The sequence below is a fragment of the Rosa rugosa genome, chromosome 5, assembly GCF_958449725.1.
Source record: "Rosa rugosa chromosome 5, drRosRugo1.1, whole genome shotgun sequence".
Taxonomy (NCBI): Eukaryota; Viridiplantae; Streptophyta; class Magnoliopsida; order Rosales; family Rosaceae; genus Rosa; species Rosa rugosa.
This window is the reverse complement of record NC_084824.1, coordinates 54,923,933-54,980,989: the sequence shown is the minus strand read 5'-3', so window position 1 is coordinate 54,980,989 and position 57,057 is coordinate 54,923,933. Positions and strand designations below refer to the sequence as shown.

The window sequence follows — 57,057 nt, the reverse complement described above, 5'->3', positions numbered from 1 at the left end:
TTATCTTCTCCTCTTCTTCTTTTTTTTTTTTTCCTTTTTTTTTTTTTTTTGAGTTAAAAAAACACTTGACAATGAATTAAAACATATTGACGGTTTCATTTAGTTGTTGTTCACTACTTCTTATTTTCGCTTACAGAAGGGTCAAAACAGTTGAGATGATTGGCTTGCAAGGTGTTCGGATTCTCGATAAGTTTCAAGTTCACACAATTTAGTTCCTCGCATAGATTAGGATAAATACTCTGCTACTCTGCTACTCTACTGGTTTTGATTTTTTTTATTTTTTATTTATCCAATCTTGTTATAAGAGGGTAATTGATTGTAGGAAGCTTGTGAAATGTGACAAATATAAGTTCTGCTATGTTTACTTCCGTCATAGTTTGTTTTTGTTACTGATCGATCGATCAGTCTGCATATAGTAACATTCCTCTGGATCTCGTGCATTTAATTTTATGGTGAATATGGCTTTCCTTTCCATATGGTTGAATGGTTGATTGTTTGGCCATCTTTCATGGTGGCTGCTTGGTTTTCTGAAGTAGGAATTGTCCAAATCAAGAAATCTTTGTGGAATATATTGCCGAGAAGGAAACAAGGGCACGTCAAAATTTCATTTTCTTTTGGCAGTATGACTTTGCCTCCTTGAAAACTGAAAAAGGAGTTTATGATCATTTGTGATGCTGGGTGGGTTGGTTTTGGGATCTTTGTTGTTTCGGACTGAGTTTGTGTATATGTAATTAGCAACATAAAGAAGTGATAATAGCTTAGGCTGATAGCAATCTGTACATTAGGAAAAGAATCTCTAAATCATGACTTCCCGACATAAAACTGTCGAACCTGTAAATTTTGGTTGTGCTTGTCAAGTTCATTGAGTATGAAATACATTGCCTTTTTTCAGTAAAATAATTACCGACACCCCATGCTTACAACTATACATCTATCAGCAACTTTCTTTATTCTGCGTTTCTGCTCTCTTGCTTTAATAATGACTATCAATCAATTCTTTCTCCTTAAATTTCTAGAACAAAGCTAGAAAATGTCTTTTTGTTTTCACATTTTATTTTTTATGCCGGCCACACGATTGTAACAGAGAGCTTGAAATGAGTGGTAAACTCTAATGTTCTTAGTTTGAACGCTAACAATAGAAAACACTTGAAATTATCTAAGAACGTGTGATTTAATTTCATATATTAATTGTTTACCCAATTAAAGATCTTATACAGTTAAATAGTCTTAACCTACATCTATTGAGAAGTGTACAGTCAATTAAGCTGCCCCAAAGCTAGCCCAATGGGCTGATAATACAAATACCTAACCAATCTGTTGGACAAGCCCAATCAGACAAGAACTAGAAAGGAAAATTAATTTCCTCCTGAGCTCCAAGAGAGCCAGACCCAGGAAATCAATCCTTAAAGTAATAAAACCTAAAGCATAGGCCCGATAAGAGGCCCAGCCCACTACTGAAACCCTAGCAACTGCCATCCAACTCGCGCCGCCAGCCGCACGCCGCCGCCGCCGACGTATCGCGGGGAACAGAACAGCCAGAAGTTCCGTGCTGATAAACCGCTGCCATTCAAATCCCAAATTACAAATCAAAAGAAAATCAACAACCAAAGGGATGAGATCCCTCACAACAAACTCAATTTCTCCACCATCAAGACCAAGAGCAGAACATGACTGCCGAACAAGATTCAAGATCCAAAGCATAGAACCAGAACAAGAACAGTAACAATGGAGAATGGGGGGGTGGAAAACCCATGCGTAAGCACCCATACTCACCTAGGTAAGTGACTTGCACTTTGTAATTGCAGCCATAAGAGCCCCCTTGGAGGTTGAGGGTAGAGAGAGGAGATTTGTTGAGGGATTGGTTGATTTTTGACCTGGAAACGTATGGGATTGATTGACAGATAGAAGAAAAGAAGAGAGAAATCAAGGAACAAAGTCCTCCCGTGCTGGACATCGCCAGGATTAACACCACAGAGGGTACAAAATCACCAAGGGTGAGAAAAGGCTGGTAAAGCTAGAGGAAGAAGATGAACAGTAGAGATGGAGGTGAATAGAGACAAAGCCCGTGCAGGAGACCTCCCCCAACTCTTCTTCCCTTAATCTAGATCCGGATGGATCAAGATCTGGGTGAGAGAATGGGGGAGGAGGGGACTTGAATTTCAGATCGGGTTTCTCTCTCTAGGTTTTAGAGAGAGAGGCTCTGGTTTAGGGTTTAGGGTTTAGGTACAGTGAATAGAGATGAGATCAAGTTTTCTTCAATGTTCGTTCCATGTGATCTTTGAATTATCTCATATATCTAGAGTTTACTTCGAGCATCTTTAACAGCTTCCCTAACAAAAATATACTACATGTGATCTTTTTTTTTTAGAAGCATTACATGTGATCTTTGAGTGGTCTTATATACCATTTTTCTCTCATAAACATCTCATGCTTGATTGAGCTTTTTTGTTTGTTTATTTACTATTAAAGAGTGAAATAACTTAGAAACAAGGAATTTCAACGATAATAATGCTTTGAAGACAAATTGATGGCATTTAAAACCAAAAGGCTCTAACATTTTTAATAATTTTTTTGTATCTCGGGTAGGGATTCAAATACATGTGAGCAAGATTAAACGCATGCTAATGACCCCAGAGTTCCAAGACTTTATGGAAAGACTTGAGGATAAAGATAAGACCAGCCAGGATTACTTGTGTTTTATTGTCATACATTGATGAAGGATGAGGTTGGTTGAATCGACTATCTTGCATCCTCTTATGCTTGGTTGTAGGAACTGAAGCAGTTTAAAGACCGGGAAGATAAATACAACAAACTCATTATAGAGTTTAGTCATTTTTTCTCCTTAAATTTCTAGTACAAAACTAGAAAATGTCTTTTTGTTTTTACACTTTATTTTTTATCTTGGCCACACGATCGTAACACAAAGCATGAAATGAGTGGTAAACTCAAATTTTCTGAGTTCGAATGCTGACAACAGAAAATGCCTGAAATATATTAGAACGTGTGATTTTTTTTTTCAACAAATATACGTAAAAGAGCACATGTTAAGTGAAGATTCTAAATATAACTCAAAACAACAAATCATAGCTACAAAGACTTAAGTTTAGGTTCAACCAAAGCTAACTGTAGAGAAAGATGGGAGTCTAATATATCTGAACTTTAAATTTGACCAAAGCTAATTGCAAAATGTGATTTTGCTTGCTGGTTTACAAGAGAGCAACACGATGGCAAATGTTATCCTCCCTGAATGTTCCCTTGAGAATTTGCCTCATCATCGTTTATTTTTTTATTTTTGGAGGAGTCACATACACAAAACCAGGAATCATAGTCGCATCAGGACTTTGTTGAGCCTCTTGAGAACCAAGAAAAGTCGTGAATCTTTTTGCCTTATGACGAGCAAGAAGAGTCATGGATCTTTTTGCATTTAGAGGAGTCACTTGCAATAGGCTCTCTTGAGACTACTGAGAACTATGAGGAGTCATAAATGTGTTTGGGCTTAGAGTCATACTCACAGCACAACTCTCTTGAGACTGCTGAGATTCTAAGAACTAAGAGAAATCTGTTGAGAACTATGAGGAGTCATAAATGTGTTTGGGCTTAGAGTCATACTCACAACATGACTCGTGAGTATGACTCTCTTGAGACTGCTGAGATTCTGAGAACTAAGAGAAATCATGGATGTTTTTGGCTGGATGTCTTTCTGAGAACTTAATTAGAGGAGTGATGGATGTATTTGCCTTGTTAATTTGGTTTTTTATTCTTTTATCATTTTTTAAACACCACCTCATTCAAATTGCTAACATCTGTTGCCATTCTAATCTTCATCGGATGCAAGCACAAATACTCACCATTCATTTCACAAGCCGCATATTTTGTTGACCGTTCCTTAGCAAATTCTACCATGACACTGCCAAGAAATTTCATTTTTGGCATTCATCACGAAATATATGTGCACGATCTCGTTAGAGCCCAAAGAAAATTCAATAGCATTTGATTCTATGATGTGTAACATATCATCGATCACAATAGTATTGATAAGATTCATCTCATTAATCCCCTAATGGTTGCGGGACCGACTGATCTAGGTATTTGGATTATCTCCCAGGCAGAGTCATGTGCCAATATAGAGGGACCGGGTATGGGTTGCACCCACATTTTCACGCTTGAGATTAGCGCACCAGTTGCCTTAGGGAAGAATGAGGAAGAACAAAGAAGAAAAACTTTCTAACATAGCAAATGCAAAGCTCTACCAATATGAGCTTCAACTGCTCAGAACGTGTGATTTCTTTGTAATTTCATATATCAAGTGTTTACCTTAATATCTTATACGGTTGAATAGTCTTAATACAACATATGGCTGGAATGTACAGTTAGATTTTCTTAGATGTTCATTCTTCCACAGTTTGTATCTAGTTTGTTAGGATTATCATCAAGAAGAGAGCATGAAATAAGTTGTAAACTCAAATATACTACATGTGATCTTTGAGTGGTCTTACACTTTCACGTACCATTTTTCTCTCATAAACATCTTATGCTTGATTGAGTTTTTATTTTTGTCTATTTATCATTTAAAGAGTTAAAATAACTTACAAACAGGGAATCCCAACAATAATAATGCTTTAATTTGAAGACAAATTGATGGCATTTAAAACCAAAAGGCTTTAGCATTTTTAGTAATTTTTTTTGTATCTGGAGCAAGATTAAACACATGCTAATGAGCCCAAAGTTCCAAGACTTTATGAAAAGAGTTGAGAAGAAATATAAGACCAGCCAGGATTACTTGTGTTTATATTGTCATCCATTGTTAAAGGATGAGGTTAGTCGAATAAACTATCTTGCATCCTCTTATGACAGGTTGAAGGAACTGAAGCAGTTTAAAGACTGAGAAGATGAATTCAACAAACTCAGTATAAAGTTTAGTTATTTTTCTCCTTAAATTTCTAGTACAAAACTAGAAAATGTGTTTTTGTTTTTTACATTTTAATTTCTATCTCGGCCACACGATTTTAATACAAAGCATGAAATGAGTCGTAAACTTGAATGTTCAGAGTTCGAATGCTGACAATAGAAAATACCTGAATGTGTGATTTATTTGTAATTTTGTATATCAAGTGTTTGCCTCAAGATTTTATACCATTGAATAGTCTTAATACAACAAACAACCAGAGTGTACGTTTAGGTTTTCTTAGATGTTCGTTCTTCCACACTTCGCATCTATTTTTTTCTATCCGAAAAATAAAGTTTGTATTAGATGACCCAAAAGATCCATCACAATACAATAGGCCCGGAAAATAAGATACTTAGGCCAAACATAAGATAACAAAAGTCTCTAAGAGACTTAACCCAAAAACAAGTTGGGAGCCCATAATTGAAATAAACAAACCCTAGAGAATTACAGCCACCAAGAGGAAAACGTCTCATCCTCTAATTGCCGCCGCATCCATGTCCTTGCTTGAAGAGAAATAACCGCCATAGCACCATCTTGCTTCCTTCTACACCGGTTGGGACACACAGAGGGCTCAAGAACGCCCATGAAACACCAAGTAACTTAGCAGAGTGTGGTTACAAGAGCAATCGAGCCACTCGCTTTTGAGGAACGAAAAATCCACCAACGGGCGTAAGTTTGTTTAAAAGTGGTGGAGAACGAAGCAAATCCGGAAGCAATAGTTTGTTAGGATTATCATCAAGCAAAAAGCATGAAATCAATTGTAAACTCAAATATGCTACATGTGATCTTTGAGTGGTCTCACATACCATTTTTCTCTCATCAACATCTCATGCTTGATTGAACTTTTACTTTTTTTATTTACCATTTATGGAGTTACAATAACTTACAAACAGGGAATCGAAACAATAATAATGCTTTGAAGACAAATTTATGGCATTTAAAACCAAAAGGCTTTAGCATTTTTAGTAATTTTTTTTGTTTATGGGGTTTCAAATACATGCAAGGAAGATTAAACGCATGCTGATTATAGAGTTTAGTCATTTTCCCACCTAGTTGTGCTGCCATTAAAAATTATGGCACTTCTCTTTTAATTATGCTTGCATCTGTTCTCAGTGGTCCTTAATGGAAAGTAAATCAGGGTAATTTGGTGCAACTGCTAAAGACAAATGTGGATATGCAACCCCCATTACAAAGAAAGCAGAGACTGTAAATCATGGCTGCAGTGTATACCTGCCAAACCTGTAAAAACTGACTCATGCTTTCCTAGATTGTTATTCACCACACAGTTAAAAAGCAAAAGCTCATAGCACATAGCACATAGCACAGAGCACCAACTTTTCAGTAAAATCAGTAGCAATGAGAATGGCTTCAGATTTCAATTATAAACACCATTGTTTGTTTCATTATCCTTTTTTTTCTTCCACATTGGCAATAGCCTCTACAGAGCATCCATCAATTCTCTACTTCTTTTGCATTTAAAACAAAAAGGTTGTAAGGAAATGATTATTTTGACCTTTTCACTTTCATTCAGTCATCATATATATTCCTAATTCCTAAACAAATAAAGAATCTTGAATAAAAAAAAAATCCTCATCTTCTCACTTGGCAACTTCTAATTGGACAGTTTATCCTGCAATAGAAAAGTTTGTAATGGTAAGCTCATGAACAAGTAATTATTACTATAAGTTTATAAGTAATCACTTTTCAAAACAAAGAGTTAGTACCTAATAATTGTGCTGAACAGAAAATGCTTGCAAGGAACACTTTGAGATGCCAAAAAGGTAAGTGTCTGTTAATTGGGTGACCAAATAATGCACTGTGCTGACTACTGAAACTGATTTTAACAGCTACCATGCTTTGATAATCAACTGTAGTTACTGTACAATTTGCTGTTGATGTATGTAGTTACTGACCAAAAATTTCAATATTAAAACCTGATGAGAGAGAAAAGGTAACAATTAGACAAAGAAACAAATGCATACAACAAAACCAAGAAAAGTGAAAAGGAAAAGAAAGACCAACCTTTTTCGATTTGTGGGATAAGGAATGTCTCCATCAGCCTTCATGAGTCCTTCAAAGTGATTCCCGCCTGCAAACGGGGACCAAATTCTTAACAACAAAACCAAGCAAGTATATACAGCCCAAGAAAAAAGACATGAAATTTTAAGGCACTTTCAAGTGTACTAAAAGAGGCATCATTTCTCTCAAGTCTCAATTCATTAGCATTTTAGGTACAGTTCTTCAGGATCAGTCTATGGTTTGAAGGATCTGATTGAGCCTGACAACTACTGAGGTAAACGACACTGGTTTACTGAGCCATCCATACACCTCAAGACAACCAGAATGGTCAAGATTGTGACAAATGAAAGAAGGGTCCATTTCCAGAAAAAGAACAATACTTGGTTTGCAGGAAGATAAATAAAATTAATAAACAGGATTTTAATCCTAACAAAAATGATCAAGTAACACACACTGAGATAACCATATCATTTTTTATTTTTTGTCAAACAAATCATTTACTTTTGGGTATTAGCTTTCATAATGACCATGCCTATCATCAAAGATGTAAACTTTAGTGTGCAGATATGAGAGGAAGCATACTTGAATATAGGACCATTGTGGGTCATCATTGTTCCCTCATCCTTCAGAAAAAGTTTAGCTCAGTATATCCATGTGAATATGGCAGAAGCTCCTCTACTTCAATCCTAGAACTAGAATAACTAGTGCTTTTCTTCAGTTTGTTGTGACTTGACTCGACCTCCGCCCAAAATATGCCATAAACTGGTCTATGATCTGAGAACCTAGATTCCCCACGGACATAAGATAACTGTTGGAGACCTTCACCATACCACAATATTCGATCACACCTTCATAAAGACAAGTAAATAAATTAGAATTGCAAGTCTTCGGAAATTAACAGCATCACTTCTCTCTACAATCAAATCATTTTTCTCCTCATTAGATTCTATCTTCCATTTCAGATTAGTATACATAATTCTACATAAATTAGGAAAAATAGTCTTACCAAGCAGGTGTTCGACGTTTCTCCTTTGGGTGCATATCATCCCCTGCATATCTGTCTGAATTAGTGGAATACTTGTAAGTTGGTGGGAAGTAAATCTTCCCCTCATTCCAGCCCACAAATACACGACCACGTTTTTGCTCTATCCTTAACTGCAAAACAACCAACTTCAGTTTAGGATGTAACATGCCTTATGTAACTGGTAAGAACAAGGCCAAGGATTTAAAACAGGGTATAGAAACAGAAAGAAGTATGGAGGACTTGAAATCATACCTGGTCGTTCTCTAACAAGGCCCTCCAGTTTTGCATCTCAACTAATGCCTTGGCAGAGCGGTAAGAGAGGGAAATCCGATAATTTAAATCCCCAAGCCAAATAACTCGACTAGATAAGAAATCAAGAAAGCACATTATTAGCTAATTGAAAAGAATGCCATTTGGACAATGGTCACAATAAAGAGACATATACCAGCAGCTGCTGAATAATTTGTTTGCATTACACACAAGTATATGATGATGTAATCAGTTGAATTATATCTCAAGTCAGGAAACAAAATGACATTTACAGATGCTTAAACACTTTGAGTCATTGTCCAATCCCAGGTAAATTTTAAACCATTTAAATCACTTTCTTTAGAAAGAGGATAACATTTCCATGCAGTTTTTTTAACATATGCTCAAGCTGTGACCATAGTCTTTAATCAATAGTTGATGAGCAAGACTCTTACTCATGCTCCAGGATTGTTTCTGGGTTTTTCAACGCGCTAGAGCCATTAACCTTTGGAAACCTTGTCTTCCTAAGGATCTCCATGACATCAGAATTCCTTCTTAGCTCATCACCCTCCTTCTGTCCTGAGGTTAAATGAGTACAAATAAAGCAAAAGGTTGTATCGTGCAAAGACATGCTGACTGAAATGGATCCCTGTAAATCCAAGCAGAATATTGTCATTTCCTCATTTATTGAAATTGAAAAGAATCAAAACAATTACAATAGAGACGATTAATACCTTATTTCCAAGGTATCCCATTAGTCCTCTTCCAACACATGATACTTTCATGTTTTTAACATGATCCCTCAGTTCACTTCTGACCCATACTGTAAGAAATATGCCCACCATTTGCTTGCTTGCAACTAAGTTGTACCTTGAATGCCCTGGCATTCTATATCCATTTTCATTGGATGCAGATCCAGCATAGGACATTGGTGAGAATAAAACAGTACTTGGTGAATCGCCTGGTCCATTATCATCATCAGACGAACCCCACCTGGAAAAGTCACTCGGCCTTGAGTAGTCACTCGGCCTAGAATAATAGTCACTCGGCCCTGAGTAGTCACTAGGCCTTGAATAGTCACTTGGCCTGTGACCCCATCTGAAGTTGGGATCATAGTCACTTGGCCTGTGACCAAAGATCACCCGATCACAAACACTGAATCTTCGATCAAGTCGGGGTTGTGAAGCTGAAGGGTCATTCTCCGTTCTCCAGCTGGGGGTTGCCTGGAATGATCTCCTTTGAAAAAAAGATGAGCTCTTCTGCCTAGCAGATCCCTCAAAATCTGCATGTAACTCGACAATTGGCTGTGGGATGGGAGATGGTGTATAGCAGCCACCGCCACCACTAGTACCAGGAAGATTGTTTAAAGTCTTCCGGATGAGAGCCAACCATTTTTTGGCAGGTCCATTGTCTTCTGCCCCCAGAACATTACCAGCATTTAGTGGAACTATCTCTTGAAACCTGAAAGACAGAAATAGACATACATTCATTAGTAAATCAAACAGTAGTTTGTTCAGAAGACGATTAGATATAAACAATCAAAACATACCCGAGAACATAAATGTCTGCAGGAGGTGAGGCATGAAGCCACTCATCCATATTTAAATTGCTTGGTGGAGATCTTCCGGCCACATTCCATGTAGCAACAAAAATGCTGGACCAAAATAAAAACAAACACAAATTGTAAATAATACATTCGAGAGAAAACACTTCTTAAGAGAACTTGGGTAAAAGGAAGATGTAGACAATTTACCTATGGTTCTGCACATCTATGATTCGAGGATGGTCAAGATTCATCTTCCGCCGACGGACCTGCTCTGTGTTCTTGCTGAATTTCTCTGCATTAAAGTGAGAAGAAAATGACGAAAAGAAAACCAAATACAAGTCCTTGAAACACGCTGAATATGTGAATTGTCAAATTCTGGTCGGTCATAGAACAGAATAGTCAAGAAACCTGTTTTGCTTTTCTTAATCGTGCACGGTTCCCTCTCTGAGAAGCTAGTCCTGTATTCAACCTCAGCTCCTGAAGAAGACAATTATTGGCAATGCATCAGTTTTCAGCTCGAAAACCGAAACAGAAATAAGGTCACTAAGTATCTAAATTGTTTTCAATACTTCGAATAGTTTCATATTAGCAAAAACTAATTTGGGAATTATTGCATAACAGATAGCTATAATTCAGAACAGGGGCCTGAAACATTTGAACCAAATTTTGCCAGAATTTTAATTTCTCAGGCTTCTCAGCAACAACCAGTTGGAGAAGAATTACAAGAGAGGGATCATGTTTGAAGTTAAGAATCTTAAGATTATGTCACCCAAAACCCCGATAATGATTAAATAATAATATAACCAACCATACAAGAAACCATTGGGAAAGAAAACAAAAACAAAGATTCTCTCACCTCCATAAACAACATCATCTGCCTGAAAGTCCTCAGTTTTGCTCTTGATATTGAACCACTTCCTGACCATTTTCTTTGACCATGAGAGCTTCACCAAACAACAAAACACACAATCAGCTAATCATTTCCAGAAACCAAAACAAACAAAAACAAATCATCAACAAATCCCATTACTATTTCCAGGAGAGTGAAAATTAAAGAACCTTGCTTTTCTTGGTATTCCCATCTCCCATTGTTTCACTATCACTTCATACAGCTATTTTGGCCTTCTGGGTTCCTCCCCTCCTTCCCCAGTATCTGGGTTCTCACTTTGATAACCCAAAAAGTTGAGTTCTTTGTGTTTTCCCACTAATCCCAAAACCCATGAAATAAGCTTCAAATGTGGAAGGAATGAAAGCAAACACCAAATGGGTTCTCTTGTTTTGCTCTTATTATGAGCTCTGTATACACTCTTTATGGAAGTTTCAAGCTGAAAGAAACAAAAGCCCAGAAGACCATGAAAGACTCGAAAGAGAGAGAAATAGAGACAAGCCCTTTAATGCGTGGAAGTGAGATGAGAGATTCTGAAGTAGAACGAGACAATGCGGCAGACATAGAGAGAGAAGAAAGCAAAGTTTCTCGTTCTTAGTAACAACAGCAAAGTATCGAATTTGAACAGTATAAAGTGGTAGCAAGAGAGAGAGAGGGGGGGGGGGTCTAGTCTTTGGGGACTTTTCTTTATTTTTTTTTTTAAGTTTTTAAATTTAACCCCAAAGCTCTAAGGCAGGGCCAACATGAAGGGGCAACGGGCATGTCGTTTAGCTTTAAGCTGTGAGCAGAACGACTCGGTCAGCAGAGCAAAGGCTGCCCACGGTCAGCAAAGTGAAGGAAGAAGAAGAAGAAGGGTAGGAGATCTAGTGTGCCTCTATATAGATAGCTGTATTCTTGTACCCATTTTGGTCTACCCAGCAAAGTTAAAGCAAGCAGGAAAAGATGGAAAAAGATAAAGGGAATGTGTATCTGCTCTCTGCTCTGCCTCTGTGGTGGTGGTGGTGGTGGTGGTGGTAGAGACTGGTGCTAGTACTATATTTGTTTTTCTGCTGCTCTTTCTGTTTTTATATTTCTTATTTCTTTCTTTTGCTGGCAAAGAATGTTTGGGGTTGAAGATATTAGTGTGTATTGACAAAATGACGATGTGCCTATCTGGGTTTTTTTGGTTCTTGTGAAATTGTTGGGTTTTGGGGGTTTCTGGAGGTATTCAACGAACATCTTTCGTTTTTCTGGTTACATGGGGGGCCATAGGGCTCTGTAAACCAATGTAACAACAGCTTTAGCAAGTATAAATCTTCTCAACAACTTCATATTTTGTCTTTTTAGGTTTTCTCTGGTCTATAATTTTTTGCTTTGAGCAAGGTAGATAATTATTTTGGATAGAGATTAGCAAAGCCAATTAGAATCGACCGACTTCTTCAATCAAACATCAACACACTATTTACTTATATGTGTTCATAACACAAGTCTTTACTATTTAAACTGCGTTATATACTTAACATCAATATATCGTAAGTGTATAAAACGATAAAGATAATATTTAATAAAATAGAGAAGATAAACAACTACACGAAAGAACATATAAAAAAAGTTATTAAATGAGGCTCGGTAAGTTGCTTACATTATCTAGAGTTTCACTATAGAAGATTGCAACATCATTTTCAATAAACTTTCCTACCCGACAGCAATATTGGTTAGATTATTATAGGTGAAATTACATGGATGTTGAGGGAATGTTTTGTTAACAAATTTTGAGGTCTTCTTAGCTCAATTTAGGGGTTTTGTGTCTTTGGAAACATAGGCAGCCATCCCAAATTTATGTGCTAGGCTTCTTTTTAAGTTCTTTTGTAGAAGCTATACCAAGTACCATCTTCCATATGTATTATTTATTCATGGAGAGCTAGCTTGCTCACTTGGATGTACTTCCTAAATCCAAGTGGTCACAGAAAGTGCCCTAGTTCTTCTAGTTTGATGTGCCTCCTCCGGCCGCCGTCCACGCCAGCTGTAGTAAGCTCCTTCTTACTTGAGCGTTCAACACTCCATGTTTGAATTACTTTGAACAAAACAAGGAGGTCTTTGCCTTTTTTGGGGTTTAGAGGCTCTCAAAGTTTGAAGTCTCAATTGACTCGTATTAAACTTCCTGATACACATGACTCCATGAGCATCAAAGAGTCCAAGAGCTAAAGCTAGACTAGCTAGGCTGTCTATCTTTGTATTTTGTATTAGTTTGTTGCAAATCCTCATGATTGTTGGGTCCTAAACCATTTTGATTAGGGGCATTACTTATATGTTAAGAGGACAAGAATTATTGAGCTGACGGCGGAACACTCCTAGTTGGGGGTACCACAAAGGCTTATACAAATCAAATCACACCCACACATACGTTCCAAATGGAAATCCTTAACAACTTCATTAGCCTCCACTAACCATTTCTGGTTCTTATGATGACTAGTTGGTCCCAAATGGATATCCTAGATTGGGACGTATATAAATACGTGTTGCCTTTGTTATTTAGATTTTAGAAAAGTCCAAGTGACATAACATTTTTTCTTATTTAATTTTTGGGTAATGTTGCTTTTTAACCTTTCTATATTTGAGTTCAACCTTTATATAATTGACAAAAAAAATGTTTTTGTGAAGCACTTCTATAACTCATCAAAACACTTTATAAAAAAAAAAATTGTTGTAATTTATTTTATCAATTCTAACGCACTTTTACAATCTCAAATTTCAAATATTTAAATTTATTTACTCTCGGTGCTTTAAGACATCAAAGAATCAAAAATTGTAAGAAGGGCTTTGATTTCCGATCTTTTGAAGAAGAAAAAATTTGAATTTGACTCTGCGAACCAAAATGAATGGAATACTCCCTATTGATGAATGGATTGAAAGGCATAATTATTTGGAGGGGAAAAAATGTATGAGGCGCTAACAAAAACAGAGCGGATGGTGGGTGGTGCTAGCGGAGCGGACTTGTTGGAGGGGGTTGGCGACGACGTTGGGATCGGCAGTGCTCAGATCCGATCGGAAAGCTCCGATCTGGTTTGGGATGCCAGGATCCGATCCAGAGAGTGTGGTGGCTGGGTGGGCTAGGGATCCTTGCTGGCATTTGGAGAATGATGGCATGAGGGAGAGATGGCCCGCGTTCGCTCGGTGCACAGCCAGGGACGAAGGAGAGGCTGCTGGTGGTGGGACGGTGCTGGATTTGCAGGCAGGATGCTGGTATCACGGCCTCTGCCGTATTCCATTTGGACTTGGGCTCGTTGGTAGTTGGGCCTGGGCCTGGGCCTGGGCTAGCTGGTCTTTGGCCCTGGTCCAGTGTTACATTTCTGTTTTCTTGTATTGCTTTTTATTTTCAATAAGTCCCTATCGTGTGCAGGTAGGAGTATGTGGGCTTGGTCCCGGTATGTGCACTCTGTGTGCCTGGTCTGCTCTAAGTTGGTGGCGAGTTCCTTGCATTGGCAAATGTTTGCAACCTCTTAGTGGCAGTAACATGTCTGCTCTAGGTAGGCGGCGAGTTCCTTGCTTGGTCAAATGGTCGCTGCCTCCTAGTGGCAGGGTGAAACTTAGTGTCACTGGACGTATTTTCCAGTGGCAACATGATGGGAAAGCTGTGAGTATGGAAATTATGCTATGCTGTAATCGAGCTGCAGATCGAGTTATCTTTCCGTTGTGTCACCGCTGTAAAGCAAATAGAGTCGCCTGTAGAGCGCTCTTTGCTAGTTGGTGCGTAACTGAATACAATTATTTAGTAGAGAGTCATGATATTATTTCAGGATGTTTTCTAGGTGCCTATTGTAATCAGGGGTTTAGGCTCATTGTCCCCCCCTTGTATTCGACAATTTCATTAATCAAGGCTTGAGGGCAGCCGCACCAGCCCTTTATTAAAAAAAAAACAAAAAAAAACAAAAACGTTTTGTCCAGTTTGAAAACATGTATAATGAGTGGACTTCCATTTTGTCCATGAAGGTTATCTAATCAGCATTAAATCATTAATCTCCCCTTGATGGTGAATAATGTGCTTTTGCTTTTGTGTGGATTTTAGAACGACATTGTTTTCATCTTTGGCTTCGACTAATGTATGTGGGTCTTAGGGAATGATTTGAAGCAATAACGAGGAAAAGTGAGTTCTTGAAATAGTGCAAAGAAACTTGTAAAGACAAAGAGCCATGGGCCATCCATTGTAATTGGATATACATCTAATTCAAGGGAAGAATACTAAAGAAGCGACCCTACAATATTTGAAAATATACTCCGTTCTTCTCCACTTTGAGAACCTTGACGATTTGACGAAGGATCTCACAAAAATCAAATTCTTTACGGATTCAATGAGGTATGATGAAAAGAGATATTTGGACATGCATACTCATCAATATGCACTATATTAAGCAGAGGAAAGGAGCGAGGCTTAATACAAAATGTTTTTTCTACATAAACTTGTTTGGTTGTGTACAAATAAATGGTATTAAAGTGTCGAGCTCTGCTAGGGTTTCATGACCAAGTTTTGTGGAGACGTTGATGACTTTTAGCTTGAAGGGTGCATCCAATAGTTGTACACTAGAGAAAGAAGATGTTGTCATGCCTCCTTGTGGTTTAGGTTTTTGCTTCCATAGTGTATTGTACTCAAAACTCCTATATTATGGCCGCTTCTCGAGAGCTTTAGAAATGCATGTCTCGTACTATAATTGCGTGTCCTGGCGAGTCTCCCAAAGTGAACAGATAGTGATGTATGTAGCAATAATTTTACTTACTCTATTTGTTGGATGACTCTAGTGATGTAATTACACTCCTAATTTGTGTGATATATCATTGTCTTAAGCAAAAGTAAATGATATTTTTCTCCTAAAAATAAAAAGAGTCGCTAATACGTTAATGAATTATTTAGAAGCGCGCTGAAAGGGTTTTAGAATTATATATAGATATGAAAGATATTAAAACTTCAACATGCAGAAGAGGACCTAAAAATCAAAATTCTGATCCATATTTCTATAGAACAGGAGCAGTCCAATTCCGTGAAGTGGTATCTAGGGAACACCACGTTCCTGGATTCAACGAATGCATTATAACGAACGAAAATCCATGATATGTTTCTGAAGAAAAAAGAACGGTATCTCCGCTGAGTTGAGCACATCTTAGTCCCACCAATTGACTATGAGATTGAGCTAGCTAGGCAAATCCTTTCCACAGATCCACTGAAAGGACCTGATAAGAGATTTGAGTGTTGGACTCACCATCTCGATTAGCACCATCCATTATGCTTTAGAATTCAGATAAATGATGTATGTTATGGCTAATTAGGTAGCTATGCCACATTAGATCGAGTTTATTACTTAAGGTTATTCAAACTACTTCAAAGAGAAGCTAAATTTTATTTTATTTATCATATATAAGACTAGCTAGATGAACAAGACGAACTAATTAAATGACACACAAAATGACTAGATATGATATGTTATAATTATGATTTTGATATTCTTGAATTTGAGTCATCCCTCATTTTCTTTATATTGAGGATGTTTCGGATGAGGGATATCTCGAAATTACGAGTTATGCCCTCCTCTTTATGCACTAATTAATTGGTTAATTTTTTCCTCATCGCACTGTCTCATTATATATGCTCTCTCCCAAACAATGCGGATTAATTGTCCACTGTCAACAAATGTTGTAAAATTTATCATACAACCAATATATAGTTTACAAATATCCTTATGTACGTACATAACTTTCTTTGCATTTTTTGTCGTCAAAATGTGTAGCTACAACATACCTTCAGATTAAGACATTATCAACGACGTCTTACAATGGTATATATATCATCGCATACAATACTTACTTTCTAGATTAGTGATGAAAGCGCGCATCTATAGAGTTATACTTTGGTTAAAAAGTATATAAAATTAACCTTGGGTTTTCGCACATAATGATTGCTTAATTAGTCTTCTTATTAAGAGCAAAGATTGAAGGCTTCAGATTGCGTTTATCACAATAAACTAAGGTGCATGGCAAAATGAGGTCAATAAAACATAAAGAACTCGAACAAAGAAGATTTGGTGCTGCTTTAATTTTTCTTTTTGTTTCCCAAACCAACCCTCCCTGTGTCTTTGAATGGTTGAATTCCATTGGTGATTCTGAGTCTACACATAATTGCAAGATTTACGAGGCAGTCAAAGGTATGCAGATGAATTTCATTTTCTTGCAGATTCTTTATCGCTTTTGTTTTTGGCTTTGAGACTTATCCCTATTCTTCTCTTTGCTTCTTTTTCTTTCCTGAGATCTTGTATCCGTTTTAAGACAATGTTTTGTTCTTTGTTTTCAAAATGTGACAAAGCTTTTCTCACATGTCATTTTCTTTGGCATCTCTCTTTCTCTCAGTACTGATCAGTCTCAGGAACAAAGTTCATAATGCTACAACAAAATTTATGCCAAATATCTTTCAACTCTATAGGCTCTAGCTACTACCATCATTTTGAGAAAAATGTTCAAGCGTTGTTAATTTATGTACACTATAAATGATCATTTGAAAGTCTAAAATCGTACTTGAGTGCTCACTTACAGTTTAAGGTTAGGGTTCACAGGTCGCTATGCGGATCAAGATTATTGCCCTCAATATTTTGGGTTCATAATCCTTCTAGCGTGCATGAAAATTTCACAATTATTAAAGTGATGAAGATCAACGTTAATTCCTGTGTAGTTACAACGCTAGAAAATTTACTGCATGATTATGTTATAAGTTATAACATTGAACCCACGTACAAGAGGGATGATATCCAATGCAAAATGATTCTAATAATTGTTACATAGAGAATTGAATTGATGGAATATCAAACTTTTCACCTTGGATTTTTTTTTACTTTTCTCTTCTTTTACTCTAACCAATGCCTTGAAACAGGAAAATCTTTTGGCTTATAATTATATATATGCCTATAGCTACTCTGTCTATGAATAATTAGATAATGACTATCTCTCTTGCGATGAATGTTCTTCTTTTCAGTCCTTTCTGTAGTCGATCTCCTTTTGGAATTTACGAGAAAAAATTTCTTTTGTTTCTTTTGAACATTCCCAGATTCATTATTTCCATATCTGTCTCCCTATTGGTAAGTATACATACCTTTCATGAGAATGATGTCAAAAACTAGGGCATGGTCCAGACTCAAAAGGAGCTAGCTAGATAGTAATTATTAATTTAGGACCGCAGTTTCAAGTTTGAACAGAATGAAATAATTTGACCTAATTTGCTGCCCCAGGAAGGCAGGAACAGTAAAGGAATAAGAAGTCTTGCCCTAGATCGAATAATTAGTGTGAGATTGTGATATTTCTAATTGATCACAGAAGAAATAATAATGATAATACCCCTGGTTAGGCCTCGATCACGAGTCATTATGCATAGAGTGCATGCCATAATTCATGAGTCATAATGCTTCTATTTTTTTAAGTTTAAGCTCTGCGGCGTAAACTTTATTTTGTTCAGGAGCTAGTTTTTAAGGTATTTAGTGATTGTTGAATTTGAGAGGTCATTTTCCTTATTAACTACAGACAATCCCAATCAAGACATTATGAATTATGTATATACTTATTCTGGACCATATGACTATGATATATGCAACATTATCAAGGCCAATTCTGGTGTTACGATTGACGGCATATATAATATTGTGTGAATATATAAATATAATCTATTTTAATCATAATCGGTCCTAATTTCTATTCTTCTTCGCCGCTTTAGCTAGCCCTAGGTTTCATAGAAATACATATAATAATTAATTATGCTGGTTCATGCACTTGCATTATTGCATAGTTCATTACCCTTACAAACGTGTTGCATGTGTTAGACCTAGAAACTCTTCTTACTTGACTTTATACACATGTATATGTGTATGTATATATGTATGCATGCATGAGTATATGTGTGTATATATATGTATGTATAAGGTTTCCAACGTCCAACGCAAAATATGTACGTACTCAGAGATCTAAGAATGCTATATATGTTCATTTCCTAACTAAATGAAGTCAAGTACAAACTACAAATCAAATGCCGCTTGAACAAAAATCGTGTGGATCCAAACTTTCTCACTATCATGCAATATTAGCCATGCTAGCTGTAACGCATTAAATTGTACTTCACCAGTTTGAGCATGTCATAGTGTCGCACGTTTTTAAGATATAAACCGAGAGTTCTGATTAGATCATAGAAATTCGAAGGACATTGTTCTTCAATGAAATTTAATAAATCATACAGCGGAAACGTTTTGAATTGAAGTGAAGACTTTATAAATTCACTAAGTTTAAAATTGTTCGTCTAAACCTTAGCACAACAAATTAATCGAGAAGTAATGAACTTAGAGCAAGTGCAGCGGTTGTGTATTGACCGGGCACCACCTCAGCAATCCTATCTGTTGACTGGGCAAGGAGCAATTTTCCCCTCCACCGGGCCTGTTTTAACCGGGCAAACATTGGCTTTGTTTGACCGAGGGCAAGAAAAATTTCCAAGCCCATGCCTTTTGTCTTGCCCAGGCTTGGCCTGCTGCCAGCTCGGCCCGCAGTCGAATGTGGCTGACGTCACAGGGATCGCGCATAGAGAGACACGACAGAGAGAGGGCGTGAAGAGCACGGACAAATCACAACTTCTGATTCGGTTTTTTGTCGCGTAGCGACAATTAATGGCAGTGTGGGCGCACGTGGCAACTAGCCGTTGGCTGCTTTGGGAATTTGAACCCAACGGTCAACAAATCTGGGCCGACCAAAAGAACAGTAAAAATGGATCTGACGGCTAGGAATTAATATGAATGTAATATAGCTAACTTGAAGGAGAGTACGGCTAGGAACAGTAAGTTGAACAGTGAAAAGTGAACAGTGTTGACCGGGCAAGAAAAACAACGAGTGTAAACCCATGTCCAGTGACAGTGAATAGTAACTTGACTGGTCGAATTCTTGACTTCTCGACTTTGTCTTTTTTTGACTACGGGTGAACTTGCTCTTAGCAGCCAAGTTTTCAGAACCAAATAAATAGTCAATATGTTATGGAGTAACAAATCTAGTAGGTAAAGTTAAAATCATGTTCTGGAACCTGCCATTCCATTACTATTGATTGTTTAAACAAGTTACGCACACCCGGCTCCGTCAGCTATTGTTCCATCTCCGGTGCATAGTACTTGCACTGCCTTGACAGTAGTGAGGTGTAGTTTGGGCGTTACACTAGCTAGCTAATTGTCACCCACTATTGATGGGATCTCCCTACTGATGTTCAAATAAATTTGGCATATAAGTGATGACCGGATGAGAAAGAAGCGGCCACCAAGTTTTCATTAACTACATACATGGACGTCTGTGGTAGTCATCGCTTCTCCGGTTCTTCTCTTCCAGGCTTTCAGGCATATATTATGTCACCTTCCATGTTGTCTATACATATCAAATCGATCATCATGAGAGGTTCTGACCATTTCAATAGTCTTGTCACGCATGAAGTTCCCTACATAGCAATTAGTATTGAATACAGAATAGGCCCAGCTACTTCGATATCGAAAATGGAAGGTCTTACATTCAGGTCATGATGAAAGCTATGGCAGTTGATTGATGGAGAAGAGAGGGATATAACTATATAAGGTAATAATTCGATTTGGAGGCCTTTCTTTCGTGATGAAAAATGAACTTCTTCCACTGGATGTGGAACATGTGAACGCTGGAATGGCCCTATAATGGTGACAATACGAGACTTCACAACACCACTAAAAACTACACAGAGACATCTACAGAACAGAGCAATTAATAATGAAGCAACCCCAACAATATTGGAGACTTAACAAAAGAGAGAATCCCTAGTATGTTCAGTTCCTTCAGGCCTAGGTAGACTCTCTAACCCAATTGTCATTATTGGGATAAAGCATTGGTCCGCAAATACTCCATTTGTTAGAGGGGTTTCTACCTTCTAGACGCACTCAATGATTTGCTCAATACACCCAATACTCAATTTCTTATAAGTTTTATCAGTATTGGGAATTATGTGAAAATTTGCATTGGGTCATGAAATATATATACCTGGTTTGGGTCATTAGGTGTGAAATTAGGGACATTTGCGCGGGTTAGGACCAAGCCCAACATAATAAGGCCATTCCTAAACTCAAAGAGAGAAGCTTGAATGGAGGGGTTGGCGAGTTTTCAATCAATTGGGTTGACCTCAGAATCATGAATAATCAGGAAGAGTGTGTATTGATAGTGATTTCAGAGCCAAGTATTCCAAGTTTCTACTTTTAGGACTCCAATTTGAAAGAGAATGAATCCAAGTCCACGAAATCCCGAAGAATATGAGTTTTGGCACTTTTGAGTGTTCCAGAAAATGAGACCCATAACCTCTTTCAATCCCAAAACCAATACCCAGTACCTTGATTCTTCATTGTTCCTTCTCCTAGCTTGAAGTTTATAATAAAGTTTCTGCCTTTAATTGTTTTTGATATTCAATCCAAAAACAATGGCGGCATCCTTATTACTTCGCCGCAGAGTTTCATCTGCCGGCGTTTCTCGCACTCTCCAAGGTTCGTTCTTCAGACCCACCGTACTTTTTTTTTTTGATTATTAGCCTTATTTTTATTTGTTGGTTTTGTAGTGTAAGGTGTTTATTTGCTGAGTGAACTGTGGAAAACAGAGAAGAGTTTTCCTCTTTGGTTTCAAAATGTTGTTCTTGAATGAATGGAACTTGACCCAACTTGAAACATTTGGTTATAATGGTATTACTGAGCATTGGAATCTCAATTGACAATGCTGAAAATTCGAACTTTACAAGTTATGTTCTATGTGTTCTTACATTGAGAAATCTAGTCTGGAATGGATGTTACTAGTTCTTAGGATTTTCCATTTTAAGCAGAGTTTAGAGATGGATTCAGGTGTGATTGCATTGTTTGATTGTTACATTTCCACAGGTCTAGCGGGTGGTATGGAGCCCTTCTGTCTACACTTAGAATTGAAGATTGGAACTTTGGTGAGTTTCTCAGATAAAACAAGGCAGTACAGCAGCTTCAGTGGCACCACGAGCTTCGATTTTCTAGACTTGACGTAAGAAATCTGCTTCTCAAAGTCATTGACTAGTTTTTCCTTGGATATGTACATAAGTAAGACTTATTTGACAAAGATATAGCTACCAATCTACTAATGTGCTGCATAGCGGTCTAGATGAGTGCCTTCTATGATGTTTGTAATCTTCTCTTTAGTAAGTTCAATTTTAGACACGTAAACAATCATGGGATTTCTATATATCTTCACTTGTATATCGATTGACAGCTTTTAGGATTTGATATAATGTGATTCCAAATGTCTGTAATTTCGAGCCCAACTCATTATGTTGACCATGGAGTTTACATAAAACTGTTATTACGCGCTTATCTAGCATCTTTTTTGGTTTGTCTTCATCATTGAATATGGTCAATTTTCAGTTCTCCTCATACATGGTATCCAAAAGCTCGAAGTAAGCCTCGCAAGGTTATCTTGCACATGGGTCCCACAAATAGTGGTAAAACGCACAATGCTTTAAAGCGACTCGAATCAAGTCCATCTGGTAGGTTGTGAGTTCTAAGCTTGTTGTGGTTTTTATTATTCTATTTGCTTACGTATCTGATCTGTATAAGATCCTTTTCTGCAGGCATATACTGTGGTCCTCTGAGATTGTTGGCCTGGGAGGTTGCAAAACGGTTGAACAAGGCTAAAGTGCCATGTGATTTACTTACAGGACAAGAGAGAGAGGAAGTTGATGGTGCAAAACACAAGGCTGTGACAGTTGAGATGGCTGATGTAACCTCCAACTACCATTGTGCCGTTATTGATGAAATTCAGGCAGGTTAATGATTTATGTCAATCCAGGAGATTGGCTTCTTACCATGTTTTATAAAGCTTATAAGAATCATTGTGTGTTGTTTATATTGATATTGTTGAACATGGTAGACAATGAAGGTATATGGACTACTGCACATTCCAAGCAAGGGATTTAGATACTTGTGTCCAAATGAGTCAAGTCAATTTTCTTCAGACTTATGGATCCAAATGGCCAAGAAAGACTTTACTTTACAAATTGAAAGAACTCGAAACTTGATTCAGAACTTTTTCTCTGTTTTCTGGATTCAGCACTGCAAGTCCTCAATCATGCAACAGTTCTTAATAGTATTGTCCTAGACATTGTTTTACATATGTCATGCAGATTAATGAATTTTTTTCGTCCATTTTTCTTTTGGTCAGATGCTGGGCTGTAGGAACAGAGGTTTTTCTTTCACACGCGCTCTGCTAGGAATTTCTGCTGATGAACTTCACCTTTGTGGAGATGCAGCTGCCATCCCACTTATTCAGAAAATGTTAAAAGTGACCAGTGATCAAGTTGAGGTAACAAGATTTTGTGTAATCGATATCTGGTCAACTTGTGTCTTGTTTTAGTTTGTATAGGATTAGAGGGATAGCAATACTACACAAATTTTTCTTCTGTAACAAAACTTTCAATCATTCAACAAATTCATGAACTGTGATCTATTGGGTTGGTTAAAATTTTGAGAATATCATGTTTTGACATTTGAATTATAATATCTCTAATTATTTTTGATACACCATAACACTATGATTTTATCTCCTCTGATGATTAAATTAATGTTCATTAAGTGCTTTTATGAGCCAGTTAATCTGTCAATGTGTTCAGTAATGCTTTGCTGATTTTCTGCTCTCTCTGTCACAATATACTCTCTGTTCCTCTCAAATTATTCTTGTTTTTGTGGTGTGATCAGGTTCAATTCTATGATAGACTTTCACCACTTGTTCCAATGAAGGTTCCTCTTGGTTCCTTTTGTAATATAAGGACAGGCGATTGCATTGTTACGTTTTCACGGCGTGAAATATACAGACTAAAGGTAGTGATTACCACTTTTCTTTTGTTTTTTTACGCCATGGAGATATAGGTGTGTGTGAGGTTTTATGTAAATCTAAGACTTATTTTTAATATTTATTTTTCCTGATTATCTTTTCTTTTCCCCTTAATTTTCTCATTATTATTGTTGTTTCTTGAAGCAGGAGATTATCTGTAGATAATTTCAACATTTAACTATTTAATTATGCTTTCATGTAGAACAATAACCATGTGATCAAAGGGTTGGAATCTTGCTTAAATACGGCTTAGTCTCTTAGTTAACTAGTTTAGTTCTTTTGGGTCCCATAAATAGAGCAGTTTCTAGAAGTTCAGCTATAAGACCTTTAGCTGGAGTTAAATAAGAAAAAGGATAAGTTGTAATATCCATGTCTGTGCAAGGCTGGCTTAACCTATATATTTAGTAAGAGCTGTTTGAGGATGAATTTGTAATTCATTTCTGTTAAAAAATTCTTATAAATATCAGATGCATGGCTTTTGTAAGATGGTTGAATGGGAATAATCGATCGTAGGATTCTTAATACTGATCATGGGTTTTAGGATTCTCTACAAATAAGGTACATTTGGAATAAGGCTCAGAAGAGAGCCACTAGAAAGAAATTTGGGATGATGGTCATTGGTGAAGAAACTGCCATTCTGTTCTGTCAACATTTAGTGATTTCAATAAAATTGTGTCCATGTTGTATTAATATCTTTTATTTTTTTTTTCTTTTATAGCTTTTCATTTTGATGCTCTTTTAATTATTACAGATCTTTTTCTTCCGTAACTCTCATTATGTTTACTGTGTTATTTCTGAACTAACCTGTCTAAGTCTGTATACTCTACTGTATTGTTAGAAAAAAATTGAAAGTGATGGAAAGCATCTCTGTTCTGTTGTGTATGGTTCACTTCCACCAGAGACTCGAACAAGACAGGTATGAGTTCCTTCTTGCATCCTTAAGTTTCTTATTTCCTTGCTTCAAATAGGCATCCTTAAGGAGTTTTATTTAGTGATATGCTTCTTGCTACACTGTTTTAAATGAAAAGAACTGCCAGCTCAGAATTCAACTTTTGGATGTTTATGCTGTTAATTATTTATTTGTAGTTTCAAGCCCCTTTGAGCACCATACATGGTTCCTGAGGATTGGCTGAGTTGATATACACCTTTAGTATTGCAGGCAACAATGTTCAATGATGCAAGCAGTGAGTTGGATGTTCTAGTAGCAAGTGATGCCATCGGGATGGGTCTTAATCTGAACATTTCACGAATCATATTTTCAACAATGACAAAATTTGATGGTATTGAGAACCGGGAACTCTCTGTACCGGAGATCAAACAAATTGCAGGTACTTTTTATTTTGGTCACTAATATTGTAGGTACTTTAAACTTCTCAACTATGGAGTTGCATTTGAATAAATCTTTCAGTATCTGTCCTGTATAGTTAACAAGAAATCATATGGAGCTTAAAGAATGGTTTGCTTTATGCTTATGAGATGCATGCATCATTCATAAAACCTGTATATAATAACCCTGAAGCTTCAACACATGCTTGCTTTTAAACATGTCATTATGGCCTCGAGTCCTTGAAAAAACACTTTTCAAGCAAATGTGTCCTTACTTGGTACTTCATAAATCTTATCTGCCATAGAAAAGGGATACCTAAATATGAAGTTGTAAAGTTATAGGTTGCATGGTTTTGTATGCTTGTGATGCATCCACTAGCTTATTGTATATTCATAACCTTTATTTCCGAAGGTTGAAATACTATGTTCCGTATTTATCGATAGACTTACTAGTTTTTATTTTAGGAAGAGCTGGCAGGTATGGATCAAGGTTTCCTGTTGGTGAAGTGACTTGTTTAGATGCAGCTGATCTGCCTCTTCTTCATTCATCACTAAAATCCCCATCTCCGACTCTTGAGGTGATTATGCTATAATGAAAAAAGCAATTGAAATTTTCGCAGAACATTTCATTAGATTTTTACTTTTTAGATGCATCCACTTCTAGATCTTGGTTTCTCATTCAGCATCACTAAGTTTTGCTTTTCTTCTAACTCGGTGCACTCCTATAATGCAGAGGGCTGGATTATTTCCTACCTTTGATCTTATGTATATGTATTCACGTTCCCACCCAAATAGAGGCCTCTACCAGATACTGGTAGGTTTTAATTGATTTATTCTATACATCCTGGATGGCTGCATCTATTCCCGTTTGTTCACTTTTGTATCATTGAGGTGCACACGAGACTTTTAATGTTTATCTGCTGTTCATCTATGTTAGAGAGGACTTTTGAAAGTGATGCTCAGAATGATCAAGTTGACTAAATTTGCTTGTGATGGCATATTTTATCAACTAAAATCAATAGTGTATAAAATCAAGTATTTTTTAAAGCATATTACTGGTAAATCTTGTCGACTCTTAGAGCTACTATAAAAGTTAAAAACTATGAGAAATTTCACTTTGAAGAGTTATCTTCTGGTTACATTTCGCTTCTATTATCTATAAACAGTTAATTGCTTCGGGTTGAAACCAATGAAATCTATGATTTCATTATAGCAGGGTCTATCTCTAAATGGATTTGAACTTTGAGATGATATACATATCTTGTTTGAATGATACTAAGAGTTGGATCTGAGATTCTGAGGTTGCTCGTTTAATGTCAGCTTTGAACAATATTAAAGTGAACAGTTAATCATGAATTACTTTGATTGTTGAAATCAAATCCATTTTAGTTTAGGCCTTTCTATTTTATGATATGCATATTTAATTATTTATTGATCATTTTCCCCTACTTTGTTGGCAGGAGCATTTTGTAGAGAATGCAACATTGTCAGACAATTATTTCATTGCTGATTGCGAAGAAATAATGGTATGTCTATGCCTCATGCTTTTAAAAGAGTGCATTCTTGTTAACTATCTAGACTGTCAACCTCTCATAATATTCTTTTATCCTCTATTGTTTTCTCCTTTTGAGCAGAAAGTTGCTGCTCTCATTGACGAGTTGCCTCTCGGGTTGCATGATAAGTACCTTTTCTGTATAAGGTAAATGATGGAGAAACTTCTAACTACTAGCTTAGTTTATCTCCTCTAAGTTTTAGAATCCAATTAGCTAGTTTGCCAGGTTCTCTCTCTCTCTCTCTCTCTCTCTCCCGAGTTAATTCAGAACCATTTGTGATTCTGATGTGCAGCCCAGTTGACTTGAGTGATGACATTTCATCCCAGGGTCTTACACAGGTAAGATTATGTTGTGTTTGTTAGGATGCACTGTGTAGTCTTAATGAGAGGTTTACTGGATATATAACAAATCTTTCCTGTGTCAGTTTGCTCAAAATTATGCAAAAAGGGGCATTGTGCCACTTCGAGAAATATTTACACCAGGGACACTTCAGATACCAAAAACACCAGGTGCACTCAAAGAGCTTGAATCCATTCACAAGGTAGATATACTTTATTTAAATTATTAAATTCTAGCTTGTAAAATTTAGGTTCCAGAAATGGTTTCCTGAGATATCTATCAGCCATTTATATGGTATATGTGATTTTTTTATTTTAACTTGACGGGAAATACTCTGCAGTAAACTATTTATTCATCTCTAAGACTTGGTGCAAAAAGATAAATGGTTTCTTTGACTTGAGCTTCTTCAAGAAGATATAGCTTTTAATACGTGGGATGAGTTTCTTACTTTCTTATAACCGCCTTTCTCTTTTACGGTGCACAAAACTGAAGGTATTGGATCTGTATGTTTGGTTGAGTTTCCGATTAGAGGAGTCATTCCCAGACCGCGAGCTTGCATCTTCGCAGAAGTCCATCTGCCACCTGTGAGCTTAACTGCAATTGACATTGTTTTCTTGGTTTTTTCTTGCTTAATGTTTATTATTCATTCTACTTTAAAATTGTAGGTTGATTGAAGAGTTTCTTGAGAGATTTGGTTTGCAAAAGCAGAGGCCCAAGGCCAAAAGATTAGCTTCAAATACTACCTTAACTTCCCTATTGTCCCAAAAGAACAGAGCCTACTTGTGAGATATTTATCATTTCTTCAACTTGTCTATTCCTTCTCTTCTATGCTCAGTTAGATGATGCAGAAGCTTGAGAAAACTTGGAATTCCTAAAGATCTCCACCTTCAATCTGATATCTAACCATACATCAACTTCTCAGACAGAGCGATAAGCTCCAGTCTTTTTGAGAAAAGCTCGGCGCTTCTGATTTTGTATTTTATATTTTGTTTTTGGCAAAAATGTAAAGTACCTCAAATTGTAATTACTACTAATCGTAATCATTCTATTGTTCTTGTTGTATACAACATGGGTGACAGCAGTGTAATCAAAGTAGTGGAAGAGTTTTCTTCTTCCCCTGTAGTCCTGTACAAGTCTCTTTGTGTCCAGAGCTCGTATTCTGTTATGGTATGAACTGATTTCTTTTCTTTTTTGCTTCTGCATAAAGGCGAAATATGACATGGTTCTCATCAGACAACAACATTTTAGATTAACCGAGATGAAAATAACAGACCAATTTACTAACAAATTGCTGTATATGCACTATATTCCTGTTAAAATCAATGTCTTGGGAATTCTTCGGGAATGGAGTGTGTCTTTGATATTTGATCAAAATGAGATGCCATGGTCTCTAACTCAATCAAAATTTGATTTCATTCCAAAGGTATAACTGTTACAGAAAAGATATGAATTTGCAAACTACCAAACCATTATTCATTACCCATCTTCAACACCAGATGTTCAGGAAGGGTTCATTATACGTTCCCTTGCTCCTTAGCCTGCAACATCAACTTCTCAATATGTTTCTTCTCTTTCTCCATACTCTTCCCCTGCAATTCCTCTATCAACATCTTGTATGTGCTGTCCTTGGGAACAAAACTCTTCAATACCATCTCCTCAAAGAAGGAGCAAGCGTTTTCGAGTTTACCATTCTTGCACATCCCACGTACCAAGAGCGCGTAGGTTCCAGCGTCGATACTAATGTCATTCTTAAACATGTGGTCTAACAAAAAGTAGAGCACCTTCATCCTCTTCTTTCTGCAGCACATCTTCAACAACGGGGCGTATGTCTGAACATCCGGCTTGCATGAATCCTCCTCCATTTTCTTCAGCAACTTGAGAGCAGCCTCTTCCTGCGAATGCTCGCAAGCACAAGAAATCAGGGTGTTATAGGTCATAGCGTCCGGTTTTACACCATGCTTTGTCATGTCCTCAACCACTTCTTGAACATCCTTAAGCCTGCCGGCTTTACCAAGAATGTAAATCAAAGAGCTGTAAAACGAAACATCAGGAACAACACCATTCCCTTTCATCAACTCATAAACCTCCAAAGCCTTGGTTATCTCCCTCGCCTTCCCCAAAGCATGCATTACGATAGTGTATGTCACAGCATTCGGCTCGCAAGCCTTGCCCTTCATTTCACTAAGAACTTCATCAACTTTGCGAAAATCCTTGTCAGTACAATAGGCCTCAACCAAACAAGTATAAGAGAAAACATCGGGGTGAAACCCGTGTCTCTCCATCTCCTCCATTGTGTTCCTAGCAATATCTAACTTCCTATTCTTACACCACCCATGTATCAAAACATTAAAGCTGTGAGAATTCACAGGTATAGATTCCTTAAACTCCAAGAAAGCTTCTTGGGCAAGCTCAACGCTTCTCTCCTTCACCAATGCATTCATCAGAGTGTTCAATGCCACAACATCTTTGCTCAATCCAAACCGCTCCATGCCCCGAAACGCCTCGATTGCCTCTTGGTGCTTACCAGCCTTTGCAAGTCTCCTAAACACCTTAGTCATTGTCTCCAACGTCACATACCCATCTCCAATTTGATCCATTTCCTCAACAAAATCCCACATAAGGTCAAAATTCTTGGACTTTCCCAAGACATCAACCATGGAGTTATAGGCCTCAGGAAGATGCCTATAACCTGTTCGACGTTTTGCCCAAGTGAAAAACCCCAACGCCGGGACCCAATCATTGCTAAACCTCATCAAAACCCGTTGCACCAAACCGTTTGACACCTCAAAATCGTACCTTTCCAACGCTTCAGCTGCATTTTCCGGCGATGGGTACCGGACTTTCAAGATTCTACTGATGCTTTCGAGGTCGTCGGTGTCGGAAGTTGAGGGCTTGGGAGGTTTGGTGGGGTGGTTTAGGTTGTGGGTTTCGACCCAATTGGCCAGTGAAGGGATGACGAAGTCGTCGTCGTCGGAAGCTGCGTGTTTTGGGTGGTTGGTGTCGAAGAACTTTACCCAGCTTGGAAGGTCCGGTGACTCGGCGACCTCGGTTGTGGTGCATAGAGGGTTTAAGAAGTAACGCAGGGCATTGATGTGGGTTTTTGAATGGAGCTTGAGATTGTGGAGCCTTGTGAGCATTTTGGCTAAGGAAAGTGAAATGGGATATGGCTCTTCTAGTTTGGCATATGGAGAGAGCTTAAAACGAATGAGAACCTATACTCTGACCTCACAAGTTGCATTTTGGAAGAAATAAGCGAGAGAGGCTTTACATTTTCAAAAATGAACCTATTATAGGTTTGGGTTTTCTGACTCATGAACCTCTAGTTGAGGCTTAAAAATTAAATGTGGTTTTTTTTTTTTGGGGAAATGATCATTTACCCAATTTCAGCTTAAAAATTGCTCACTTGCTCCATTAAGAGTTTTTTAACCCCATTTACCCAAACACTCTAAGGGATTATTTCTCTATTACCCAATTAATTATTTTTTTATTCTTTTTATTTATTTTTGAGACTTTTTTGCCCTCTTCTTCTTTCTCACTTAGAGGGAGAAGTCATCCTCCACCTTGCCGGACTTCGGTGACCAGTTGCCGGCAGCCGACTCCGGTGATGGGAATCCGGCGACCGGCGACCGGTGACCGGAATCCGACGACCGGTCACCGAACTGGTGTCGGGATTCCGGTGTTTGAATTTATTGTCCTCTAATAATACCCAATAACCATATTATTGCCATCCAGTAATCATATTATTGCCCCCAATACTCATATTATTGCATCCCAAAAATCATATTATTGCCTCTAATAATCATATTATTTCCGTCCAATGAATTGTATAAATTCCCAAAACCAAAATGAATACACTACAGACACAATTGATCATAATATTGCCCCCCAGTAATCATATTATTGCCCCCCAATACTCATATTATTGCCTCCCAATAATCATATTATTGCCCTCCAGTGAATTGCATAAACTCCCAAAATCAAAATGAATAAAATGAATACACTACAGGCACAATTGATCAATTTATATGCATATTATTGCCCCCAAATACTCATATTATTGCCTCCCAATAATCATATTATTACCCCCCAATAATCTTATTATTATCTTCCAATAATCGTACTCAACCAACTGAAGCAACAAAATCCTTGACTTGCGAAATGAGTTGGTTGGATTCCGGCAACTTCGGAAAAATATAGAAGGCGTGAACCATAGTCGGATACTCGATCAGCTTCTGATTAAACCCATTGAAGTCCGAGACTTTCTGGTTAAACCCATTAAAGTCTGAAACTTTTGGGTTGAAAGAATTGAAGTCTGAAGCTTTTGGGTTGAAAGAATTGAAGTCTGAAGCTTTGTTAAACCTGTCGCTGAATTCAGAAGCCTTGGGCTTGAAGCTGTTCCAGCCCTCATTCGGGTCAGACCCTTTCTGCTTGTAGTCTAATCCTTCATTGAACCCAGACCCTTTTGGGGTCAAATTAATCAAAAAATTCACCTCACCGCCGACCTTGATGTCGAAGTTCCTCCTCGCATCAGGCCTCTTGCTGCCGTATGAGTTGCTCCAGATCGAGTCGTTGACGGAAAGGTTGGCGAGATTGGATGTCTGGACACGAAGCTGGTCGCTGAATTACCTGAAGGATTGGTTGTTGTTGTTGTTCTCCATTGAACAAGCTATCAAATCTTGATCCAGAAACCCAGAAAATCTAAACTGTATGTAGTGAAAGTGAAGAAAGATGAGAGAGAGAGAGGGAGGGAGGGAGGGAGGGAGGGAGGGAGGGAGGGAGAGAGAGAGAGAGAGAGAGAGAGAGAGAGAGAGAGAGAGAGAGAGAGAGAGAGAGAGAGAGAGAGAGAGAGAGAGAGAGAGAGAGAGAGAGAGATCGGTGAGGGGGGAGGAGAGAGAAAATAGATCGAAGAGGGGAGGGGGGGGGGGGGAGAGAGAGAGACTAAGAGGAGAGAGGGAAAATTTAATAATAGGGGCAAATTTGTCAAAAGATGTTAGATTGGGTAAGTGAGGTTAAAAAACTCTTAGTGGAGTAAGTGGACAATTTTTAAGTTGAAATTGGGTAAGCGGTCACGGCCCCTTTTTTTTTTTTTACTAGCAAAGTGTGCTATCATTTTGAGTAATCTGATTTAGAGAAAGCTCTCCTCAGGCAGTGTTTTTTCACAGACGGATGATCAAACGCTGAACCTTTTTGAGTATCCAGCTCCACATTTGCCCAACTTGCAAGTCTAACCTGGTTTCGCTAGACCAAATCCTTTGGATCTTAAAAATTAAATGTTAGCCTCATGAGTTTAAAAATTTTTCCTCTCACTATTTTCTTTTAATGAGATTATATATAAATGATAGGATCGAGATCACAAAACAACAAATAAAACATAGAGAAACTTAACATCAGTAATATCAAAATAAGGGTACCGAACATATCTCAGAAGCGCCAAACTAACCATATTCCCGAGCCTATCAAAGACAGACTGTCGAGAATATTCTCTCAGATTCCTCGAAAACCAAATCCTATATGTACCGGAAAAAAAGAACGATCTTCTAAAAGCAAGAATGTTGTTCATTTGCAACAAAACATTTTCTTTGCGCGGCGGTAAAAAAATGCATTTTGTCCTTATTCTAGGACTTCCGTCTTTGAGAAGCCAACTAATACTCTCTCAACTCCCATGTTGCCATAGGACCTTGACTATTACATAGTCTTGATTGTCTAAATACAATTGTGTCGCGGAACTGTTCATCTCTAGCCACACACACGCGAGAGAGAGGAAAACCCTACCTCACCAAAAACCCTAGTTCGGATTGCGTGGAGAATGTTGATGAGATAGCCGTGCGCCTTGTAGCATCCCTGGGACTGGCAGATGCACGCCGGCCGGTGGATCTGCAACCTACTCGTAGTGAAGGATTACGTCGTTCTCAGATGTATCTCGTTGGAAAACTTTTGACGGCCAGAGCCTTCAATAAGAGATCTTTTATGGGGATGTTTTGGCGAGCATGGTAGTTAAATGGTAGATACACCATTAAGGAGCATGAAGACCGGCTTCTCTTTACCTTGTCGGACCCAACTGATCGTAACCGAATTCTCCGGGGTGGTTCGTGGGGTTTTGATAGAGCTCCGGTGGTCCTGGCACCTGGCACCATATGATGGGGTTGGAGTGATCAAGGACGTACCACTTACCACTTTAGCTTTCTGGATCAAGGTGCGTGGATTACCACCATATTTTCATACTAATCGCTGTCTTCAAAGGATTGGCAGTGCAATAGGTCGTTATGTTCACCACGGAGTTTGATGCAGGGAGAATCCGAATCCGAGTTGAACTGGACCTGCTGCAACCTATCATCTTCCGACGTAGCTTTACTGTGGACGATGGTATTGTTGTGGATTTGGATTTTTTTTTCGAGAATCTCTTTGGTAGATCGAGGGATTGTGGATTAGTCACTCATGTCGGTTTGCCGTATTCTGGAACTCCATTGTCGGCAGAGCAGCAAACTGATACTCCCATCAAAACGATGAAATCTGGAGCGTGCCCTGAATTAGGTGGATGTGGTATCGCATGCTGGGCCGGTGTTGGTATTTGGGGCAGAAAATACCCCCAGGTCGGTTTGGAGAAAGATTTATGCCGGCTGCTAAGCCTAAGGTGAGGAAGGAAATACACCGGCGGCCTTCTGTTGGTAGTGGAGAGGGTAGCTCTGGGGTGCAGACAAACTCGAATGCTGATGAGTTGGACTGTGATAGTAAGCCAAAGTCTGATGGCTCGGGTAAGGGGGCAGCTGGAATAGACAGTTTGACAGAGCATGCACCAAGTCATGCAGTGAACTCTCTTAGTTGTGGAATGCGCCGTAAGCGTGTCGAGGAGGATGAGATTTCTCCAAAGAATATGAGATTGAGCTTGGCAGTTGGAAGAACTAACCTGGATGCTTTGACCATGGGTTTATGCAACGTGAAAACAGTCAAGAAGGTGTATAAGAAGAGAGGTAGGCCGAAAGGTACAAAAAACAAAGTCAAGGAGCTCAAGGTTGTTCAAGCTTCTTCTATGAAGTAGTCCCCATCGAAGAAGAGCAAGTCTCCAAGGAAAGAGGAGAAGTTGGTGACCCGGAATTCACCCTAGTTGATGTTGTCAATGGCTCTAACCCGTTTAAAGGGAAGGAACCCATAGTTGCTTAGTAGGTGTTCATAGTTTTGATTGTCTATGCTAGTAAGAATGTCTATATGAGTCTTGTGGAAGTACTTAGTTTTAGCGTACTACAATTGCGTGCTCGGCGTATAAGGTTAGGTAGAATAGATTGTCTGCAAGGCGAGTTGTTTTTATGTGGCATAGACTACTCTGAGCAGAAATGTTTTATTAGAGTAGTTTTCTGTACTATTCTTGATCTATGAACCAGGACATACTATTTGTATGTTTTCATTTTATCAAAAAAAAAATTGTGTCGCGGAATAAATTTTTTTTTTAATGTAAACTGAACCAATTGCAAACAAAAATACTGTCACCTGAATGAATTATGTCAGCTTGAATTATAAATACAGAGAGAATCTTGCGTAGGGCACCCGCACGGACACGTGGTGGGGAGGGCCAATCACTGCCCAGCAGGGGGGGTGTTTTGGGTATTGCACTTCAGAGAGCAGGGGCAGGTTTGGAAAAGATGAAAAATTTCCTCTCTTCTGATTGGTGGGCCGTAAAGACACGTGGTGGGGAAACCCCCACCTAAGAATTTCTCATAAATACATGATGCTTCTTATCGGTATTTATAATTAGAGTAGAGAAGTATTACCACGTGGATGAATTATATCACCCTAGAGTGGAACTGTGAGACATGACCTGCTTGCTTATTTGGTGTAGTGTAGCCGTGTAGGGTAGTATGGTGTCAGTGTCATATTAATGCAATTTTAAAACATTGACTTCTCCGGAGTGAGACAGTGAGTGTTCCCCCTCTGGTCAAGCTAGAGTAATAATAAATAATTTCGTAATAGGGGAAATTCACTATAAGCCTAATTTCTAGAAAATTTAATAGAAAAAACCTACCTATTATTTTTTTCAATTTACACCTAATTATTGTCAACTAAGATAAAATATTGGGGTTTTGTTCATTTACCCAATTTTTAGAGATTTTTTTCTCACTTACCCCATTAAGTTTTTTTAATTCTCTCTTACCCAAAACACTCTAAGGAGGTCTTCCCTAATACCCCATTAAGATTTTTTTTTTTTGTTTTTTAATTTTTTTTAAATACCATTTTACCCCCACCTCTTTGAAACTTAGAGAGAGAGAGAGAGAGAGAAAATGGATGAGAGAGAAACCATAGGAGACTTCGTCGGAGCCCGGTCACCGGCCGCTGGAATCCGGCCAACTTTCGCCGGATTCCGGTCACCGGCCGCCGCCTATCGGAATTTGCTGAAAATCTCACCGGAAAGGTTTTTTTGCCCCCAATAGACATCTATTGCCCCCCAATAACCTCTATTGCCCCCAGTAGACGTCTATTGCCCTGATAGTCTATTGCCCCCTAATAGACATCTATTGCCCCCTAATAGAGGGACAATAGACGTCTATTGTCCCCCAATAGACGTCTATTGCCCCAATTGTCTATTGCTCCCTAATAGAAGTCTATTGACCCCTAATAGAGGGGCAATAAACCTCTATAGCCCCTCAATAGACGTCTATTGCCCTCCAATAGAACTTTCGGTAGCCGGAATAAAAACTAATCTTCCTAAAATTAGACAAACAAAACTTTGATTAAAAAAAAAAAGCGAAGAGATTATATCAATTTAAAAACGCCTATTGCCCTCTAATAGAAGCCTATTGCCTACCAATAGACATTCAAAACTTTTTTTTCTTTCCTTCTGTCCCGTTTCTTAAAAAAATAAAAAACTGATCTGGGCACCCATGTCCTCCTCCCATTTTTCCGGCTGCAGACCCGGGACCGGAAGTAGTCTTCCGGCGAGGCAGGAGTCGTGGATGATGTCGCTGACTGGGATCCGAGCCCATCTCCGTCGTTGGGGCTCTGAAGCAGCTCGTTGGAGAAGGGAAGAAACTTTGACGACATGATCGGCTATCCGATCGCTGCCGCGGTAACTGCTGAACCGGAGCTTCATCTCTGGCTCGGATCGAGATCGCAATCTGGAGAGATTTCGGTCAGTGTCCCAAGAAAGTAATCGAAAATGGTTTCGATTTCGGGTTCGGGTGGTGGCTTCTGGTCTTCACGACGATCGCCGACTGCACGAACTCTCTGTCGACGTCATCGAGAGACGCTGAAGGCTGTGCGCTGGCCGAGAGAGAGAGAGAGAGAGAGAGAGAGAGAAGATCGCATCTGCAGATGAAAGAGATGAGTGGCAGTCGTTGTGATTTCTTAATTATGCTAAGGGCAAAGCTGTCATTTCATTTATAATTGGGTTAGTGGGAATAAAAAACTGTTGCTGGGGTAAGTGAGATAATTTTTGTCAATTTTGGTGCTTTGGGTCAAGGACCCTAAAATATTACCTTTTTTTTTTTTCTAAAAATTACACATATTGCCACTATATATATATATATATATATTTTTTATTTTTTTATTTTTAAGAAGGACGTCACAGTGTGGCTAAGAAACCACTGATCTAATTAAAAAAAAGGAGAAAAAAAAATTACAAATGGAAACCTCTACAAAAACCAAAACTGAAGTGATTGAAATTAAACGCAGTGAGTGCAGGCATGGGAAGATTCTTGATCCAGACAGTTGGGTTGGGAACACTGTGCCCTAAATCTTAATCGTGTTCGCAACAAAACTGGCTTTTTTTTTTTTTTTAAAAGGAGGAAAAGAAATTACAAATGGAAACCTCTACAAAAACCAAAACTGAACTGATCGAAATTAAACGCAGTGAGTGCAGGCATGGGCAGATTCTTGTTGTTGATAACTAATCCATCAAAGTTCAGCTTGGCAAACTGGCAAGGAGAAGGGAGCCACCTTATAACAGCTGGTAGACGAGTCTATCTTTCCATGTTCCATAAAAGATAGTCAAGATCGGCATGAATAATCCTTCAAGACAATTCTAAATGAAGAACTCCATCAATTTCTCCTTTTAAATACTAATAAACAGAAAAACAAATCAATTTATATTCAACATATCCCTAAAAACCAAAGTCATTTTGCATCGCGAATTATCAATTGTTTTTTTTTTTTTTTGAGAATAAGAAACCTTTATTGAAAATAATCAAGATTACATAACATGGCAATGATCGGTGGTGGACGTGAACTCCCCACTCTCCTCCCTAAAACCTGAACCAGTTACGGGTTCGTCATCATGAATGACCTCCATGAGCCGAAAGGGCCCAACCCCTAACCACCTATATCGCCCAACCTCTCGGGCTACAGAAAATCCTGAGAATCTCGATACCACCTCATAGACAATCGCCAGAAAAACCAACGTACGTCCTCTTCCACACCGTGTCCCAAAAATACCAGATTACGTGCAAGGATCGCTCGTCAGCACATTGACCATAAGATAAAACTGAACATAAACCAATTCATCTCCAGGAAAGACACCACATCCATGGCACCTCAATTTGACCCAACCCTAGCTCAAAAGGGTAGGGACATACTAATGACCAAAAAAACCTAACCAGAAACAAGCATCTAAACAAAATTAAAAGGGAGCTGCCGTACTCCTCTTCCTTCTCCCCAGAAGCGACGCCGGCAAACCACCACCGCAAACCTATCCCTTCAAACTCACCTCGCCGAAGATGCCCAAACCTAACAACAAGCCATCCCTGTGCCCTGCAAAAATATGAGATCGTCAACTTGAGAGCTCGAAACCCTCACTGCAGGCTTCGCCTAGCGACCCAAAACAGAGAAGAAACCAGCACCATACAATCCATGGCATGCAGCCGCCATGATCTGGCCTTTGGCCATCTGCTCCATGCCTGCGCCGTCGCCGAACGCTGATTAACCATCATCCACACCAGTGCCACTGTAACACCCCAAGCTGCACCTCATCAGCTTAAGCACGTCATAGTGCCACAACCCTCTAAAACATAAACCGAATGCTCGATTTATATCCTAGAGAACCGCTAGGCGTTTGGTTTGAAAAACTTTTTGTATAAACACAGCGAAAGCTACAAAATATTTTTGAGGTGAAAATATGAGTTGCTAAAATTTATTTCATTCGTTCAGAACTTGGAATGAAGGCTCACACGAGAGACACGAATCTCAAGAAGTGAGAATTCAACTGAAGTTGACACAAAGCTAAATATCAACAAGCTCCGGAACATGAAGTTCGAGAAAAAGAATTTAGAATAAAGTCCAAATGAAGCCAAAGCTCTGTTCCTCGAGACTTTCTTTAGAGACCCAATACTGCAAACCCGTTACGATTACCCGCGCCGATCATCAAATCAAGAAGTGGTCGGACGATCAATTGGAATCTTGGTCCAATTTTAGGGATCCGGGGCTTCAGAATCATAATTGCGATCGATTTTTGCTAGGTATGCGTTCTTGATCTCGCATTTCTTTTTTTTACTTCGCTACTGTTTAAGTCTTGAGAATTGGTGTCGGGGTTTAAGCCAAGTAGCGAACCATTCCTGCTTTGAATTCCAAACGTCTACGGGCTTTTGATCTTTAACAAGTTGAAGCTGGGATTATGTTTGATTCCTTTTGAGATTGTTAGTTTTTTGTGATCTTGATCCTTCGTTTGATTCCTTTTTTCATATATAATGATCTTCTTTCTGATATAGTTGTTAAGACTGAAAGAAATCTAATTATTTATTGGGTTTCTGTGAGTATGGAATTGGGGAGCTCAAGTTTGGAGCTTTAGGACTAGAGTTGTGACTGTAGTTGGAATTTTTGGTCTGCTATCAACTGTAAAATTCAGCTTGCTTGTGGAAATTTTGTTTCATTTTGTTTTCTGGGTTTATCAACGTTGTGCATTTTGGGTGGGGTTGCATTGGCAATACACCAATCTTGTGGGTTAGTTTCGATAATGATCAAATGTCTTTTAACCCTTTCCATAATAGTAAGCAGCCTTCCCTGACAAACCAACCATATTTCAGCTTCCAAGATTTCAATGTCTCTTCTTTATTTGAGTTAGATAGTGTTTGAATAGTTTTCTGTGTTGGTAAATTCAGGCGAAGGTAATTTTGTTATAAAATGGAACTGCCGGATCTGCCGAGTGAGATGTGGGAATGCATATTCCTGCATGCTAAACTGTCTGTGAAATCCCTAGTCCAGTTGAGTTGCTTTCGCAGGGTATGGCGTTTGGCAATTTTCTCCCCAACATTTATCAAGGCATATACGATGAAACTGATAGTGGCAAGACTGGTTTATTGCTTTTTCAAACTCAACTGAAGTTGGTTTACTGGATGTTCTCGACTGATATCAATAACTGGGTTTCCTTTATAAACAGTCCTTTGGAGATTCGGGGCCTTTCAATCGTTGGTTCTTGCAGGGGACTCATTTGTTTTAGTGAGCCCTATGGATAATTTTAAATTCACCAATATATGTCTGGAATCCTTCCATTCGAAGACTTAGGCAGTTACCACAGGGACATATCCAAATAGAAGAAGGGGATCAAGATGGTGATGTTACTGTTCCTACTGCCATTGCCATTGGTCTAGGATTTGATGCTTGACCTGCACAAAATTAGTGCTCAATTTAAAACCCTATCAATGTAGTAAGAATAAGTATGAATCGTTCTCAACCGGGGATTATGGACCTTTAATTCTTGAAAAATAAAACATTAGCAAAACAATTTAAAGAATATTTATACATTATTTACGAAAAATACAAGTAAAGGGGATTTAGGATTTATTTAATTTAACAACTAAGTAAATATACACATGTGACACATCAAAACCAAGAATCAAATAGATTTAAATGAATGGAACGAATTTAGATAGGATTAACCACTACTAACACGTTGGCAAGGTTTCAAACATCAAATCACGAATTAAAATATGCTAAGGCATAGAATCAATCAAGAACAGAGATGAACGCATACAAAGTTCTTTTTACTTCCCTTAATTAAATTAACTAGATGAACGCACCATAGTTAACTCTCTTAATCATGCAATCACTAGTGGTAGCTAATCACTAACAAAAACACTTTCAACGCATTAAGAATCATGGAAGTTTGATCAATTCAAGTCAAGAACACAAGTTAGAACGCTAATCAAGCATGCAAGACTCATTGTTAATTTACCTAAGTAATTTAAAGGTTTTCCACCGAAATTATTAAAGCCTAGAACGCTAGCACCTTAATATGGATTCAATTACATGTTCATCAACCTAAGTATGCATCCAAAGATCAATTAACACATAAAAGATGGGATTGAAGCTCGAAATTAACAATCATGCAAGACATATATGAAATCGCAACTTATCAATTTAAAAACCTAAAACATGCTTCATAGTATTTGAAAATTACATATCTAAAATCAACACTTCATCATCACAAGAAATCGCAAAACATAAATCCAAGAATGAAAACCAAATCGAAATTTATATAAAACCCGAAATTGTTTTACATTAAAAAACAGAAAACAAAAATAGAGTTTCATGGTTACACTTTTTGATCTTCAAGGATGCAAGAAGCTTCAAAAGGTGGTGGAATGGATGAGGATCACGGCAATGATGCTTGAATGGATGAATGGATGATGCTTCACGGCCTTGAACTTTGGATTTCTTGAAATTGCCGAAACTTGGAAGAGAATGGGAAGTGTTTGTGGCTTTTGATTCTGAATTTTGTGGTGTGTAGAAGAGCTTCACAAACCTCCTTATATATAATGAACGGAAAGGGCTAGGGTTCCCTTGAATTTCTCTTGAATTGCATCTCTTCGGCCAATAAGAAAATAGAATGAAAATTGGAGAGCAAGTAACCTTCTTTTGCCGAATTCTTCCATGTACTTAGACTTAAATTCGGCCTTCTTGTATGTAGAGTCATAAATCAATACTTATTCCTCTATTTTCTTCTCAAAAATTCCCAAGAAATCCGAAATAATCCCAAAAAGATAATTGCCGAAATCTTCTAGTATTCCTCTTATTTCTCACGGAAAAAAACAATTAGAATGGGCCATTGACTCCTCAAAATGTCATAGAATGATCTAGAGACTCATGTGCAAGTCACATGCTTCAAATTTCGGGCCAAACTCTCCCAAAATGGGCAAATTCGAAATCCATTATCAACATTGCCGAAATTCCTTTATAAATCTAGAACATTCTTGAACTATCTTGAGTCATCTTCAAGACACAGCATCTCCTAGTCTTACCAGGTCTCCTAGCAGCATCAGGACTCCTAGTCCAACTGGGACTTTGTCATTTCTTCATTTCCAAACATCATTTTTCCTAGCTCACTCCTAGTTTCATTAGGATTCCTACTTCAACTGAGATTCCTTCTCCTGGTAGAACTGGGAAAACTTCATTTCTCCATTTCTGATCATTTATGCGCATATAACTCCTTGCCTTCCATTTCCAGACTCAAAACTACCTAAAAACACAAAACAAGTTACAAATGACATTGTTAAGAAAATAACTAAGCAAAATGTAAAGAGAAATGCACTAAAAATGTAGTAGAAATTAGTCTCAACAATGCTAAGAGATATGACTATAAAGTGGTTAAAATAAGGTGCACTGGATTGACGGAGATGATGAATCCTTTGTACGAAGTAATAGAGCGTCATGCTTGGACAACTCCAACATGATTTGGGTACTTATATCAATTCCAAACTCCAACTCACTCAAACTCGGCATAAGATAAGTAACCATATCTTATCTTTTACGCTCTTGCAATTAGAGCTATTACCCATGCCTTTACATGCTTTTACTACTTCTAAGCACGCCTACAATATATCACACTTGATATGCACTTACATGCCTCTATGACTTTAAGCATGCTTACCACTTGTACCAATTTTACTAGTACACCTACTATGCTGAAAGCCATGCTTCAAATGTCTCCATGATCCTTAAGCATGTTTACAACAATACAAAAATGTTATTACCAAACTTTACTACAAGTACATGTTATACACATGCCATGCTTAAATCAATTTAATGTGACACTCACTTAAACAAACTATGCCATGTCTAGAAGCTTGTGACACCTATGACTTAATTAAACATGCTCGGATAAACGACTTACGTGGGTTATGGCTTGCTTGGGTATCGAGCATGACCACGACTTGCTTGGACCATGCCCCGCATGCTCACACAACGCCTACCCGCTCAACTACACCCAACTTGCTCGAACATAACCCAACTTGCTCAAACACATCCAACATGCTTTAATTAAGTTCCAAGTTCACAATACTTCATACTATTCATCAGGAGCTACTCCCAAAATTTTATATGGACACCCATTACACTTGCCACTATCTATTGTGCATGTTACATGGCCATAAGATCCATATATTAGTACTTGCTATAACTTATTTGTCATTGTTCATACAATTACAAACTTTACCTGTACACTATATGTAAACATATTATCTAGCCTCTGGGCATCATATCTACCTTGTCAAACACTCCCCACGGGAAAGAGACCTAAACGGGTCTAAAGACTCCACAAGTCTATGGTCCACGACCAACCGCCCAGCGGCAAAGCGGCAAGGCAACGCTTCATAATGACGATGACTGCTACGCGACATTAAAGTCAAGCTTTTCTCATCCGGGAAAGAGTAAAGATACCAGTTAACGCAGCCCACAGCAGCCATTGATCCGGCAGTTAACCCCCGAAATTTGGGTATCAAAGATTAGGCTCGCTACCTAACGCCCACTGCTTATACGCAGCTCCCCTCATCAAACAATTTTCTGACCATACGGAGGTCTATAGCCAGGAGTTGGGGACTCCTTGGAGGGACTAGCAAGGGCCCACCTGAAAGGGCATAAGCGCTTGCTCCGACCAATTCTAGATGGACGACGCACTTGCACTAATTATGCTCACAATAAGGCACAAAGCTACGCTTTGGTATCAACCCTGCAAGAAAACCCTCCTTGACTGGGGACTTCGGGGACTTGTACATACAGCCTAGCATAATGAGCAAATGGTTAAGCTCATGCCTCATGGCATCACCTTTGAGCTACCCGCTCATGCCTCCGTGGCACCCCCGAGCTTTCACGCTCACGCCTTTGCGGCATCCCCGAGCTTTCTCGCTCATGCCTTCGCAGCACCCCCGAGCTTTCATGCGCACGCCTCTGCGGCAACCCCGAGCTCTAACGTTCATGCCTTCTCGGCACCCCCGAGCTTCCCGCTCACTAGCTCTAACGCTCACGCCCCCGCGGCACCCCTGAGCTTTCATGCTCATGCCTTCGCGGCACCCCCGAGCTTCCCGCTCATGAGCTGTAACGCTCATGCCTTCCTAGCAACCCTGAGCTTCGCGCTCTTGCCTTCCCGGCACCCACGAGCTTCCCGCTCACGCCTCCGTGGCACCCCCGAGCTTTCACGCTCTTGCCTTCCTGGATTCCTAAGCTTTACACTCACATCCCCTCGACATAATACACATTAATGGAACATTGAATTCTTCTACCATTTGTCTTTTGCCACAAATCGAATTCTTTTCACGTTCCATTAATATGAGCGAAAACCAAACTAACACAACCGTTTGCATATTCATTGTTCATGACTCACAAACTCTTGCCTTCACGGCGCTCATGCAACTTACACCTCACGAGCGTAACCTCATCATACTCGACCTCGTTCGTTTTCTTGCGCGCATCACGGATTTATCATATGCAATCTGTTTGCTCACACAACCATATGCATTCTCGAGTTTATACGTCATAACCGATCATACTAGGCCTCATTCACATGTATACATCAACATGTATCATGCACCTCGTACATTCGTATATGCCAACGCATATCAATGCAACTCACATTTGTTGCCCAATACAAAAGCGTTCTACATATGTGTGCTTTGTCTTTGTTGTGCAGGTTAACGAGTCCCTTTTTGCTTACGGAGTTCGGGGACTTGTAGGGGCTAGGCGCCTCTCGGACGTTACTTATGCTTGATGAAATCATGTGTATAAGTCCCCAACCAAGAAGCTCCTCTTACTTGGGGACTTCGGGGACTTGTACATACCTCCACTATTATGGAGGATTTGTTATGTCACCAAGCATATGTAACACCCTCTTTGGGGGGGCCCACAAGCCATGGTGGGACCTAACCGCCACATGCATCCCGTAGCCCGATGTCCAAGCTACGCCACGGTAGTCGAAAGCGGCCAATACCTCGCCGGGAAGCCACCTTCCTGGCCTTGCCAACATGCCTCCACAACATGCTTTCTACACTAGCATAAGGACTCTTAGTCACACTTAGAAGAAAATGTAAAGGAGAGAGGTTCCTTTACTTATAAAAGGGACCCCTCTTCCCACTTAAACATCCATCCCATTACATCTCTTATAATCCCCTTGGGCTGCAAGGCCCAAACACACTAGTTAAGTTTTCAAGTGGACGTAGTCTCCTGCTAAGGTGGGAGACGAACCACTATACTTCTTGTGCCTCGCTTTCTCTTACTCTCTTTTTCTTTAACGTTAATTAGAGCCTTTAGTTTCTAACATTAACACAAATAGAAAGGAAAGAATGTCACTGATAAAAGAGACCAAGCCACCAACTTACGTTGTATCAATTGAACAGACTGTACTCTGTAGTGCTAGATTATGATTGGTACTTCATTCTGGATAGATGAATGCCATTGAGAAAATTAACCTACCACTTAAATCTGTAATATCGAATGCCTTTGGTACTCCATTCAGTGTATTAGTATCCTCTCAGCATCTGCTATATGGTAAGTTCATCTTCAAGATAGTTATATTCAGAAGTAAACTTGGCTTTGATCTTTTGACACCTGTTGCATATCATATAAAGACATGTCAGTTAGATCAAAAGACTTAAACAAGAATGCCTGTGTGTTGTGTTCTAACTTCAGTTATCCTACTGTTACTTCTGCACATGTACTCGCACTCAATTTTTTTTTTTCCTTCCTCTCTTTTGTTTTACCAAATACTTCTGTTTCATGAAGTGAACTCAAAATCATGCCACAGGTGCGAATCAAGAAAACTTCTTTTGTGTATAGTAAGGTGCTACTAATATATCACTAAATCTCCAGTATTATTGATATAAAACAATGGTGCCTGACAAAATTTCAGCTTCCGAAACGTAATCCTGTATATGAATTTGACAAATATTTGGCCATATTTATGAATTTCCAAGCTGTAAAATATGCTTTTGGCCTGTGCTAGGAAGATTTTGCTTAAAGTGATAAGTTTCACATTCCATGTGCTCAATCCATGGACCATGTGGATAATGCAACATCGTGCTCTTTGAACATGATATGTTTTGATCAAATTGTAGACAATAACATAAAGGCAAGCATAAAAGTACGAGGAAAAGAGTATAGGCAAGAGTACAACCAAGGGGACATAGCATATACCTCTGCTTCAAGCTTATTTGCAGTGATTTCAAATTTAGCTGGATCAGCATGTACCCAGGCCACTTGGCCGGAATATGTAGCCTTTCAGAGTGGAATGTTTGTGGTCCGCACTGGAAATGGAAAAGCAACCAAAATGCATGGTATCAATCAACTAGCAACATAGTAACACAGTGAAAGCTAGCAACATGATATCAATCATTGATTCCATCTTTCCACAATAAATACAAAACAACTCATAAAAGCCTTTTAGGTTTTGCTAACTATTATATTATGGAAATGTTTTATCAGAGAAGTTTATACACAGTATACAAGTAAGGTTAGTAACAAGCATTAGTTAGCTTGAAAGAATCTTCATGATCATATGCTGCTGCATTTTCTAATACCATGTGCTAGTATCACTGCATTCTTAAGGAATACAAAGATCCGTTCATTGTTTCTGTAACATCTGAGTTCTAGCTAGGAGGCAGGATAGTTTAATCACATAATCAAAGTGTGATATAGAGAGTATTTCGTACAGAGATTTTGGAGCATATCTAGAAAAGAAAGAAAAAAGAGAGGAAGTACAGAGAGCCATTTTGTTCCCTACTGATCGATTCAATCACATAGTTTAAAGATGAATGTCATTGTCCTCTCTTTTTCTTTATTTCTTATATTCACAGTTTCAAAGTATTAAAATCAATGTCAATGCCTTATATGTATGCACCATAGACATTTAAGACTACCAATGCATAAATGAATTTGAACTAACCTATGAAGTGCTATGTGTAAAGTGACGGCCATTTGGTCAATTCTGAAGTAGCAGCTGCTAGGCTGAAAATATGAAACATTGGCCTTAATGCACCTCAAAATAGGCCAGATTTAATGTACATGATGCACCTCAAACAGCTGCTAGCAGACATGGATCATAATTTCTTCATGGTATTGGATGCAATTAAGATATTAAATGTAATCAAGAAAATGATGAAATCGCCGGAGTTGAGATATTAAAGTTGGTATTTTAAAATCAATTTTAGTAAACGGGATTTTGAAACATGTAGGATTAAGTTGGAATAAACCTTAATAAACACTGTTATTCTGAAACAACCTTGCATATAGTACAACAGTAGCACCATGGAGATAGTTTTACTGCTTCAGAAGGTAGTTAAAACTTGGAAAAGAAAGAGATACAAAGAAGATGACATGCATGTGAACTTACAGATTGATCACCTGAAGTAGATGGTAGTGTTAGTTGCAGAGACAAAGACAGCTACAGGTCTTGATCACCTTCATCTGCGCCACGAGGTTTTGTTGGTTCTGAAGACAAAGAACTCAGTTGCTTCCTCATGGTGTCATTGAAGCTGTGGAGTAGCTGAGTGATGGGAGCTATGCAGGTTTGCTGGTTACCTGCAAATTTGATAAGCAAAGGAATATTAATTATATGAAAATGTCAAGGGGCTAAGTTATGTATGCTAATTTACTCCAATTAACCAAAGATCATACCTTGGGTAGAAGTAGTTTCATCTCCTTCTTACGGTGCCACTAGACCTTTTGAATGGTAATCCAGATTGGTGTTAGTTATTGAATATGTGCTGCTGAATTGATGCAGATGATTAATGATTGCTTGCATAAATCTACAACAGAGCCAAACTCCAAGAAAGAGTAACTACTCACAGTATCAATTCTATCCTTAGAAACAATGAAAACCAATTCCTTCGTCCTCAATAGTGTCAGCTCCCATCTGCTGCATCACCTTGAAGCAAGATACTTGGAAGAAAGATACTTGGCCAAAGCCGGCTAGAAATTCTGATATCAAAAAATTGTTGTTTATGAGTTTGACAAATTATTGGCAATACTGATTTATGAAATTCCAGGTAATTTGTAGAGGAAAATTTAATGTGCTTGTGGCATGCACATATACTAGGAAGATTTTGCTTAAAGTGATACATTTCATATTCCATTTGCTTAACATCCATGGACCATGTGGACGATGCAATATCATGCCTTTTTCACATGAGATGTTTCGATAAAATTGTAAACAATAACATATGGCGCTTGAACCCAGAATTACTAGGAAAAGAGCAAGAGTACAACTAGAGGAGAATAGCATATACCTTTGCTTCTAGCTCATTTGCGGTCGTCTCAAATTCAGTTAGACCAGCAATCAGCAAATGGAAAAATCTATAGTCCAACTTGGCCAGAGTCTGTAACCTTTCCAAGTGGAAAATCTATAATCCCCACTGCAAATGGAAAAAACAAACAAATTGCATCATATCAATCACCTAGCACCAATATTCTCCTACACCAATGGAATCAATTGAGGACAAATTCACCAATTTGATACCACAAAACAATCATTCCTATAAAAACATGAAATCTGCAAAAATTTTAGAACAGGGAAGAAAGCCAAACCTGATAATAGCAGCTAGTCTCTGAAAGAACATGACATATATTATTGTTGGAACTCTGGAGTGGCTGGTGAGATAGGATCAAGATTCGCCCGAGTCAATTGCGAATTGGGAAAAAGATCAAGAATTTATTGCCAATCACAAGTCTGGAAGATTTGATCCGGTAGACTCCACCACACACCAGAGGTGGATGCAGATGCAGAGTGATCGGGGATTGGAGGCATTGACGGTTGGTCCTCAGTGCAGTGTCGTTTTGAAGGAATTGGTTGCTCCTGCTGCTCTTGTTCATGGTCATAATCGTCGTTGCCTCCATTACGAGGCCTCTTTTGTTCTGGATTCGCAGACACTTCCATCGGCAGGGTCAGCATACGAGGAGAACTCCACTCTAGCTCACCACTCTTATTTGAATATTCATTCGGTGGTTCGCATACGAGGTGAACTCCACAGCTTTTCATTCGAGGACAATAAAATTGAACTCGACAGTGATAACGCGACCAACCCTTTTGATCCACCTTACCCTTTATTTCATCAGATAATGGAATATGAGTAAGCCACATATGGTCTGCCCTTGGATAGAGCCAATTGGAACGGCGCCAACTGGGCAACTTGGCACACCGATGTATGAATACCCCATTGATAGAAATATCAGCTCCATCGCGAGTCATAAAACTACGTCTTTCCACAACAGAACAAACAGCCAGTCCTATGTTGTCCCAATTCAATTTGCTTGGGATTTCAAAAGAAAGTGCACATGTACCGGACGGGCCGTTTTCATTAGCAGCAACCTCCTTAGAACAATGGAACCACTTCGGAACCTCACTACCCGGTAATAAAAGCCTAAACCGGGACTTCTGCAATAAAAATGTCAACCATGTCAATACCGCACGTATTCTTTCAGCAATAGGAATTCAGGTGAGAGACCCCATATATGTGTTGGTGGGTCTCACCCCATATTAATAAGGTGGATGCATCAACAAATACTGAAATTTCATAAAACAAAAGGAGAGAGAATAAACAGACCTGATTATTCAGCAAAATATTTTCCATCTTCCCCATGTCATAGCCCAGACTGTAACTAAATCTATGGCAATTACACAAGTCCATCTCTAGCATATTCAAAGACTGGGGCAATATCGAAAATCTCTCCAGTGATTCGCAATCCCACGCATATACCCTGAGTATATTTAGTGGAAGCTCTGGAATCTCTCGAAGTCTCTTGCAACCATCCAAGTCAATCCTTGGCAAGTTGACAAATTTGCCAAGTGCAGGAACATTAACAAAATTGTTACTTGAGAGATCAAGTTCGGTTAATGTTTCCAAGCAATCAAGACTCCCAATGAAATCAGCAGTTGATAAATTACATCCGTTGATTCTTAGTACACGGAGCTTGGGAAGCGCTAGTGAACCACTGTCATGATCATGTGAAATGCTTGCTTTTGTTGGAAATGTAACAAGATTTGAGCATCCACTCACATTTAGGATCTCTAGATTTTGTAACTCGTATATGTTGCATGGTAGAGTTGTAAGATCTTCACAACCATCTAGATACAACTCATGAAGCCCAATGAGATTTCCAATTGAGGGATGCAATTCTATAATGCCACTGCCTATTAGATAAAACTTTTTTAAGGAATTCATCTTTCTCTTGAATTCTGGAAATGTAACAAATTTTGAGCATCCACTCATCTTTAGGATCTCTAGATTTTGTAACTCATCTATGTTTTTTTTTTTTTTTTTTTTTTTATAAATTAAATAGAGGATTAGGCGATATTAGTTCCTCTGCGATAGCCGATTTGGGGTGACTGGCACCCACCTACAATCCCGAAAGAAAGGGGGCAATCGCAACCGGGAACCCACCGCCCATCCCTCTATTTTATGTTATTAATAAAAGAAAAGAAATTACAAGAAGAGAGAGGGGGACATAAACCAAAACCTCTCTAAGAACAAAATGAAGTAAAGTACTCAAAATGAGCAGTAAGCAATAGTTACAAACTGATGGAAAGAAGAAGGACATGCAGTAACCATTCAAATATATGTGACCACGCAGCAACCACATATATGGAACACACCTATAGTTCATCAGCCACCATGCAGCAGAAATCACCATAACCCAAACCCACCTTTTCATGAAGTCTATCAAGCACCACAAAATTAGCGAATACGGAAATTCGGTAAACCTTGTAGATTGTGAACAAAGGCAGCCGAAGCACAAGGAGGGCAAGAGTCCCACCAATAATGCCCCTCATGATCCACCCCATAGTTAGCTAAGCAGTCAGCCACTTAATTCCCTTCTCGATAAATATGTGAAAAACGTATCTGCATAGAGGAGAGAATGGTACAACAATTGACCCAATCAACAGATAGACGCCAAGGGACAATCATGGTAGAGTTGTAAGATTTTTACAATCATCTAGATACAACTCATTGAGCTCAATGAGATTTCCAATTGACAGGTGCAATTCTATAATGCCACTGCCTCTTAGATTCAACTTTGTCAATGAATCCATTTTCCCTTAATTTCTGGAAATGTAACAAGTTTTGAGCATCCACTCACATCTAGGATTTTTAGATTTTGCAACTCATATATGCTGCATGGTAGAGTTGTAAGATTTTGACAATTATCTAGATCTAACTGTCTAAGCCCAATGAGATTTCCAATTGACGGATGCAATTCTTTAATGCCAGTATGTGATAGGTTCAACTCTCTTAAGGAGTCCATCTTTCCAATAATTTTTGAAAATTCCTCTAGCCTAGTGCAACCACTAAGATACATAGCACGGAGAGATTTCAAGTTAATTTCGGTTGGCAACTTAACAAGGTTAGAGCAGTGTCTAAGATTTAAGGTCACAAGCTTATCTAGAGATCCAACAGACTGATGAACCTCAACTAAACTTTCACAACCATATAAACTCAGCTCTTCTAAGTTGGGGATTCCGGTGAAGTTTGGGAGTTCTCTTAGGGATTTACAACCTTGTAAGTCCATAGATGTTAGAGTTGGAAAATTCTGTGCGGCAAGGGAGAAAAAAAAGAAAAAAAAGAAAAAAAGATCAACCAATCTGAAGCACTAATAAATAATTTGCAACATTATTAATTATATAAAAAAATAAAAGAAAAAATTCCTGGAAATAAAAATGGATTATTAGATTAAATTAAGTACCTTAAGTCCCTCCCATAATCGTATGATAAAAGGATTGTAAGGAATATTGAGCGCAACAAGTTTTCTTGGATGAAAGTTTGAAGGAAACGATTGTATCGGACATCCCCACCAATCAAGCCACCTCAACTTGTTGGATAGACGATCAATGTTTCCAGAATAGTCTACAAAATAGTTGCTTGAAAAGTATACGAGATTTGTCATCTTTGAAAAGCTTTTAGCATTCAAACATATCTCATCGTTTTCTCCGTATGACTGTACTTGGATGCCTTTTATTTTCTCTGTTCCCTGCAAAACGAAAGAAAGCAATTATTAACATATGTAGCAATTTGAGAGCACAAGCTAGTACATATGCGTACGTGCATGTTTCAAAATTTCCTAGCTTCAAGATTTCATGAAGAAATTTTACTTACTGTATTATCTGTTAAAACATGGTCGACATCATCGTAGTTCCACAATCTGCTTCTTTCGCCAGGCTCACCCTGTTTACGCACTATTTCTTTACCCATTTCTTCTATCAAGTCATGCATCTCGATCTCACATTCGTGCATTGTTATTAGGGCCTTTTCCTTGAGTAGTTCAAAACCAATCACTGGGTTGCGGTCGCAAGCTACTAGTATCGGTATCACACGATTTACATCATCACCTTTAAAGAAGCAAGCGATGTCAAGAAAAAGTTCTTTTACATAATCTTCCAGGGCATCAAAACTTATTTTGAGAATGTCTTGAATATTCTTGTGAGGAACTCTTTTATAACTATCCAATGCATCGTCCCAGTGCTCTTTCCTTCTAGCAAACAGATGACGGCCCACAACTATCAAAGCTAATGGGAGACCTTGGGCATAACGTACAGCACGATTTGCAAGTTCCACGAAATCGTCTGGTAGTCCATTACAATTGAATGCATTCCAACTAAACAACTCTAAAGCTTCAGCATCATTTAACATCTTGACCTCGTATATTGACTGAACTTGATGAGCTGTTAACAAATGTCTATCTCTTGTTGTTATGATAATTCTACTGCCTGGCCCAAAACAATCAGATGATAGAGCTAAGTTGTCTAATTGATTCAAATCACTCACGTCATCGAGGATTAAAAGAACTTTCTTATCTTGCATCCTTTTCCTCATAAAACATATTCCTTCATCAACATTGTGCACTTTCAAAGATGAGTCCCCAAGAATATTAAACAAAAGAGTCTGTTGAAGATGGGATAGGCCTTTTTGGCCACTTGAATTTGATCTAACATCGGCTAGAAAACAGCTACCTTCAAACTCACGGTGAATTGAGTTAAACATAGCTTTAGCAATTGTGGTCTTTCCTATCCCACCAGCACCCCATATACCTACCATGCAAACATTATTTTTCTTCATATCTAAAAGTTTTTGGACATCTTGTATACAAGAGTCTATTCCAACTGGATACTTAGCTACCACCAGATTATAGGAATTGACTAGTACTTGAGAAGACAGCTCCTCAGCAATCTTACCAATAAACTGAGACTCATACCTATCAATTTAAAATCATACCAATTTATTAAATCTTGATTATAAGTTGAGAGTTGAATATAAAAAGATACAGAACTGTCCACCAACAAGTTAATGAGATTTAGAAACATACTCGCCATCCTAAAAAGGCCATCCAGACAAATTTGCTGCTTCAGAAAGAGCTTCCCTCCATTTGCCGATGCTATCCTTGTATCTACATTGATCAAGTTTAGCAAATGCCTCACCAAAACTGCCTTTTTGATTTCGTACATCTGAGGGATCCACCTTGTAGAAAACCGGTCTAACCATTTGTTTGTTTGATGCTCTACATTGAAGGATCTTCACCAGTTCATCCAAACACCACCTGGACGATGCATAGTTTTCAGAGAAGACAATGATTGAAATCCTGGACTCCTCGATTGCTTTGACAAGCTCCACCGATATTTCTTCTCCTCTTGGAAGCTTATCATCTATGAAGGTGTTAATTCCCTTATGACGCAACGCGTTGTACAAATGATCAGTAAAGTTGCAGCGAGTATCCTCCCCTCTGAAACTCAAAAAGACATCATATGTGTATGATTTGGAGGAAGAAGAAGAAGAGGAAGAAGCTGCTTCAATGGCCATAGAGGTCATAGTGTTTGTTTCTGTAAGGCTGTAAGCTAATTGACTAAACAAACTCAGAATAAGGAGTCCTGCTCTCACCAACCTCAGACACAGCCTCTTAATATTTAGGCCTAGTGCTTTTTTTTCCGACTAGGTATTAGGCCTAGTGCTTTGCATCGCATGTACGAGGCAACTTCCTAGCTAGTGTTTGCTGAACGTAAAGCTACGCACGCGCATATATATATATATATATATATATATATTATATGCAAATTGAATATTGAATGGATTTGGTCATTTGAACCTAATCATGTGACAATACAATGCGCTTTTCCTTCCTACCGTTTTGTTTCAAACGTGAGCCACCATATATCACAGATTAGTACCCAATCATGGTGTTCCTCAGGACCATCTCTTGCCCTGGTGCCTAGTTAATTTTGGCAATGGTGTGGTGCCATGTGGCTTCTAATGCTTCATGGCAACTTCTATTTTATTCTTTTTCTTTTTGCATTGGGAATAAAATGATAAACTAACAAAATAAGAAGTGATTTATGTGATGGCTTAGTGGCTAAACACTTCTATGCCACACATTTTAGTGAAAAACTAATTCAAGAGTACGAGTAAAGACATGATTGGCACGATATAGAAAAAACGATTACGACATTTGTAAGTCATCTCACATCAGCACCACGTTTATTTTTTATCTCATCAACTTAACTTTGTCATTCTCCATTTCCAGTATTCAACGAACCGCTTTCACCATCTCATCTAGTGGTCCAAGTATTACTTCTAATGCAATACACATCCCCTTCAAAGGGTCATCTAGTCAATTCAATGCAAATTGGTATTCACAATGAGGTATTTCAATCCTTCTCTCTACCGTACCTCATAAATTCTGTGAGGAAGAATTAGTATCAGGACACTACAGAATAAGATAATATTTGAATATCTATCGATTTTACTAAGCTAATCTTCATAATCACTGCTATTCTTAAACAATCTCAGCATGCAACAGCAGCTCTGGAGAACTAGTTATATTTTTACTACTTCCTTTATTGAAGAATATGGTTTTCTTCTTACTTGTTGTTTACGTCTGCATGTGGTGTGGTGTCCTCTATGGTGCAATTAAGTGTAATTCATGATGGTGGTACTGCTACAGCATGGTGCAATAAAGTCTAATTCATGAATCAAAATGAATCAAAGTCTATTCATGATGAAGCATAGAGTCTATAGTTAGGCCCATACTTTTCTTCCATACTTTTCTTCTATTGTATGTAAAACCTAATTGGACTATCATACAATATGAAACTACATTAATCACAATATAAGATCATCTTAGGAACAAGAATTAAGGATTACACAATGTGATGCAATCCGGATAACTTGCAAATAAGGGAAGTGTGATTATACTCTTTGCAGGTTGAGGAAACCTAATTCTATGTGGACTATAATTAGTTTACTAAGACATGAAGTAAAGTATGCTTTGCAGAGGAGTTGAATCCATGATTCACAAGGAAATCTTTATGGGAAGGTTTAGGAATCATCAACTCATATATAAAGCAAGGTCCCTGTTCTCACAATTAATCAAGCAATATTGTCTACCCCATTATAGACTGCTAAAGCATTAGAGAGAACAGAAGACTTGTGCTTTCGCCATTGCAATGGCTTCTACATCATCAGGTTAGTAATTTTTCATCGAATTATGGTTAATTTGTGTTTCTTGAATGTATATGATGGATGTTTGTTTGTGTTATTCTTTCATTGTAGTCTACTGTCAAAAGAATTTTCTTCTAAGTCTTTTACTCTTTCCTACATATGCTCAAGACTTGTAAAGCTTTTCACACAATTTAATACAAAGAAAAATTGCACCATCAGTTTGTGTTTTTCTACATGGTATCAGAGCAAGAACATTAGTATCTTGTTTTCTATTTCTTTGCTTCTTTTCTTGTGGATTGTTTTCTTTTTTTATCAAGCTATAGATGGCTGAAGATATTTCTTCTAGTGCTAATAGTATTAATCCTTTCAGTACTAATACCAATTCCAATATGTCAGGTGTTTCTGATGTTGAGGGAAATCCCAATCAACGTTTGAGTTCAGTTTTATTAATTGAATACAATTATCTTCCTTGGTCTAGAGCTGTCACTTTGGCTCTTGGAGGAAAATCAAAGCTTGGTTATATCAATGGAGTTATACCAATGCCTGAAATCAACTCCGCCACTTATGATGCCTAGCTTTGCAAAGATGAGCTTGTTATGTCCTGGCTGCTCAACTCTATGGAGCCTAAGATTGCTGAAATTTTCAGCTACTCGAAATCATCCATGCATCTCTGGAAGCATGTACGTCAACGAGATGTATGGAAACCAAAACAACTCAGCTCATGTTTTTCAACTCAAGAAAGACATTGCTGATCTCCAACAAGAGGAAAAGTCCTTTGTTTAATACCATGGAAGCCTAACAAGTATATGGAATGAGTTAGATGTATATCGACCTCACACCACAGATGCTAATGTCCTATTGAAGAGGGCTGAAGAAGACAAGATTTTTCAGCTTCTTGCTAATCTGATCTCGGAATATCAAGACTTGAGAAGTCACATCCTTATGAACTCTGAGCTGCCTTCCTTCAAAAGTGTGTGTGTCACTGTTCAGAGAGAGGAACTTCGAAGGAAAGTGATGAATTTGGAAGTCAAGACCAACATTGCAGATACAAGGGCTTATGTTTCAATCATAGGCAATCTGAGGAAAGAGTCTACAAGGGAAAGCGTCCAGACTTGAAGTGTAGCCATTGTAGTGGCATTGGTCACTCAAAGGATAGGTGTTGGATACTTTATCCAGAATTGAAGCTAATGTTTTCTGAGGACACTACAAGAATTCCAGGCATTTATGGCGCAAAATTTACGGTGTGCATTATTAAGCGCCGTAATTTTTACTCTTTACGGCGTGCATATTTTGCGTGCCGTAAATAACCTTTCTCATTTAGTCTTTTATGGCGTGCTGTATAGGAGTGCCGTTAAAGTCTTTATCAATTAGTCTTTTACGGCCCACGGAAGGCGCATGCCATAATTGTATTATGCTCTTACAGCACACATATTGAGCATGCCGTAAAAAAGGATTCTTAAGGCGCGAAATTTTCCCTAAAAATTCTGACTTCCCTCTCAATTTTCTCTTTCCTCATTTCTTGACTTTCCCGAAATTTTCTTAGTTTCCTCAGTTTTCTCTTCTAAGAAAGTCTTACCCAGTTCGCAGAGCCTCAAACCTCTTCTAATCACTTACCTAATGGCAAAAATCTCAAACATCGTCTAATCACCCAGTTCTCAAGCTGCTGCAAAAATCTGAACTCTTCCCCGAGTTCTTCTCTTGGGCAACCGGTTAGATTTTGCGACCTGGCGTTGTGTGTTTGGTCGAGGACAAAGATGGGTGTCTTAGATTGTGATTTCTAATCATAAATTCAGGTATGGCCATGTGATATTGTGGATTCATATAGATTTTGGTATATTTGCTTGGGTTTTTATATCAAAATTGAACTGGGTGTGTCTAGTGTTGGATTTATAGCTGGGTATTTGGTAATCTAAGATAGGTGTTTGATTGATTTGTAAAATCTGAAACTTTTGGTTTGATTGATCAGTGTATTGAATTAGTTTCTGAGTTCATTTGGTCGTTGGAATTGGATTTGCTTTGAAAAATTATGGGGAGAGAGAGAGAGAGAGTGTGTAGACCCCGTGAAATTCCGAACATCACTTTTTGACGGAATAATTTTTCGTGACCTTTGTTTGGCCAAAGACTTTTGGAAATAGTTTGGGCTTGGGCCTTATGCCCAAAAATAGCATAAGGTTAGGGTCCAAAATTTACTCTGGACACCCAACAGACGGGTATGCTAGTGAACCTAGCCCAATAAGTTAGTCGACCTTTGACCCGAACATCTCCCTTGATCCAATATGGTCCTTGTAGCTCATAATGACATCTTTGCATAATTTTGAAATATACTTGTGCGTGCGTTTACGATTTCTTGTTTTACCTTATTCCTTACCCGTTGGTTGAATTTCTACTCGCCTTACCCGACGCTTACTCGTCAACCATCTCACCGACTTTCAAAAGCATAATTTATTTACTCCTCATATTTTTCAAACTCAAGCAAAATTCCGACCAAACTTACCTTGCCATTTTTCTATCTACATACAAGTTTGGTAAGGCCCAATTCTTATTTAGTCTTGCCAACATTTTTAATTTTTGAGTTTTCTTTTATTTATTTGTTCAACTTTTATTTGCTCATCATATT

The 57,057-nt window shown here is 38.4% G+C and overlaps 6 protein-coding genes across 6 annotated transcripts; 1 reads left to right on the top strand and 5 right to left on the bottom strand.

The window, feature by feature from the left end:
- Window positions 1-6,391: 6,391 nt before the first annotated feature.
- On the bottom strand, window positions 6,392-11,804 carry LOC133712653 (type IV inositol polyphosphate 5-phosphatase 7-like). The gene is made up of 13 exons (XM_062138765.1): window positions 10,846-11,804; window positions 10,643-10,730; window positions 10,195-10,263; window positions 9,994-10,078; window positions 9,790-9,894; window positions 8,975-9,701; window positions 8,696-8,889; window positions 8,244-8,352; window positions 7,974-8,122; window positions 7,550-7,815; window positions 6,971-7,037; window positions 6,673-6,882; window positions 6,392-6,578 (listed from the first exon to the last, which is right to left on the bottom strand). Exons 1-10 carry the CDS (start codon window positions 10,873-10,875, stop codon window positions 7,593-7,595), a joined length of 1,779 nt encoding a protein of 592 aa, XP_061994749.1. The 5' UTR covers window positions 10,876-11,804; the 3' UTR covers window positions 6,392-6,578; window positions 6,673-6,882; window positions 6,971-7,037; window positions 7,550-7,592.
- Window positions 11,805-20,747: 8,943 nt separating this feature from the next.
- On the top strand, window positions 20,748-27,654 carry LOC133709739 (DExH-box ATP-dependent RNA helicase DExH16, mitochondrial). Its single transcript, XM_062135581.1, has 16 exons — window positions 20,748-21,201; window positions 21,586-21,718; window positions 22,096-22,217; window positions 22,302-22,492; window positions 22,892-23,032; window positions 23,425-23,547; window positions 24,399-24,476; window positions 24,720-24,888; window positions 25,352-25,464; window positions 25,620-25,700; window positions 26,347-26,412; window positions 26,521-26,585; window positions 26,732-26,777; window positions 26,864-26,980; window positions 27,271-27,362; window positions 27,444-27,654. The coding sequence occupies exons 1-16, from the start codon at window positions 21,138-21,140 to the stop codon at window positions 27,562-27,564; spliced, it is 1,722 nt and encodes a 573-aa protein (XP_061991565.1). The 5' UTR covers window positions 20,748-21,137; the 3' UTR covers window positions 27,565-27,654.
- Window positions 27,655-27,792: 138 nt separating this feature from the next.
- On the bottom strand, window positions 27,793-30,044 carry LOC133709740 (pentatricopeptide repeat-containing protein At3g22670, mitochondrial-like). The gene has a single exon (XM_062135582.1). The coding sequence runs from the start codon at window positions 29,913-29,915 to the stop codon at window positions 28,293-28,295; it is 1,623 nt and encodes a 540-aa protein (XP_061991566.1). The 5' UTR covers window positions 29,916-30,044; the 3' UTR covers window positions 27,793-28,292.
- Window positions 30,045-45,529: 15,485 nt separating this feature from the next.
- Window positions 45,530-49,226, bottom strand: LOC133711939 (TMV resistance protein N-like). Its single transcript, XM_062138007.1, has 5 exons — window positions 48,561-49,226; window positions 47,545-48,391; window positions 47,247-47,372; window positions 46,636-46,938; window positions 45,530-46,539 (listed from the first exon to the last, which is right to left on the bottom strand). Exons 1-2 carry the CDS (start codon window positions 49,224-49,226, stop codon window positions 47,669-47,671), a joined length of 1,389 nt encoding a protein of 462 aa, XP_061993991.1. The 3' UTR covers window positions 45,530-46,539; window positions 46,636-46,938; window positions 47,247-47,372; window positions 47,545-47,668.
- A 1,428-nt stretch (window positions 49,227-50,654) lies between these two features.
- On the bottom strand, window positions 50,655-52,277 carry LOC133710634 (TMV resistance protein N-like). Its single transcript, XM_062136773.1, has 2 exons — window positions 51,108-52,277; window positions 50,655-50,982 (listed from the first exon to the last, which is right to left on the bottom strand). The coding sequence occupies exons 1-2, from the start codon at window positions 52,065-52,067 to the stop codon at window positions 50,680-50,682; spliced, it is 1,263 nt and encodes a 420-aa protein (XP_061992757.1). The 5' UTR covers window positions 52,068-52,277; the 3' UTR covers window positions 50,655-50,679.
- On the bottom strand, window positions 52,067-52,939 carry LOC133710640 (disease resistance protein RUN1-like). Its single transcript, XM_062136778.1, has 2 exons — window positions 52,315-52,939; window positions 52,067-52,203 (listed from the first exon to the last, which is right to left on the bottom strand). The coding sequence occupies exon 1, from the start codon at window positions 52,812-52,814 to the stop codon at window positions 52,323-52,325; it is 492 nt and encodes a 163-aa protein (XP_061992762.1). The 5' UTR covers window positions 52,815-52,939; the 3' UTR covers window positions 52,067-52,203; window positions 52,315-52,322.
- Between the last annotated feature and the right edge of the window lie 4,118 nt (window positions 52,940-57,057).

Excerpts from the sequence above, each read along its gene's own strand:
- LOC133712653 (XM_062138765.1), bottom strand. The coding sequence starts at position 10,875 with ATGGGAGATGGGAATACCAAGAAAAGCAAG. Across the intron at positions 10,264-10,642 it reads AGATGATGTTGTTTATGGAG|GAGCTGAGGTTGAATACAGG; the intron begins GTGAGAGAATCT and ends TGTCTTCTTCAG. Across the intron at positions 9,895-9,993 it reads ATAGATGTGCAGAACCATAG|CATTTTTGTTGCTACATGGA; the intron begins GTAAATTGTCTA and ends ATTTTGGTCCAG.
- LOC133709739 (XM_062135581.1), top strand. The coding sequence starts at position 21,138 with ATGGCGGCATCCTTATTACTTCGCCGCAGAGTTTCATCTGCCGGCGTT. Across the intron at positions 23,548-24,398 it reads GTGAAATATACAGACTAAAG|AAAAAAATTGAAAGTGATGG; the intron begins GTAGTGATTACC and ends CTGTATTGTTAG. Across the intron at positions 26,413-26,520 it reads CTGATTGCGAAGAAATAATG|AAAGTTGCTGCTCTCATTGA; the intron begins GTATGTCTATGC and ends CCTTTTGAGCAG.
- LOC133709740 (XM_062135582.1), bottom strand. The coding sequence starts at position 29,915 with ATGCTCACAAGGCTCCACAATCTCAAGCTCCATTCAAAAACCCACATC.
- LOC133711939 (XM_062138007.1), bottom strand. The coding sequence starts at position 49,226 with ATGAGTGGATGCTCAAAATTTGTTACATTTCCAGAATTCAAGAGAAAG. Across the intron at positions 48,392-48,560 it reads ATATTTTGCTGAATAATCAG|AAGTCCCGGTTTAGGCTTTT; the intron begins GTCTGTTTATTC and ends TTTTTATTGCAG.
- LOC133710634 (XM_062136773.1), bottom strand. The coding sequence starts at position 52,067 with ATGAAGAAAAATAATGTTTGCATGGTAGGTATATGGGGTGCTGGTGGG. Across the intron at positions 50,983-51,107 it reads ATGTTTTAACAGATAATACA|GGAACAGAGAAAATAAAAGG; the intron begins GTAAGTAAAATT and ends TTCGTTTTGCAG.
- LOC133710640 (XM_062136778.1), bottom strand. The coding sequence starts at position 52,814 with ATGACCTCTATGGCCATTGAAGCAGCTTCTTCCTCTTCTTCTTCTTCC.